At 49.0% G+C, this 72,089-nt stretch overlaps 1 pseudogene across 1 annotated transcript; it reads left to right on the top strand.

Moving 5' to 3' along the window:
* Positions 1-16,809: 16,809 nt before the first annotated feature.
* LOC308531820 (phosphofurin acidic cluster sorting protein 2-like) lies at positions 16,810-24,255 on the top strand (annotated as a pseudogene). Its single transcript has 6 exons — positions 16,810-16,834; positions 17,174-17,288; positions 17,532-17,550; positions 17,646-17,756; positions 19,348-22,205; positions 24,100-24,255. The product of its transcript is annotated as a phosphofurin acidic cluster sorting protein 2-like (transcript).
* Positions 24,256-72,089: the final 47,834 nt, after the last annotated feature.

Genomic DNA, 72,089 nt, shown 5'->3' with positions numbered 1-72,089 from the left:
TGCATTTCCTCTCCATGCGGTCCACATGGGCTAGTGTGAGCTCCTCATAGTATGACAGTTGGCTTCTCCAGAACGAGCATTCCCCAAACAGTGTGCACTGGGACAGGTGGAAGCTCTATCCTTCTTCTGACCCAGCCTCAGAAGTCATGTGGCATCACCTCCACAGGACTCTCTTGGTTGGAGCAGTCCCAACCTGGCCAGTTTTAAGGGGGTGGCGGGATAGGACTGTGGAAGTCACATGGCATGAGGGACATGTGAGATGAGAGACATTGGTGCATTATTTCGAAAAATGCCACCTGCCACAGAGGCAAGATAAACCTTTTTAAAGCAGCTGAGAGTTTGATACCGAAACCTCGATGCAGAATTCCAGTGAACTGGCAGCACCCTGCTGATGGCTCTTCCTCCTAAGCTACTTAGGTCTGATTGGCCTCAGACCCAAGGCCAGGAGCGTCACGCTGCCTATTTTATCCCTTAATGCTTAAACCCAATTCTTAAATCGTGTTGCTATGGTGCAAGGAAAAGCATTTCCTCTAAGTTCAAGGGCATAAATACTCCAGGCTGTCCTCCCCCTGCCCTTCCAGGCCTGGACAGTAGCCCTGGGCCTGATGAATGTGTTTTTCAGGATTCTCTGGAGAAACAGAATCATGAGAATATATATATATATACAAAATTACAAATAATAATTATAGGTATGATTAATAGTAATTATTGTTATAAGGAATTGGCTCATGTGTTAATGGAGGCTGACAATTCCCATGATGTGCAGGGTGAGCCGGGAAGCTGGGGACCAGGATTGCTGATGAATTAGCTTCAGTCTGAGTCTGAAGGCCCGAGACCCAGGGGAGCTGATGTTTCAGTTGGAATCTGAGGGCAGAAAGAAAACGCCCAGTGTTAAGGCAGTCAGGCAGGAGGAATTCTCTCTCGCTCCAGGGAGACTTAGCCCTTTTTTCTACTCAGGACTGATTGATTGGACAAGGCCTACCCACACTGGGGAGGGCAATCTGCTGGATTCAGTCCATTGACTTATATGCCCATCTCATCCCCAAACACCCTCAGACACACCCAGAGTAATGTTTGACCATGAACTTACCCATCGCACTTCTAGGCAGTAGAGAGGGTTTAAGGAGCAGAAGCAAGTTGGCCCACTTGCTTTTTTTTTTTCCTAAGGATTTATTAAACATTTATACCCACTAAAATTATATGCTGCATCTACTAGGTGAAAATCAGTTACTCAACTGATTGGGGGTTAATAGTTCACATAGTTGATATTATGACATAGCACAATACAAATAACTTGGTCCCACCCTCCTCTCTTCTAGCGCTGGTCGGGGACTGGTAGATCTATCACTTTCTTTGTACTAAGAGAGCCCTTTCTCAAAGACAGACTGGGAGGCTCCGAATGTCTGTGGCTCTCCTGATGGGGTCCAGCATGAACATGTCACACACAGACTCCTTCAGAAGACCCCTGCTGAGACAGGAGACAGTAACATTCATTGTTGAGGTGTTAGCCATTCCTGAGGCTGGACCATTTTGGCATGAACTCACTCTGTTGAAAATCCTGCTCTAGAAAAATCAGTTCAATCACTGTCCTGAAATCCAATGAGCAGACCAGGCCATTTCCTCCTTAGAAGAAACTGCCTTCCTCCTTGCATTTGATTCAGATCCATCCTTGTGGGGAGACAGGGATAAGACGGGAGGAGCTTTGGGCCTTCTGGCAGTTAGACTCATTCCTTAGCCGACCACCAAGCTGGGCCACGTGCTGGGCCCTGGGGACCAGGAGATGGATCTGACCCCGCCTGTGAGGAGCTCACAGTCTAAGGAGGAAGAGAGCTGTGATGGGAAGTAGAGAGAGATTGGCCTCCAGGATCTCCCATTCAGTTCTCCAAATGGTCACCAGGTTATCTTACCCCACTGTATTCCTCCAGAAAAGATGATGGCTCCCCGACTGCTTGTGCAGCTCCTTGGCATAGAGCCCCTCCTTTAATCCTCATCCACTTGCCTACCCACTCACCAGTGTCCCTTCACTGTCCTGGGCTCCCCTACCCACTCCACTCTGCTCTAAGGTCCAACAGGATAGCCAGTTCCCTTGGCCTAGAATGTCCTTACTGCTCGCTCTGCCTCCTGATTTTCCCCAATCCCTCACCAGCACCGCCTCCTCTATAACCACCCACCCCCTGCCTGTTCACAGCCAAACAATAGCCCTTTTTGTTTCCCTCCCACATGTTGTCTTGTGCCTTTACTCAATACCGTTGATGATGTGTTTGTTGATGGCAATAGCCACTATTCGCAGGGAACCCAGCCTGTGGCAGGCACTGTGCCAAGCCCTTTATGGGAATTATCTCCATTTAATCCTTTCACAAACCCTGGAAGCAGGTGTTCTGATCCCTTTTCACAGATAAGGAAATGGAAGCTCAGACAAGTTCAGCGTGATGTCCCCAAGGTCACACAGCTAGTAAGTGGCAGAGCTGGAATCTGAACTGAGGCTGCTGTTAACTACATACTGCCTGCCTATTTTTGTTTATTTTTGTTAATCCTCACCCGAGGATATTTTTTCCATTGATTCTTTTTATTAAGGAGAGTGGAAGGGAGGAGGAGAGACACAGAGAATGAAACATTGATGTGAGAGAGACACATCAATTAGTTGCCTCCCGCAGGAGCCCGACCGAGGCTGGGGATTGAGCCTGCAACCTAGGTATGTGACCGTGATCAGAATCGAACCCTCGACCTTTCAGTCCACAGGCCGACATTCTAACCACTGAACCAAATTGGCTAGGGCCTGCCTGACTGTTTAGTATAGCAGGGGCTCCAGGAACGCCAGTTCCCAGGGCTAAGATTGGAGAGGAAGGAGGAGAGCTGGGGATTTGGTGGGTCTGTGTGAGTGGAGCTGTTATTCAGAAGGTGGTAGGACTGTGGGCTGTGGCCCCCGGAGAGGACGCGTCCTGCTGGAGCATCCGTCAGCCAGAAGGTGGCTCAGCTGCACAGCAAACAGGTCCCGCCCCAGCTGTTGAAGGAAACCAGCCCCCTTGCATTTGGTGTAAGAATGGCTCCCAGGCACAACTCCCGCCTCCCACCTCCTCAGGCTCAGACAGGAAGCCTGTCAGCCTCTTGTCTGACTGAAGACAGCAATGACATGTGTGTGGGAGGCCCTGAAGCAGGAGATCCCTTAATAGATCAGATGCCTCTCAGCCCTGAGGCTTCATATCCCCTTTTGGGGGAACTGCATCAATGGGCATGCACAAAACTTGTCACCCTCTGCAGGGCGGGGACTAATGTGAGGAGAGTGACACACTCACTGATTTTAAGGGGCACCAAACGCCTCAGTAACCAAGAGGAACCATGTTTTAAGGCAATACTTGAAAACCAAAATTAATGCAAAATCTCTAGGACAGAAAGGCTTTTCCTGACTTTGGAAGGCCACAGCTGTGTGATCTGATGAGCAGGTCAGCTGGTCTCCCACGGCTCTGAGTTTCCAGGGCCTGGACGTTCTCCTGTCTGTTCCTCCCTGATCCTGTGGAGCCAAACTGCATCTCATTCATTTGTTCACACAACGAGCACCTATGGAGTCTTTAGCAATGCGGATAAGCATGCCATTTGAAAATAATGATACATTTATAATTATAGCTTCCTTTCTAGTTCTCTTTCTGTGTTTCTCTTTCTCCTTCTCCCTCTCCCTCTCATTAGCTACACATCCAGTGCAGTATTGAATAGTGTTGCCACTAGCGGGCACTCTCGTCTTTTTCCTGATTTGATTGAGAAGGGAGCTTTTGGTATGCATGCTTTATTGGCTTGTAGAAATTGCGTTCTCTTTGTATTTTGTTAAGAGTTTTCTCCCTTAAAAAAAAAAAAAAAAAGAATGGATGTTGAATGTTATTGAATGCTTTTTGTACATCTTTTTGATAGGATTATATAATATTTTATCCTTAATTGGCTAATATACTGAATTATATGAACAGATTTCCTTATATTGAGCTGCATCTCCATTCCTGGGATAGCTCTCTATTGGGTCATATTATATTTTATATACTGCTGGAATGGAGTTGTTGCTTTTTATTTAGTATTTTTAAAATCTGTTTAACAAACAAATTTTGAAGTACAGTTTTCTTTTTAACACTGTCCTTGTCCAGTTTTGGTAGCAAGATTACGCCAGCATTACAAAATGAGAAGGCCAATCCCACCCATACCGCATTCCTCAATGCTACGAAATAGCTTGTATAAAATGGGAATTGTTTGTCTCTTGAGGGTTTCTAAAACTTGCTTCTGTCACTGGTTTGGCGTGTTTGGGAAGGGGAAATATTTTGACTACCTATCATATTTTAAAAATGTTATTGGTTTATTCTAGTTTTCTATGGTTTTCAGGATTTATGTTTTTATGGAAAATTGGCCACATCATCATCGTCTTGAAGTTGCCCATAGATTTTCTTTTAATGATTTAAAATCTTTATTAAATCTTTCCCCCTTGCTTGAGGTTGCGTATTTTGCTAATTTTTAGAGTCAAGTTTTGATTTAATCTCTAATACTTCCTCCATTTTGTGAATTTCTGCTGTCATCTTTATCATTTCCTTTATTCTACCCTGATTTTCTTTTCCTAGCTTCTTGAGTTAGATAGGAACTCATTTGCTTTTAATTTTTCTTGGTTTTCTTAAGTACACTGAAGGCTAATTGTTTCCTTTGGTAAAACTTTAATCATGTTCCACACATTTTACATGATGTACAGTCATTGTCATTTGCTTCTAAACATTTCTACTGTGAATTTCTTTTAATCCATGTTATTCAGAAGCATTTTTTTCTTTCACAAATGCATTTTAAAACTACTTTCAATGTTGCATCCTATATAATAAAAGGGTAATATGCAAATTGACCCTAACAGCAGAACGACTGGGAATGACTGGTCACTATGACACACACTGACCACCAAGGGGCAGATGCTCAATGCAGGAGCTGCCCTCTGGTTGTCAGTGCACTCCCACAGGGGGAGCTCTGCTCAGCCACAAGCCAGGCTGACGGCTGCCAGCACAGTGGTGATGGTGGGAGCCTTTCCCACCTCCTCAGCAGCACTAAGGATGTCTGACTGCAGCTTTGGCCTGCTCCCTGCTGGCAAGTGGACATCTCCTGAGGGCTCCTGGGCTGCCAGAGGGATGTCTGACTGCCAGCTTAGGCCCGATCCCCTGGGGAGCCCTAGACTGTGAGAGGGCACAGGCCTGGCTGAGGGACGCCCCCCCCCCTCAAGTGCACAAATTTTTGTGCACTGGGCCTCTAGTTTTGATATAATTGCATTGGTTGGAGAACATGGTCTGTGAAATGGATTCTTTCCAACTTGTCGATACTACCTTTGGGACTTGGTGCAAAGTCAATTTTTATAATGTGGTTTGTGAGCCTGAAAAAATGTATATTCCATGCTTACTAGGAGCAGGGTTACAGATTTATCTGACAGGTCAACCTTTTAATTATCTGGTTCAAATAATCTATATTCTTATTGCCTGATCTATTTGTTTCTGGTGGGAGCACAAAACTCTTCTTCTGCAATTGGGTATTTGTCAATATCTCTTAGTTCCTCTTCCAGTTTTTATTTTATATATTTTGAGACAGCATATTTAGATGCATGGAAGTTCATGCGTTATTATGATGTATTGCCCTCCTTTATTTCTCTGATTCCCCCCCCCCCCCCCCTTCAAATTTTGTCTCACATTAGTATTGTTTTCTTTGAATATTTACCTGGCATGAGTTTTTTGTTTTCTCTTTATTTCAGATTTTCTCTGTCACTTGTAAGCAACATGTAGTTGGATTTTTAAAAATCCAAACTCATAGTCTGTTCTTTAACAGATGAGTTTAACCTGCTAACCCTTTTTTGTTTTGCTATTACTGTTGTATTGTTTCTACCACCTTATCTGTGCTTTTCTTTACTTCTGTTTTGCTACCTTTAAACTGTTAGATGGTTAGATATTTTTCTCCATTCCTCCCTCCTCCTGTTGACTTGAAAACTATAAAGTATTACTGTTCTTTTAGCAATGACCTTTATATTTTTAGCATTTCTATTTTGCTATTAATTTTTCTAATGAAGTGAAAGGTTATTCGCTATTTCTATTCTCTATCAGATAGCATATCTTACTCACAGAACCCTCATGTCTTTTGGTCTAGAAATTATTACTTAGTAATTATACAGTAGTTAAATAGAATTATTTAACAAACAATTAAATCTGTCCATGTGTTTTTACCAATTTCTGAGTTCACCTTTGTTTCTTGCATGACACTTTTCCGTTGATTTTTCTTCTTGTTGCTTGAGCACAATACCTGCCCTTGCTTCATTTCTGTTTGCTTTGGTTTCACATTTCCTTATTGTTATGATTCATGTTATTTCTCCTTTATCCATGTGAACCCTATATAATCAGAACAGTTGTTTGCTCTATCACCCTACTTTGGCCTGGGTGAATTAGCCTCCTGAGAATTGGCTTTCTTTCTTAGTGTTAGACTTCCTCACGTCCTTTGGAACTTGGCTTTGTAGGATTATCTTGAATGGGAAGCCCACCCATTTCCCCTGCACACATTCACCTTGATAATCATCTCCAACAGCCACCGAGACCCCCATCAAAGGACCTGGTCTCGATGGGTAGTTAAGGCTCCAGTTCTCTGAGGGAATGGAAGAGGATGCACTTCAGAGCCTGGCTGGGTGTCCCAGGGCCTGGCTGGGTGTCCCAGGGCCTGGCTGGGTGTCCCAGGGCCTGGCTGGAAGGCTGCACCTCCCTACCTCCACCTTCCTAGTCACAGAGCTTCGTGCAAACCCAACCCTGGGCCAGGGTGCGTCACAGTTTGTTTTTAACTCCTTTCTCAGGCGCCTGCCAGGCCCAGTGAGTTTGAATCAAAGCCCTTGCCTTATGTGCGACACTTTTAGTCCCTTGTACCCCACGGGCTAGAGCTCCCGGCCAGCTCTGCCTGCCTCTTGGCACCAATCCCAGCACACCTGCAATTCAGCCAGCATCTCCTCTTGTTTTGTCTTCTATGTCGAGTCCAGAAAGATGTTTGCCTTGCTTTTGAAAATGGCTCTGTCTTATTCATTCTCACAATTTATATTTTATCTATGAGTGCCATGGATCAGAGGGAGAGCCCGAAGCATGAACTTCAAGTGCCATCTTGGCTGGAGGCTCCTGTACTGTTAAAACCATTTTCAGTTCCTTACAGAATATTATCACTTGCAACCTTAAACATCCTTAACTGATAGAGGCACCTATCTGATAAGGTTGTTTTGAAGATTACATGGGATTTTCCAATGTACATTATCTGAAATAGAGAAAAGCTAAAAAGACAGCAATTGCTTTGATTGTGTTCATTGTCTACTCTCACCCCGCCCCTCCCCCCCCCCCCCGCCCAGCCCCCGCTTCTGCTCACTCTGGGTTCAGCTCAGCAGAACCTATAGGCGAGGCTTTCTGTTGGGCTATATCCGCCCTTTTTTCACCAAACATACTAGTTTCTTTTGACATCTCTTCCTTCTCTTCCTTTCTCTTTTCATGTTAGCTATTTCAGAATGAATGTTTCCTCAATTTCTAGATGATCGTTTGGAAAGAACAGTCACCCATGAGTCCCGAGCCCTTGGCTTCAGCCCCTCCCGTGCTACTCGTGGCAGGACCCCAGGAAGACCACCCCCTCCCCCTCCCCCGTGTGATTTCTGTGAGATGCTTGAGGCAAAGCGCTTGGCACACTGGAACACTGTGAAAAGCTGAGGAAATAATTATGTTCCTGTTTATGAAACAATGCATTATTTTAACTCTCAGACACCATACAGAACTATTTTTATCCTTCTTTTAATGAGTTAGGGTTAGAGAAGAATAGTGACTTGATGAGATTATTATACATATTTTCCATGTATTTTATGAGTAAGAATTTAGGATTCCTCTTCCAAACTGTGGCAGGCCCTGGAGAGAGGGCGTAAGGGAGTCTGAGTGGGACATTTGCTGGGAGTCAGGTCCAGGGACTGGTGGCTTTGAAAAGAGAACTTGTTGCTGAAGGATGTGGGGGGAGATGGCCCATGGAGCAAGGTGACTTCTGGCTGCCATCTCTAAATTGCCCTGGCACATGCTCGTTCTGTCTCTCCCAGGATTGCTATGGAAACCCAGATGGAGTCATTCCCTCCATGTCAGGCTTTTCCTGGGTGTTTTTACTCCTAACCTCAAAGCTTACAAATCATTCTTTCCTACATGGAGAGCGGGTGATTCTCCTGGGCCCTGTCTGGGCAGGTGACTGACAAGTCAATTTGGTCAGACAATTGCTTGGGCTGATTATTCCGCTGAAGGGAGTTCCTTGTTTTGGCTCTGGGCAAACTGGTGTTGAGCTGGGACCGGGAGCTGGAGGTTTGGGGTTCAGAAAGGCCAGGAAGAGGACCTAAGTGGGCCCTTTCTTTTCCAGGAGGGGCTGAGAGGGAAGGCTTCCCCAGGTGTGAAGCAGGGAGCTCGGGGCATGGAGATGGGGCGGTGGTGGTGGTGGCATCATTCCCATTTTAAAGATGACTAACGGAGGCCAGGGAGCTGAGCTACTTCCCCCAAAGCCGCACGACTGAGGTAGCTGAACGAGAACTTGAAGGCTTGGCCCTGAGCACAGCACTCTTTCTGTGCCTGCGTCGAGGCAGAACTGAGAGTGACAGTTGCCTGATTCTTGGTGTCTGCCTCCTTGTGATGAGGAAGGAGAAATAGCCAATGTTCATGAATCTGCAGCCGATGTTGCCCCAAAACCTGAGTGTGATTTTTTTTCAAGAGAACTCATGACAAATCTGCGTGTGAGGTGACCCAGGACTTTGGGCGCCCCTGGATGAAACCTCTTGAAGGCCCCGCACAGCTCAGGGTGCCCACCTGCCAGACAGGGGGCTCAGGCTGTGAAAGGGCCTCTGAGGCCGAGAGGAGAAGGCCTGCTCCTGGAGGACGGGAGACCTGGGGTTTCCTCTCGCTCCTGGCCTGGCCATGGGACCCTGTGCAAGTCCCCAGGCTGCACTGGCCTCCCTGCTCCTCCTGCCCCAGAGTCAGTGTTCTCTGTCCACTCAAAACTGACCAGGAGGCCCAGCCCTGAGCTGCTGTGTTCTCACCTAGAAGTAGCTCTTACCAGCCTCGTATAGAGAGAGAGGCCCTGCTGGGGTCCTGAACAGGGTCTCTTGGTCTGAGGCGACCTAGACCATCATTTTGCCATGGGAGTGATTGGCAGCCCCACTGCAGGCCCAGTCCCAGCTCAGGCCCCAGGACCTCTCCATGCCTGCCCAGGCTTAGGCAGGAGGGACTGAGGCCATTCTAGTGTCCCCGAGAACTCAGCAGCAAGGCTTGAGTTGCTAGTCTGGTCCTGCCTTCATGTACTAATGTTACAAATGTTAATTATAATCATTCTAAACTATGCCCAGCCAGCATGGCTCAGCGGTTGAGTGTTGACCAAGAGGTCATGGTTCAATTCCCAGTCAGGGCTTAAGCCAGAATTGTGGGCTCAATCCCCGGTGTAGGGCATGCAGCAGATAATCAATCAATTATTCTCTCTCATCGTTGATATTTCTATCTTTCCCTCCCTCTCTTTTCCTCTCTGAAATAAATAAAAATATATTTAAAAAATAAAAAAATCATTCTAGACCAAATATTGTGCTCATGTCACATTAATTTCTCTAGCGATTATAAGAGGTAGGTTTTATTTCCATTTTATGAATGAGTAAACTGAGGAACAGAGTGGCTAAATGGCTTGCCTGACATCCCCAAATGCGTGAGTGTTTATGGAGCCAGGAGTAGAGGCTAGTTTGGACTACATCCCGAATTTGTCCTCTGAACCACACACAGCTACCTTATCCATTGCGCTCAGTTCACATACTCCGGCTGCAGCTCCTTGGTCAATGTGGACCCACCTTGAGCTCCTGGTTGGGTGTGAGAATCACCTAAGGTTCTGTCACCATTGATGTCAATTGTCATGCTCCTGACAGTCTCATCTGCTGAGCATCCCCTGACTCTTGGTTTCCTGGAGTTAAGATACAGGCTCCTGGCGTCCATTCATCTGCTGACAGGTGGCATTGCCTGTTCTAATCCTTGGCCCTCTCTGGGCTGAATAAACTTTCAGCCCCAGTGCTCATGCTCTGATTCTAAGGTTCTGAGTAGCAGAGTTCCCTGGCCTAACTGAGATGGGCTACACAGAAAGCTTGCAGGAGAAGTCTTAGCTCGTTAGCACACTAAGAAAGATACCTTCCCAGAAAGGAAAGCACCTCTTATTTTCTTCCAGTAAATCAAGAATGGGAGGTGCATTTGTTTAATGGGCTCTGTCCACAGCCGATCCAATTTGATAAGTGACTGGGGGTGGGGTGGGGAAAGATGCTGACCTGACCCTTCGAAGAGTGGACTCAGAGAAGGGGCTTAGGTGGCGATACACATGGGAGTGTGAGCAGAAGAAGCAGAGACCTAATTGTGGGCCAGGGTTTCCTGTCCCTCCCGCTGTGACACATACACAAACACACATGCACATGCACATGTCCACATACACATGCACTTCTGTGTCTGTGCTGTGCTGCCTTTTCCTTCTGGGTCTGAACTTCTGCCACATGTCTTTCCACCTGTCTGTCAGCCTGTTGGAATCACAGCTCACCAGGATTCTGAGGCCAGACTCACCCACCAACGTAGACAAGTAATGAGCGTATTGGGGTGGACAGGCATTCAGACTGAAGGATGAGAAGGGTGGTGGACAGAATAATGACCCCCATCCCCCTAAGATGTCTACATCCTACTCCCTGAAATGTGAATGTGTAACCTTACATAGCAGAAGATGTGATTACGTTAAGAGTCTCAAGATGAAATTATTCTGGATTATCAATATGGATCCAAATGTAATCACAAGGGTCCCTGTAAGAGGGAGGCAGGCAGGTGAGAGCCAGAGAGAAGATGTAGTGAGGGAGGCAGAAGCTTGAGATGTGCACTTTGGCAATGGTGGAAGGGGCCATGAGCCAAGGCATGGAGGCAGCTTCTGGAAGATGGGAAAGTGAAGGAAACAGATTCTCTTCCGAAAGCTTTAGCTGCTGATACCTGATTTAAGCCTTATATATCTTTTATTTATTTGTTATTTACTTATTTATTTATTTGCTATGGAATCAGCTCACGTGATTGTGGAGGTTGGCAAGTCCCACAAGCTGCTGTCTGCAAGCAGGAGACCTGGGAAGCTGGTGGTGTAATTGCAGTCTGAGTGTGAAGGCCTGAGAACCTGCCAAGCTGAGGGTGTAAACCCCAGTCTGAAGGGCCAAGGAAATGAGATGAGATATCTCAGCTCAAGCAGTGAGGCAGGAAAAAGGGGAGATTCCCCCTTCCTCTGCCTTTTGTTCTACGTAGGCCCTCAGCAGATTGGATGAGGCCCAGCCACACTGGGAGGACAATTGCTTTAGTGAGACCACTGATTCAAATGCCCACCTCATCAAAAATGCCCCCAAACACACCCAGGAATAAGGTTTCATCTGGGCACCCCTTGCCAGTCAAGCTGACACATAAAATTAACCACCACCGAGGGCATGGTTAGATCAGAAGTCACAGACTGGGGCAGTGGGCTTGACACTGCTGGCATGTCACAGTTGTTTTTTTTTAAATATTTAGACCAACTTTTACATATAATTGCATTTCCCGTTAAGTGTGAAGTTCTGATTTATCTTAAAATGTGAGGTGATCTGCCATAACTGGACCCGAACCCCTGCCTATTTCAGAGCCTCCCAGCCAATTCTGGCTGGAGGTGGAACCTTCCCCGGGGGGCGGGAGCAGGCCTTGTAGCTAAGGAGGTGCAGCCGCACTCAGCCAAAAGGAGACATATAGGCTTTTTAGATCTGGCCTCGGGGAGCCCCAAGAGAAAGCTCCTCACAGCACTCGGCCTCCAGATGCGGTTTGACAAGTGCCAAGTGCAGCGGAACCCTTAGCCACATTGATCCGGACACTAAACTCCTATTAATGTAGTCACAGAAAGCAATTGCTTTCTGGGCAGCCACTCGGAGCTGACAGCTGACACAGACCTTCCCTTCAGACAGAGGCACCAGACTGCCCTGGGGGAGCCCCTGAACCTGACTTCCCTGCCTGGTGCCAAACCTCCAGCAGGCTCTGCACTCTGACCTCGCTGGCCTGCGCCTTCACCTCTGCTGCCCTCCAGTGCTGTCCTGCACTGAACCTAACCATGTGCAAAAGGGCTGCAGGATCCCGGTGCGGGGCTGAGAGTGTGCTGCCTGCCCCGACCCCTGTGGCTGACTTCCCCACTCACTTCCTGGGTGCCCTGACCCTCTGGCTTCCTCCCTCAGCACCTCCTAGCCCCCCTGGGTGACCTCGTTGGGATGTATTCCTGGTTCTCTCTCAGACTCACTCAGATGGACACGGTTGTGGTTCTGACCTCTGGCCCTAAGCAGCTTGGCTGAGGCAGAGCCACCCCTTGGCTCTTGCTCTGTGGGGTCTGTCACTGGCCAGGCCCCTCCTCAGTCACAGCAGCACGGCACACTCTCCTGCCACCAAGGCGTGTCCGTTTCATTTCCTGCTGTCTCTTGCATTTGTCCATTTCTCTCCATCTCCATCCTAACCATCGCCTTCTCACTTGGACTGTTCCCTAACCTCCTACCTGGGTTTGCTGTTCCAGGTGTTGCTCTTTCAACCCATTCTACAACAGCAACCAGAGCACCTTCTTTAAAGGCAAATCTGGCCACCGTCACCTGTTCAGCATCCTTCACTGGGTCACCACTGGCTTCAGGACAAAGCCTGGGGACCAGGCGCCCATGACGTGGCCTCTGATCCCTCCTCCAGTCTCTCGGCTCAGCAGCATCCCCCTACCCCTGCCTCATGTCCATGTTCTAGCCTCACTGGTCTATTTGCAGGATCCGCTGTCCTGTCTGAAATGTGGACTTTTGTGCATATGATTCTCTTTGGACGGCATCTGCTCCTGTCCCACACCCTTCACCTGGGTACTTAACCTCTCAGTGTGGGTGCCACTCCTGCCCCCCAGGCTGGGATCCCAGCCCAGCGCTCCTATGAGACCTGACCTTCTAGTCATGGCACTTGCCGCCCTGCATGGCGATTGCTTCCTGAGTTGCCTGTCTTCCCCACCAGCTGTAAACACCATAAGTCAGGGACCAGATCTGCTCTGCTCTCCATGATATCCCACCGCCTGGCATAAGTCTGGACACAGCAGGTGCTTGATGTGTGTGTAGGACGGAAGGAAGGAAGGAGGGGTAATGAGGACAAAGCCAAGAGCAGGGAAAGCCATGCGGGTAAATAGAGACCTTCCCGCATGTTGATCCCAAGTCCCCTTTAATGGACACCCTGTGGCCGCACCCCGTGCAGGGAGTTCTCCCGGTGAGGGCGGGGTGAGGAGCAGATTGTGGGAATCTTACCAACTGCAGCACGACCTTGTTGCCACTTCTCCGCCTTGTCCATGGAGAGCGCGTGGGAGACGTTACCAGCTGCCTCGCCTGCCTCGCTGAGTCCGGGGACATTCCTGCCACCAAACCAGGGAGTGAGCTCAACTGGTGTAACTGGTGTCAGGAAGAACAGAGAATGCCAAGCTCAGCTGTGTTAACACTGTCCCTCCTCCCTGAGGGACGGCGGGGATCGGCTGGAGTTTACCTCCCTGGGGTGGGCAGACAGCAAAGACCTGAGCTCTAGTCTTCCATGTGGGGCTGTGTGACTTGAGGTGAATTTCTTACCCTCTCTGAGCTTCCTCTTCATGTTACCTAATTGACAGGGCCATTCTAGGACTCATCTCTCATTACTGTGGGGCTGGAGAGGGGCAGGGCCCGGGCTTCTCTAGGTGGGGCTGCCTACTGCTCAGCATGTGGCCTTGCCCATTAATAACAGCCTGAAGACATGACTGTTGAGCTGAAAAGCTCTTTGCAGTCCACGCCACCCCCCGGATTCCGGACTTTTAAAAATCCTTCATGAGTAAGGCGCTTGAGCTGGGCTTTGAAATGCACTCTGTCCTCACTAACTGGACAATTGCCGCATGTCACTGATGTGTGTTATTATTTCCTCTGCTACAACGCGTGTCCTTTTAGAAGAAAATCAGGACTGTCAAGCACCATTATGTGATGAACCCCGCAAAGGGGCAGCCAAAGGCAGCGCATCAAGCTCACATCCGGCAGAGGTAGCCACGGGGAGTGTTCGCCTGGGGCCGTCACTGCTGATGTGAGGAGGACGGGTCCATGCAGAGGTTTCCCTCTCAGGACTCTCTCCCCCCTGGTCCCTGCAGCGGAGGGAAGAATTTGGTATGATCTCTGGCTTGAGGACAGAACCCGCCTCTGAGAGTGCCCAGACTCCTCCTACGCAGAAACTTTCGCAAATTAGAAAGGCTGAAGGGCAGGCAGGCACCGTGATGGGAATGTCTCCCTCGGGCCCCTCAGATGTCATGGCCCCATCGTGTAACCCTGAAGAGGTCGGTCTCTTTTGGATCTGAGCAAACAGACTTGGGAAGAGCAGAACTGGGCATGTATGCGCTCTCCATGTGCCCTTCTGCCTGCCTTGCGGGGCCTGTGAAATACGGGTGGGGAGGCCAGCAAGAGAGGGGCACGGGGGCTCTTACCCAGGGTGGGAGGGGGCCAGCCTGGGACTCTGGGTATTGGCCAGCCACTCACACATGGTCCTTCCTTTCTCCTTGTGTTGGCTGGTTGCTGGAAGGGGCCACCCTTTCCTTGGCCTGGATAGTCAGGACACACAGTCCTGCGGTGGTGGCTAAGGAAAGGCAGCTTCACGCTTTGTCCTCACGGGCCTGCTCAGTGGCTGAGAGTCCCATAAGCCCCACAATATTCTCAGGGCTGCCCTGTCCCTTTGCTGCTCTTCCTCCTCCCCTCCCTCCTCCTCCTCTACTCCCCTCTTCCTCCTCCTCCTCCTCCTCCTCCTCCTCCACCACCACCATCACCACCACCACCACCACCACGTCCCTCCTCCCCTGGGACAGCACATGGAACTGGGAGAAGCGAGGGCCGGTCTCACATGTGAGGGAATAAAGGCTGAGCTGTGACGGTCCTGTCTGCCTCACAAAGAGAGGTTTCATGTAGTTTTTGGCATTTACAAATCCTTTGTGAAAAGGTCACCTGTTCTTGGAATCCTTTATTAATGCTGAAGACGGGCCCCGGAAATGTCATGTCTTTTTACCATGATATTTACTCAAAAAAGTATGTCTAAGCATCTGGACCTGGGCTGGACTGGGGGATCCTCAAGGGACAAATGGATGCCGATCTCCCTGGAGCTGTTGGGGCTCCACCTCCCCACCCAGAGCCCGAGTGAGGGAAAGAGAGAGGGACAAGGGCCACACACCCTGGGCATCTGCTGCCCACTTCTCCCTGTCATCCCAGCTCTTTATCACCTCCACGGCGAAGACCCACATGCTAGAGCTGAAAAGAATATCGGAAGCAATGCCCTCATTTCATAGTTGTGGAGACTGAGGCCCAGAGAAGGGGGGGTACCTGCAGTGACCCCAGCAAGTAGGGGGCAAAGTGGAGACTAAGAACATGAATCCTGGCTCCTAGGTCAGCTCCCTTTCTCCCAGGCTGTCACCTGGTCTCACTCTCACACTGAGCCTGTCTCTCTATCTGTATCTCTATCTGTATCTCTATCTCTACCTCTACTTCTACCTCTACCTCTATCTTTATCTATCTATATCTATCTATATCTATCTATCTCTATCTATCTCTATCTATCTCTATCTCTATCTCTATCTCTATCTCCATCTCCATCTCTATCTCTATCTCTATCTCTATCTCTATCTCTATCTCTATCGATATCTATATCATCTATATCTATATCTATCTGTGTGGGTTTGTGTAAGTCTGTATGTATATATAACATAAATGTGAGCTGAATGGTGTATAGAAAAAATAATCTATCTACATTAACAAAAGAGAAACATGCAAATTGGTGTCACTCCACTATGCCCACCAGCCAATCAGATGAGTATACAAATTAACCCAACAAAGATGGTGGCTAATTTGCATCCACAGGCATGGAGCAAAGACTGAAGATAATGTAGAAGGAAGCCAAGTGCTGCAGAAGGGAGTGAAGCTGTGGAGAAGCAAGTGGGGCTGCAGAGGTGGGAAGGAAGCAAGCGGGGCGGCGGAGGTGGGAGCTCACTTCTCTGCTTTGCTCTGGCTGCAGGAAGGCCTATTCTTGCAGGAATCTTCCTGCAACAGGCCTCTAGTATATATATAAAAGCCTTAGTGACCGAACTACTGGTCGCTATGACGTGCACTGACCACCAGGGGGCAGACACTCAACGCAGGAGCTGCCCCCTGATGGTCAGTGGGTTCCCATAGCAGGAACGCTGCTCAGCTGACTGACTTAGAAATTTCTGTATCACACCCTCATTGGATAATTGGGAAACTGAGGCCCATAGACAGGCAGGGACTGTCTAGGGTACATGACATTCAGAGTCCAGAGTTCAGGAATGTTCAGACCTTCCAGGCCAAGGCTCCCACCTCCCCCACAGAGTTGGTCTGGAAATTAGAAATCCTGACATACTGGGCAGCTCCTGCCTGTTCCTCCCTATGTGGGGGCCGTTTTCTTCTGGGATCCAGAAAGGGAGCACTGGCATATGTGCGCACGCACACACACAGACACACACACACAGACACACACACACAGACACACACACACACACTAGATGTGATGACCTTGGGTGGGATTAGAAGAAAAGCAGACACAGAGGAGGTGACAACAGGAAGGAAAAGAGGTTGGAGGCACGACCTACATGTGACTGTTCTCCTCCTACTTTACAGCTCCTCCCACACAGGAGCCTGAACAGTCCTAAGAAGTTCTTGCTTCATAACCCATTGTGCAGGCAGGAGAGATATGGGCCCTGACAGGCACAATGACTTATCCAGGATCAAGAAGAGGTAAGAATGAGGGGTTGAGTCTGAATCCAGGTCAGTTTCCTCAAGTCTGGGACCCTGGCTGCACCCAGAGCTTCTAGGGGGCTGCGCAGAGGGGTGTGCTGGTGCCACTGTGTACAGATAAGGTGTTTCATGGAGAGGGGTCTGCAGACAGCAGCCCACAGGACTATTTGCATAGCTGTCATGAGATGAGGGGACTCAGGGAAGACAATCCCAGGTATGAGGTCACTATCCAATAGGACTTGGAACCCCTGTAACCAGGCACCCACATCTAGCCCACCAGGCAGCTCACTTGCCAAGAGGCATTTGCCAGAGCAAGATGTTCTGTTGCTGTGTTCCCAGTGATTGGTGCTCTTGCTTCCGGAGACCCCGCAGTGAGAGCTTTTCCAGACGGTGCCGACGTTGGTTCAACCCTCATCCCCGACGTATCTGGCCATTTTCTAGAATACGGCCTCAGGTAACACAAGGTGGCCGGGGTCAGAAGAATCCTGGCTAGGCCACCTCTGTGCGCCATCCCTGTGCAGCCCACATATTCCCCGGGATAGAAAGAGGCTTCTGGGTCTTGGATAACCTAGCAGTCCTGCCATGGTCACACCCCAGGACAGGGCAGGCAGGTGGAGATGGGCTTCCAGAGGGGTCCCTTATCTGTGCCAATGGGAGTCCTAGGCCCTCAGGCTGTCACACCTTTTCCTCCCCTTAGGGGGTCTAAGCGGACCATGGTGTGTGTGTGTCTGGAGTGGAGGGTCACAGGGGCAGAGAACCAACAAAACAGGCCTCTGAGGCTTTGCCTGGTGACTGGGAACTGTCTTTTCAGAGCTCCGCACAGGAGAACAGAGAGGAGCTGACAGATGGGGTCCTCACCTCCATGCCCCTGCAGGAGGCACAGGTGCCCCATACATTCTCCAGTGTGCAGCACGGCTGCAGGGTGAGTGTAGGTGCTGGGTTGACCCAGACTCCATGATCCCATGTAGTCAAAGGGAGCCCTCGGGTTTGAGAAGGCTCCCTGCTACTCCCCTGAGATCCCTCCTGGATTCCAATTTCCAAAGGAATCTGGGTCCTCATCTCCTCCCCCAACCCACTCTCACTGTCCATCCTCTTTCAGATGAGTTCAAAGTCACTGTCCACAAAGTTTTAGGAATATCAGAAGAGAGACTTTTGTACCATTTCACATCATGCTCAGTCAAGAGTGTTTTTCTTCTTTTTACAGAGTTTCCCTTTTAAGGCCCGTGTCCAAGTGCCCATGTTGGCCTGACAACCCTTACACACCTCCCACTCTGACACATCATTGTGACGAATAGGGATGCTTTTTCCAAAAGGATGTGGGGCTCATGGTACCAAGTCTGTTGCTTTGCCATTTGCTGCCCCGAGGACCGCATCCTCTTGGCCCCTCCAGGTCAGGAGCTGGGGCCTCCCTGGGCTGCACAACATACCGGGAGGGGGGCCTGTTATCAGGGCTGGCGATCCAGCTGTTCACTGCTGTGGGACTGGACGTGATCCCCTCCTGTTGTCATGTCAACAGTGCTGCCCTGAACACCCCACTTGTCCTCATATCCAGACCCCCTCACCCCAGGAAATGCCTCCGTGTTCCCATGTTAGAGTGGGATGTTCTGTCAGAAATCCCGGGGTGACCTTGTTAACACAGGGAGGTGCTGTCCATCCTCTGCTCAGAAATGACTAAGATATGAATGTTTTTCAGTCCTCACCTACAGTTCTACTTTTCCTGCCAAGAACCCTTTCTTTTCTCAATGTAAGAAACATTCAAACCTGAGAATTTTTGTGAATTTCTTTGAGTCAAACTGCTGATGATTGCAGGAAGCCAAATCTTAACGGATTGAGATAATGCTCTGGAGAATGGCAGTTTTGCACCTTATTTTAGACATTACAATCAAAAGAGGAGACATATGTGGGCTCCATAAAATCCATGGGGGATAGATTAGGGAGCCAGGAGAAAGCGAAGGGGGGAAACCTCTGGGATTCGATAAACACTAAAATCATAGACACGCACTTCTTTCACTTAGGTGTGTGCAGGGTAGTTACCAGTCAACAATGAACTCAGTAACAATGAGGGGTTTGCGGTCTCTGCAGAGCATTGCCTATGCTTTGAGGGGTCTAAATAAAGGGAAATTCGTTTGACATTCCAAAGATATGTTATTGTAGATGCAAAAAGACAATAGACAGCCTCAGTTAAGGTAAAGTTTGACCTTTGTCAGGGAAGATGCCAGCCTAGGACATGACTGCCCACCATAAACTGCTTTTGTTAAGAGTTTTCATTTTAGAACATCCTTTGTGATAACTTTAGGTCTCTGGGTTTGCAAGGCCACCATGCAGGCCTTCCCTGAGCTAGTCAGTGAGCATGTGGTCTCTTTTCCCACACACTGTCCTTGGGATCGCTCATGTCCCACCTCTTGCCACCAATCACAGAGTTCTTAGGGGTTCAGTCTGAGTTGATGCCCCCAACCAACTTGGCAGCTCATGAGCTGCCTCTGACGCCATGTCCCTCCTCTGTCCCAAAACAGGAAGAGAAACCATCAACCCCGAGTAGTAATAACTCCTCCTTGGTGCCTGCAGCTGCAGCTTTGTGGCTGCCCATGGGCCTGGCCAGCATGCCCACCACCCTACGCACACCTGTGCCCTTGAACCTCTTCTCTACCTGGGAGGTGGACTGCTCCAGCCCCAGCTGCATGCCCAGGTTGTGTAGCCTGACTTTAAAGAAGCTGCTGATCTACAAGGAGCTGGAGAAGGAGCTCATCACTGTGGTGATTTCCGTGAAGATGCAGGAGATTATGCTGCCTCCCAGTGGACCAGTGGAGACTGACCTGGCGCTGACCTTCTCCCTGCAGTACCCCCATTTCCTGAAGAGGGAAGGCAACAAGCTGCATATCATGCTGCAGCAGAGGAAGTGCTATAACAAGGGGACCATCCTGGTCTACAATTCACTTGCCTTGGGTGCCATCGACATGGCTGAGGTGACACAGCGACCCCTCGAGGTGGCCAGGTGCTGAGCCTCAGCAGCAGCATCAAGGGGCCCTCCACCAACGTGGCTGAGGTCAGCATCTCCTCCCTGTGCAGTCAGCCCATCTAACACAAGGACAGTGCCATGCAGGCCAGCCCCAAGGCCAAGTACAGGGTTCATTACTCTGCAGGGGAACATGAGAACTTCTCTGAGCAGGAGGCCAGTGATGATGCTGCACAAGGACAAGAGCTGGATGAGGACGACATCAATGTGGAGAAGCCCAAAAAGCAGTGCCAGCGATGATAAGAATGATGTACATGACCAGGCACCAGTACATCAAGGAGAAAGTTGTGTCTTGGCTGAGCAGGGCCCAAGTGTCAGAGGAGGCCCTGGACCTGGAGCAGGACCCAGCAGATCATGGCCCCGAGTGGAGGAGGACCTCACCTTCTGTCTGACATGCTGGAGAACACCAGCGACAGTAGCCCAGACAGGGAAGAAGATGACAGCCTTCTCAGGACCGCCAAGCCCAAGCTCAGGCCATACTTTGAAGGCCTGTCACATTCCAGCTCAAACAGGAGCATCCACAGTGCCCGGAGCAAGGAGGAGCCTCCGAGTCCGGCCTACATGACCAAGAAGACGTGGGCCTCAGACGGCAAGCAGCCAAGTGATGTCTTGGACTCAGTGCCCCACAGAATGCCCACCCAGGGGAGCAGCCAGCACCGCCCAAGGACAGCCCAGAGGCAGAGGCCTTAGCCCTGGACATGCTCACCAAGAAGCTGCTGCCCAGTGGGCGCATCACCAAGACCGAATCTCTCATCATCCCCTCCACCAAGGCCAAGGGGAAGCGTCCTGGCCACCATGGCTGGGCAGGTACCTGAAGGAGCAGCAGATGGCACAGCCACAGAACAAGCGAGCCAAGAGCCCAGACAATGAGCATGGCTGCACCCAGGGAGCCAGCTGCAGACCCCCAGGAAGACCATGTACAACCAGCTGAACCACATCCCCATCTCTGATGACCATCTGCCAGAGAACATCATCCTGGTCAACACCTCTGATTGGCAGGAACAGTTCCCCTCGGACATCCTGTGGGGGCACAGGCTGCCTTGCTGTGAACCTACTCCACGGCTGACGTCCAGGTGGCCTTCAGCTCCATCATCTGGCGGATACAGAGATACTGTAACTGTAATTCCAAGCCCCCGAAGCCGGTGAAGATCCTGGTGGCAGGGTCACTACTTCAGCGCTGTGCTGTGGATCTTCCTGGAGCTGCTGTCCTACAAGATGCTCCACTGGCTGGGCTACATGAGCTTCCTGGTCATCTCACTGGGTTCCCACCCCATGGCCAGGTACCTGGGCTCCGTGCATTACCGCTACAACAGCTTCTTCCAGGACCTGGCCTGGTGGGACCTGTTCCATAATCTGGAGGCCCAGAGCGCCATACAGGACATGCTGGACATTGTGACAAGAATCACACAGAACATCACGGGGCCAACTGTGCCTCCCAGCTGCCCATCGAGGAAGCCCTGCTCTCCTACAACCAGAAGAGCCCCAACGAGGAGTTCTTATAGTTCATTCCCTTCGGGGGAGTGGGTGAAAGTTGGGATAGTGCAACACATCAAGAGACTCAGATGATGGGCCCCCATGGGCTGCAGCGTGCTTTCATCCTTCCCTCTGTCCACACCTCTGGTCGCCAATGAGGCCTTGTCACCCCACTCTGCTCCCGGTCAGTGAGTGGGGCTTGTCCTCCCCCAGCCAGGGCGATGGCGCCACGCTGATGGAGCGGCAGGTGGATTACTGGACGGCAGCCCAGCCCACAGACAAGAAGAGAGACTCGAAGAAGAAAGACCTGCCTACCGCCATCAACACCCTCAAGTGCACCTTCCACTCTCTTCAGGTCAGCAGGCTGCCCAGCAGTGGTGAGGCCACAGTAACACCAACCATGTCCTTGACAGTGGTGACCAAGGAGAAGAAAAAGAAGGTGCTGTTTTTGCCCAAGAAAACCAAGGACAAGGTCGTGGAGTCCAAAATCCAAAAGCCAGTGCCTTGAGAGCATAAGCCGCCTGGCCTGCAGGGCGAAGCACCAGCAGAACAGGCTGCGGGTCCTCATGGAAGGTGTGGTGTGGAATGACGTGAAGTTCTTCCAGCTGGCAGCCCAGGGTCCTCTCACGTCCAGACTTCCCCATCTGCATCTCCAGACGCTCCGAATCCACCTCCCAGCCCTGCCTGTGGCCCTGCCGATGCCAAACACAGGAGGGCCCACCTGCTCTTCTGTTAACGTTTCAGTTTAGTACAGAGATTGACCCTGGAAACACAAAGAGAAACCTTCTTAAGTATGAATGTGCTCACAACCCGGAAACTAATGTGGTGGCCCCATTGGGAGCCCCACCTGCTCTGCTGATTAACCAGAACTCTCTGGGGTGGGAGGTCAGGTGGGCAGTTCTGAGCTGGAGAATCATGGAAGGTGTGTTTTGGCCTCAGGACCCCTAACACTCCCAGCCAGAAGGGTTCTCCTTTCTCCACCTGCCCTTCCTGGAAGCCAGGACTCCGCCTCCACAGGACTCAGAGCTGGTGGTCAGATGCCAAGGACTGGCCTCCCATTGGGGGCATCCTGAGCAGAATATGGAGGCCAGTCAGCACAGCCCTGGCCCCAGCTGCCAACCCGCCAAGTGGCCCCACACCATCCACTTGTGGTTCCCAATAAACTCCAGCCTCACAGGGAATAAAGAAAAGGACCTATATAGTGCAGACCACCAGGCACACCAGCTGGACAAAATGAGCAGTGACCCCACTTTCATCCTTACTTTTCTGTGTGAATACAGAGCATGTGTTACTAACCAACGTGTGTGGGACAAACCATGTCCCAGGGGAGCCCTGCCCGTCCACAGCACCGTGGTCACTCAGCCACCTGCTGCTGTGAGTCTTCAGGTCACTGCATCTCTCCGAGTGTTTGTTCATCTGAACATGGGGAGAGCCTAGGCCCAGCCTCATAGGGTTATTGTAGGGACCAGGGGGAGAGGTCCTCCCTGGAAAGTGCTCTCTGGGTGCCTGGACAGTGGGGAGGTCTGCTGGAGGGGCTGTGGTTGAGCTAATTGGCCATTTTCTCTTCCTCTTGATGAAGCCTCTGCCTTATTTCTGACTTTCCTCAGGGCCTTGGGCTAAGCTCTTTTCTCTTTAGATAAAGAGAGTGGAGATTCTATGAGGTGTCCCTGTCCTTGGTCAGCCCCTCAGAAAATCCATAATCCTACCCCTGCCTGCACCCCTATCCAGGGACCCTGCTCACTAATCTGGTAGAACCTCCTCAGTGGCAGCTTGGCAGGTGTACCCTGCCCTGTGGGAGTTGAGTGTCAGCGGGAGGAGAACCACACAGGACAGCTAGTGAATTAGGCAGCACGTAAGTGCAGGAGCCAAAGCTCGAGGTGTTATGTGGGCTGTGAAGAGCCAGGGCTGGAGACGAAGTTCGTTTGTTTGTTTGTTGGTCAACTATTCCTGGAGCACCTACTGTGTGCCAATGAGCGACATGAACAGAGTGGACACCAGCCCTCCCTGTCCTCATGGAGGTGCCATTTGTGGGGGAGGATAGAGGGAGGGAACAGGGACACTGAGAGAGCATGTCGGGTTCCCCTGAAGAAGGGGGCAGGTGGTTCCTCATTGATCCAGAGCTGTCATTAGGAGGGCTTTGTGCCAGCCCCTCCTGGCTGACCAGGCGCGTCTCTGCCAGGACTGCCAGACTGAAGGTGGACAAGGAGTAGGTCTGGCTTGTGGATGGGCAGGAGCAGCAAGCACAGGACCCCAGGCTCTCTGAGTGGTGCTCTGGGAGGGCTGTGGGAAGGAAAGGCCAGGCCTCAGACCCTGCTGTCTGTCTATCTCTCTCCCCAGGGCCATCTCCTGCATCCTGGGCATCTGGCTGACCAGTATCCTTAGGATTTTTATCAGCCGCCAGAATTTCCCAGCCTGATCATGCTTTTGGCCTCCATAGAGCTCACCGTTCCAGTCCCAGAGCTGCCAAACCAGGCCCAGCATCTCCATTCACAGCTGGAGCACCTGAGCCCACTGAGGCGGAGACACAGGAGGAAGAGGAGTGGGTGGTGTGTGTGAGGGGAGGGCACGTGGCTGGACCACACAGAGAAGACCTCCCAGAGGCTGGGCTTAGGCAGGAGCACAGAGCCGCTCAGGTCAGTGCTCAGGGCCTGCAGTCTGGAGGACTTCCTGGGGTGGGGACTTGAACTGGGACTTCAGTGATGGAGATGGGAGGTTCCTTCCTTGGAAGGCACACAAAAGGCAGTCATGGTGGTAACATGGTCTCTTCCTGGATCTACAGAAGCAGCTCCAGAGCAAGATGAAGAAATACTTGAAGAGGCAACGCCAACTCTGGTGCCCTCTCCTGAGCCAGAGCCGGCTCCAGGCACAGCTGTCCCTGAGCTCCCAGATGTGGACCCACCTGCAGCTCGTGAGCCACTCGCCTCAGGTCCTGTGAGGCCTATGGTGCCAGATCCTGGGGCTCAGTGTGTGTCAGCTGCCATGACAGAGAGGGCTTCCCCTCTCCAATAGTTGCAGTTTTTAAATGTTTGTGTTTATCTTACATATACTTAGAATTTTAATGCATTTTTCTTATACTATTGAGTAAAATAAAATGTATTTTCAATAAAATTTAATAAAATATTATTGCAATAAATTTAAATAATATAACATTTAACTCTATGATCCTTCAGAGCATCAATTCCAACATCATGAAGCACATTCACAATTTTTGGCCACCGTCACATCACATTTTTATCCAGACCAACCCAGGATCGGGTAGTCCGTCACTGCTCATCCTCCCCGCACAGGCCCTGACAATCCCTGATCTCCTTCTGTCTGCATGGATTCCCCTATTGTGGGTTTCCATGGAAGTGAACTCTTAGCATATGCAGCCTTTCATGTCTGACCAGGTAACTGGGGAGAGGAGACTGACTGTGATTGTAAATCAGTGGTACTCATTGTGCTTGTACAGTTTTCACTGACATGTGCAGAGTGGCAAAACTTTTTTGGCTTTGATTTGTTAATCCTCACCCGAGGATATTTTTTCCATTGATTTTTTTTAGAGTGGAAGGGAGGCTTGGGGGGGGGTGGGGGTGGGGAAGGCAAGAGAGAGAGAGAGAGAGAGAAACATCGATGTGAGAGAGATCTATCAATTGGTTACCTCCCACATGTGCCCTGACTGGGCCTAGGGATTGAACCTGCACCCCAGGTATGTGCCCTTGATCAGGAATAGAACCCGAGGCCCTTTCATGCAGGGCGCTGACACTAACCACTGAGCTACACCAGCCAGGACAATTGGCACCTTATTAACTGCATTTTATTGCATGTCTCCCATATATGGGAGCTTCATGGACATTATTCCAACGTTGAAGGTAGGTATTCTTGTTCCCACTTTGGAGATGAGGAGCCTGAGGCCCACAGATGATGTTACTTTACTAGGTTCACAATTTGGTAAGTGGCAGATCCTTGCCTTTTCACTGTACACATATTTCTCATTAGGACCATGAAAATACACCGTACCTTGAGCAGCGTTGAACAACTGTACGGGACTGTCATTACACTATCCATCAATTTTTAGTGATGCTTTTTCTTTTTCTAGTTGAACAAATACCCAGCCGCTTGTGCAGATCGACAGCAGCAGCGTTGCCTACGTGGCCCCAGCTGTCTCCTACAGGATTGATAACAGATCTTCAGCCCCCAGTGACCACAAGCAACTGGGGGACAGAGGAGAGCGGGTTTTCCAAACTGCCTCAATTCTACTTCCATTAGCCTGCTGCCTGAGAAAATTCCAAGCTTGTCTTTCCCCCCAACTCGAAGCCACTTTGTTGCACTGGCATAATTTCCTACAATAACATTAACATATCATCGGAGCTCATTACCTTTGGTGTAATAGTTCCCTACTGAACTGTGTCAGACTGATTATGTCAGTTCCTTTTCATTCCAGTTAGTGCTTCTCCAGAGAGTCGCAGTGCAGCACCGCTAATAATGATGAAGCTGCTGTCGGATGCTCCGCTGGACGTCCACACCAAACAGGGGAATGCCTTGCTGAAGATGGGACTCACGCGGCCCTTGTACTTGATGCCATTTGGTGCTTTCAAAGCCATTACCGGGCAGTCATTTCCACAGGACCATGGGGGGCTGGTGTTTCTTGGGGGCGGGGGAAGGAAAAGGCGACTCAGGGAAGGACATGGCTCCGCCAGGCGAGGCAGGGTGAGCAGGGCCAGAGGGGACACAGGTGCTTTCATTGCCCGGTGAGCCCTCACATTCTGATCGGAGCCAAGCTTTGCCACTCAGCCGGCAGGGGTGGGTGTCAGGGCGAGGCCAGGGTAATGAATCAGGACAAGCCAATATGAAATGCTTAGAGCTCTGTTGCTGGTGTCAGCTGAAGGAGCCCGGGGAAGATGGATGAAAATGAAGTCATTTTCACCTTCCTGCGGTCTCACACGGAGCGCTGTGCTGCAGCTGAAATCGAACATGCCTCTGTCTTTTTGCCTAAAACGGGAGGAAGGAAGTCTTGCGCTTTAACAAGAACATCCACAGAAGGTTGGTGCTCCTCTCCTGAGGATGCGAACCTCTTCAGAGCACCCGTTCTTGATGATGATTGATGATCCTAATAATTGTGACTAGCGTCTGCTGAGTGAGCGTTTTGTGCCAGGCATTGTGTTAAGGATTTCCTATCTGCTGGCTCATTTAATTCATAAAATAACCCCATCAGGTAAGAAACCGGGATGCAGGGAGTGTAACTTGATCACCAGATCTCCCATATCTGACTCCAAAATCTGTTAGCTGAGCTGTCCTCCCTCTTCATTCAGTCAATCACTATGATTAGGGCCCATCCATCCTCCAGCCTTGGCCTGTGACCCTCAGACATATTTTGAGCCTCATAGATAGTCTTGGCCTTCTTGGGGCCTAGAGCTCAGTGGTTAATTTCAGTTCAGGGTGATCTGTTCTTTGACTGGGCAAAGGTAGAGGGCTCCGATAACCCTAATTCACTCCCCCACAAGGATTTATTTGAGTGCCTGCATGTGGCAAACACTGCCCCAATCATTCATTCATATCTACGCAAGAGAAATGAAAACATACACCCTCAAAAAGACTTACATGCAAATATTCACAGCAGTGTTATTCATCGTAGCCAAATGCCTGGAAACAACCCAAATGTCCATCAATCCATATGTGAATGAATTCACAAAATGTGGTGTATTCATACAATAGGATGCCATGCGACTATAAAAAGAATAAAGTACTGATACATGCTGCAACATGCATGAACCTGAAACACATTTCGCTAAGTGAAAGAAGCCAGACAGAAAAACCCACATATTGTATGACGCCATTTACATGAAATGTTCAGAGTAGACAAATCTACAGAGAGGGAAAGTACATTAGTGGTCTCCTAGGGCTGCAAGTGGGAGGGCGGGTGGGGAAGGGTGGGAGTCACTGCTCATGCACGCAACCATTTCTCTTTGGAGGGATGGAAATGTTCTAATGTTAGCTTGTGGTGACAGCTGCTGGATTCTGTAAGGAAACTAATAATCAGCGAACCGTACTTTTAGATAGGCTAATTTGACGGTATGTAAATTATACCTCCATATCGCTTTAAAAAATAAAGAAAAAACACCTGAAACCTCTGAACAAGGTGAGCTGGAGGGTCCTTACGGTCCTCACTTACTGAGGCTGCCCAGGGGGTCAGCCCCTCTCCCCTGAGCTGGTCTGTTTTTGCTTCTCATCTGATCTGAGCCAGCATTTTTGCAGAGCTTCAATCTCTGGGGGCAAAGTTCAACTTCTTATTCACCATTAAAGGCACAGAATCCAGGTAAGCAGAAATGCAGGTCTCTCCTCCCCCGCCCCCCAACACGCACACACACACACACACACACACACACACACACACTACGGAGTGAGGTCAAGGAGCAGGTCAGGCCAGCAAATTAGGAAGGAAGTTGGGTGGGGCAAGGCACACCATCTGCCTCTGGCCTTGGGGCGGGGGAGGCGCTCCTGTTCAGAACCTGGGAGGCTCAAGCAGGTGAGAACAAGTGAGTTGAGCTGGAAATAGGAGCTTTTGTAAACGTGGGGCAGTGGAAGTTACTTGGTGCTGGGAGGTGCCCAGGGAAGAGAAGGTCAGGGCTGGAGTTGCTGAGGGTGGGAAGAGGCAGAGCAGAGGCCAGGGGGATGGGGTGGTCAGAAGGCTAAAGAGGGGAGAGACACTGAGTTCACCTACGCTGGCTGAGGAAGTCTTTCTAGAGTCAAACTGTTTTTTCCCCAGGAGGAATTATTCTCCTTCCACCTCCCACTCCCTGAACACTTTTAATCACACTGTTACTTACAGAAAGTTGCACAAACTATTAGTATTACAGCTGCATGGATTTCACAGGCTGTTACAGAAGACCACAGAGAGGGCAGCTTCAAAAGCAGGTACTGATTTCGCCCAGTTCTGGGGGCTGCAAGTCTGAGAGCATGGTGCCAGCAGTCAGGTTCCAGTCGGGGCCTTCCTCTTCCTGGCTTGCGGATGGCTGCCTTTTCCTTGTGGCAGAAGAGAGACAGAGAGATAGCTCCCAGCTACCTCTTTAAAAAGTTATTAAATTTATTGAGGTGCATTGGTTAATAAGATTATATAAGTTTCAAGTATAGTGCACCTTCTGTATATTGCATTGTGTGTTCACCCCCCAAAGTCAAGTTTCCTCCCATTACCATATATTTGACTCCCTTTACCCTCTTTGATCTCCCCCATTCCTCCTTCCCTTCTGGTAACCACCATACTGTAGTCTGTGTCCATGAATTTTTTGTTTATTTGTTTGTTTATCTTGCTTGTTCTTTGTTGCTTTCTGTTTTATAGCCCACATATGAGTGAAGTCATATGGTTCTTGACTTTTTCCATCTGACTTATCTTGCTTTGAATGATATTCTCAAGGTCCACCCATGTTGATGCAAATGGCAGTATTTCTTTTCTTATGGCTGAGTAGCATTCCATTGTATATGTGTACCACATCTTCTTTAATCAATCAATCATCCATTGAAGGACACTTAGGTTATTTCCATGTCTTGGCCACTGTGAATAATGCTGTAATAAACATAAGGGTACATATAACTTTAAAAATAAATCTTTTCAAATGTTTTTGGGTAGCTACCCAGCAGAGGGATTGCTAGCTCATATGGTCGCTCTAGTCTTAACTTTGTGAGGCAACTTCACACTGTTTTCCATAGTGGTTGTACCAGTTTACAATCTCACCAGCAGTGAATGAGGGTTCTTTTTCCACCACAACCTCTCCAACACTTGTAACTGATAGCCATTCTAACAGGTGTGAGCTATGGTTTTGTTTTGCATTTCCCTTATAGCTAGTAAATTGAGCATCTTTTCATATACCTGTTGGCTATTTGTATGTCCTCTTGGGAGAAGTGTCTGTTCATGTCCCCTGCCCATTTTTAAATTGTATTGTTTATATATATTTTTGTTGTTGTTGTTGAGTTGTATGAGTTCTTCATTTATTTTGGATATTAGCCTCTCATTGGAAGTGTTGTTTGCAAATATTTTCTCCCATTTGGTTGGTTGCCTTTTTGTTTTGTTGATGGTTTCTTTTGCTGTGCAGAAGCTTTTTAGTTTGATGTAGTCCCATTCATTTATTTTTGCTTTTAATTCCCTTGCCTTTGGGTCAAATTCATAAAATCCTCTGTGAGACGAAGATCCATAAGTTTAGTATCTATGTTTTCTTCTATGTGTTTTTTCAGGTCTTGTATTTAGGTCTTTGATCCATTTTGAGTTCATTTTTGTTTATGGTGACAAAGAGGTGTCTTGTGCCATTCCTTTGCATGAAGCTTTCCAATTTTTCCAGCCTTTCATTGAAGAGCCAGCCACCACTTCTTCTAAGGGCACTCAGCCCATTATTAGGGCCTCCACCCTCATGGCCTCTTCTAAATCTAATCAGCTCCTAAAGTCCCCAGCCCCAAATACCACTGGGTATTAATACTTCAACATATGAATTTGTGGGGGACACAATTTAGTCCATGGCACACAGGTATAACCAGCCCCCAGATCAAGAAACTGAACAGTTTCAGCACCCTGAAGGCCCCCAGGCTCCCTCCCTTCTAGTCCCTCCCACCCTCTAGCCTTATCCCCTGATGGTCAGCACTGACTGGACTCCTGACAACAGGTGCATCCATTACTTAGGTTGCCTATCTGTAAACCTTGTACAAATAGAATCCACTCAACATTATGTGTGTGTGTTTCACCCCGGTTGTTGTATGCGATTGTCATCCCTTCATTCTCCCTGCAGTGTGGAGCAGTCCATTGTGTGAACACACCACAGGTTACTTATCCATCCAGGTGTTGGTGGGTGGCTGGGCAGCTCCCAGTCTGGAGCTATTAAGAACAGTGCTGCATGAACACCTGGTGCCCATCTTTGGATAAACAGAGGCTTGCATTTCTGGAGGGGGTAGACTTGCTGGGTCGTGAGGTATGTGTATGTTCACCTTGAGGAGATGATGCCCAATAATGCCCCAAGGGGGTCTGACAAATCTGCACTCGCACCACCAGTGTGTGTGTGTGTGAGAGAGAGAGGTCCACTCCACCTGTCCTCAGGTTATGGGCTCAATTATGACACCGACTCCCAGATTCCTGTGTTGAGACCCTAACCCCTAATTCCTCAGAATGTGACTATATTGGGAGGTAAGGTCTTTAAAGAGGTAGTTTAGTTTAAATGAGGCCATTGGGGTGGGCCCTGTTCCAATCTGGCTGGTTTCCTTGTAAGAAGAGGTGATCAGGACCTGCAGAGACACCGGGCATGCATGTGCCCAGAAAAGAGACCACACGAAGACACTGAGAAGGTGGCTATCTGTGTGGCAATGAGAAAGGGCTCAGGAGAAACCAAACCCTGCTGGCACCTTGATCTTGGACTTCCAGCCTCCAGAACTGAGAGAAAACTTATTTCTGTTGTTTAATCCACTCAGGCTGGGGAATTTTGTTCCAGCAGCCTGAGGAAACTGATATAATTACTGTCTTGTGCTCAATGCATGCATCATCTCACTTAATCCCCACATCAGCCTTGTCCAGGGGGAGCAAGTATAACCTCCATGTCACAGACAAGGAATGAGGCTTAGAGATTGATGTCTTCCCCAGGTCATAACACAGGTGTCTGCCTGGGCCAGGACCAGAACTCAGGTCTACCCACCCAGACCTGACGTTAACTGTACACCTGCCACCCAGTCTACTAATCCAGAATTGACTGTATTTTTGTTTCAATCATGACGATAGGGCATTCACACTTCATTCCTCATCACGAGGTTATTAGAATAATGACTGCATTTGGTTTGCAGTTTGGGGTTTAAGAGGGAGAATGGACTTGGGAAGGAGAAGGTCTGGGTTTGAATTCTGGGTTCTTGGCCTCTTGCTGAGTACAGGTGGGCCAGTCCTTCAGATCTGCGTGCCTCAGTGTCCTCCATAAGGCCTCTTCATGGCTGATTGTGCACCTCCATGTGATAATGTATGGGAATATGCCTTGTAAACTGTAAAGTGCTTGCAAAATGGTAACTGCTCCAGAGATCGTGTGAGTTTTGCTATGCTTTTGCTGGAGATTGAATTGTTTCTCCATCTAGTCCCATGTGGAAGCCCTGAACCCGGAATGAGATGGCATCTGGAGGTGGAGCCTTTGGAAAGTAAGTAGGGTTAGATGAGGTCATGAGGGGGAGCCCTGATCTGACGGGATTAGTGTCCTGATAAGAGGAGACATTGGAGGAACTTTCTCCTATCACACAAGGACACAGCGAGCAGACAGCTGTCTGCACACCAAGAAGAGGGCTCTAGGTGCCTAGTCAGCTGGCACCTTGATCGTGGGCGTCCCAGCCTCCAGAACTGGGAGGGTGTAAATTCCTGTTGTGGCACTTTGTATGGCAGACTGAGCAGATGAAGACAGTGGCGGAGCGACATGCTGCTCTGTTTGCAGAACTTCATAGACACACACCACACACTCTAAAAAAAAAAAAGGAGATTTCTAGAAGATCAACTTTTTGGCAAGCATTTGCTCACGGACTTGGCTGGGTGCAGGCTCCTGCAGTGGAAAATGGGTTGTACCAGTGTGTGTGCGCCTTGGGGCTGCTGCTTGAGAGGAGCCCAGTGTTTCTTTTTTAAAAAAATATATTTTTATTGATTTGAGAGAGGGAGAGAGAGAGAGAGAAACATCAATGATGGGAGAGAATCATTGACCAGCTGCCTCTTGCACGTCCCCTACTGGGGATTGAGCCCACAACCTGGGCATGTGCCCTTGACCGGAATCGAACCTGGGACCCTTCAGTCCACGGGCTGACGCTTTATCCACTGAGCCAAACCGGCTAGGGCCCAGTGTTCCTTTTCTATGTTTGTTTCATGACCCAGGATGCTGGACCACTCTTGTCCTGGACACTCAAGAGTAGAAAGGCAAGGGAAGGGCAGGAAATAGGGGAGGGAGAGGGATGGCAGCAGCTTTTTCCATTTTATGAAGATGCTCAGGGCGGCAGGTTTTGCTGTTGTCCCCATTTCACAGATGGAGAGAAGACTCAGGCTCAGGGACTTGCCCAAAGTTGCTTAACTACTAAGTTGTAGAACCAGGACTGAAGCTGACGGCATCTGGCTTCTGGGTCTGCTGATTGCATGGTGTTAGACTGAACAGACTAGGTTAAGCTGTAGTCACAACCATGACACCCAGATCTTTGGTTTATGGAAACAAAAGCTTTTTTTTTGCTCAGACCATGGGCGAATGGTGCTCTGCTCTTGTCCCTTCACTCTGAATCCAAGCTGACAGAGTGGCCAGGATCCTCAGCTGGGATTCTGGAGGGTCTTACACCAACAATGACATGTTCTAACCCAGAAGTGACATTTATCATTTTCAACTCAACTCTGGCCCACACTCACTGGCCAGAATTTGACAGATGGCCCCAAAGAAGGAGAAGGGTTGCAAGGATGTTCATCCTACATGGGCCCCGAAAACAGACAGGGAAATATTTCTGAGTACCATTAACGTCCATCACAGGATGAGTGAATGCATGGATGATGAATGAATCAATGAAGTGCTTGGCATCCTCCCCTGAGTTCAGTGGCTGTTGAAAAGAACAATGTAGACTCGAAACCAGCCCAGCACCAGGGCACTTGGGCGCTTCAGGTCCTCATAATAGGTTTGAAAATGATCACAATGTACCAGAGTTCTTTTGCTCTTCATCGCTTACAGTCCCCCATGCCTACATGCTCTCCCTTTCGCCAAATCTCTTTGCCATTTACGGAGAGCTGCAGACCCACCGACCCTCACAGGCCCCATTCTGGGCTGATTGATGATGCTGGACACACACAGATGGACACGGAAAGAAATCTCTACTTCTTGCACGAGCCTCAGGCAGCTGTGTGGACGGCAATTTTTCACGGGAGTGTTAGCTCCGAGTCTTTCTCGGGCTCCTGAGCATAACTATGCCCAGACAGGCTCGCTGAGATGAAAAATAAAGCGTTGTTTTTATGGTGCCATGAAACGCCGTCTTTTTCCTCCTAAAAAAGAAACTTATTTATTTCCATGTGTGTATGGCTTTGCAGTAAGTGTGGAAGGATTAAGCCTTTGAAACTGCCGATTTATATCCATGAGTAATGGGAAGTCTTTGTCCTGGAGAGGAGAGAGCTTCCAAATCGGAAAAGAAAGTCAGGCCCCTTCCCGCATTCACTCAGGGGCTCATTCCTTATGTATTTCCATCTATCCGAGCATCTGCCAGGCTGGGGCCAGGGACTGGGGGCAGAGGGGGGCGGGGGAGGCGGGGACAGAGCCCAATAGGAGGACACGGTGCCTGCCCTCACTCAGTTTGCAATCCACAGCCAAGGGCTGAGTGCCAAGGGCATGGGGACACCGAGCAGCAAGTGGTGGGGAGGCCTCGCTGAGGACGTTGAGGAAACAACCAGGTGAGGAGAGTGAAGAAGGTGATGCTGGCAGAAGGAGTGGCATCGTGCGAGGGGAGGAGGAAGGTGGGGGTGGAGGGTGGTTAAGTAACTTTCTCGGGTCCCAGGACTTGAACCCAGGCAGTGTGGCTTCCACAGTCACTGTCCTACCCACTCTACTATATTCCCAGCAGGCAACCAAGCTGGGGCGAAGCGCACGGCTGATTGCTGATTGCGATGTGAAGGGCAATCTATCAGCTCTCCTCCCGCCCACGGCCTGCCGTCCACTCCTGCTGATTTCTTCAGAACAAGGGAGCATCCGAGAGGCCTGAGGCCTCCGTTCTCTGCCTGGGTCTCGGCGAGCTATGAAGACGTGCCATGCTGAGAGGTAGGAAGCAGAAAAACAAAAGGAGCACCTGCATTTGCTCTTTGTGAAAGCAGCAGATCCACATCCTGAAGCGATGGGAAACAGAGGAAAGAAGAAAAATTACCCACAGAGACACCATTTAACTGCAAGCACGGTTAGTATTTTAGAGTATTTCCTTTTATTCTTCTCCAAAAGGAGTGGGTGTTTTCGTTGCATGTGGCAGAAAATGAAGGACCCGGAGGGTTTGGAATGTGTAGGTGATGATATGATGTTATTATGTGACAGGAAAATACAGGCGAGTGCAGTTTCTATTTAACTTCCACATTCTCCAAAGTATCAGCTTTCCCAAACAATTCGGGGCAACAGATGGAGCCTGTGACAGATCACTAGCGACTGGGCTTCAGGCCGGTTCGTTCCTTCTGGGACTGTCTGCCTACCAGCCGATGGCCGCCTAAGCAGTGCTGTCACCTGGTTCCTTGGTCAGCAAGCATTTGGGTTGCACATCCCTCTTAGTAAAGAATATTTTAGCATCCTCTCTCAATACAGGCACATACATTTATACACCATACTACTACCGATCTTCAGACTAAATATTAGTATCATACTTAAATACTGGTATGTATAATGCAGTTTATTTTTTTAAATTTTTATTTAGTTTACTATTTTTTTATCCTCACTGAGGATATTTTTATTGATTTTTAGAGAGAGAAGAAGGGAGAGAGAGAGAGAGAGACAGAGTAATATTGATGTGAGAGTAAAACATTGATCAGTTGCCTCCCATTTGTGCCCAACAGGGGATCAAACTGGCAAGCCCTCCCTCTCCCCCACCCCCCTTTTTTTGGTGTATGGGACAACAATCCAACCGACTGAACTCCCCGACCAGGGTTAATTTTTAAATTTTTATATAAAAATAAAGATGTTCTAATATTTTCTTCCCACATTAGTTCTCGAGTTGCTCGTATCCCATTGATTTTATCCAATTCAGAGACAGTTTCGTAGACAGACATGGCATCTTTTTGTAGAGTGAATAAATGTGTTACTTAACACCAAAATGGAATTTTGGCCTTGGAATGGGGGTTGGCACAGTCAATATCAGTGGGAAAATAAATCCCAGACCTTCCATTTAGAGAGACAAGTCTCTGTGTGTGTGTGTCGGGGCGGGGATAAAGGAAGAGTGAAATTTTGAGGCCTCTGCCAGGCCCTGTGTTGGAGGAAGACAACCCATGGAGGCCACAATGCTCTCTCTTTTGAGTTTTGGACTTGAGGGCAAGGTCTGGATCCAGAAGACAGGGATGAGGTTGAGACGAGTTTTGCTGAGTGGAGGGTCTTGGGGGAGGAGTTGCTAACCACCGACCGGAGCTGGCTTACTGGCCAGGGCAAGGCCCAGGGGCAGGGCCCACAATGACAGTTTAAAAAATTGTGGTGGCCCTAGCTGGTTTGGCTCAGTGGACAGAGATTCAGCCTGCGGACTGAAGGGTCCTGGGTTCGATTCCAGTCATGCTCACTTGCCCGGTTTGCAGGCTCAATCCCCAGTAGGGGGCATGCAGGAGGCAGCCGATCAATGAGTCTCTCTCATCATTGATGTTTCTCTCTCTCCATCTCCCTTCCTCTCTGAAATCAATAAAAATATATTTTAAAAAACTTAAAAAAAATTGTGGTAAAACAGACATGACATAAAATTGACCATTTAAGCATTTTGAAATGTACAGTTCCACAATGTTACCTACATGCACATTGTTGAGCAACCCATCTCCAGAACTCCTTTCATCCTGTGAAAGTGAAACTCTGTCTCCACTAAACAATCACTCCCCACCCCCTCCTCCCAGGCCCTGGCCACCACCATTGTCCTTTCCGTCTCTCTGAATCTGGCTGTTTTAGGGCCCTCATAGGAGTGGAATCATATGGTATTTGTCCTTTTGTGTCTGGCTTATTTCACACTGCATAATGTCCTCAGGGGTCATTGACGTTGTAGCACGTGTCAGCATCTTCTGTTTGTTTGTTTTTAAAAATATATATATTTTATTGATTTTTTTACAGAGAGGAAGGGAGAGAGATAGAGAGTTAGAAACATCGATGAGAGAGAAACATCGATCAGCTGCCTCTTGCACACCCCCTACTGGGGATGTGCCCGCAACCCAGGTACATGCCCTTGACCGGAATCAAACCTGGGACCCTTCAGTCCGCAGGCCGACGCTCTATCCACTGAGCCAAACCGGTCAGGACAGCATCTTCTGTTTTTAAGACCGAATAACATTCCACTGTATGAACGCACCGCACTGTGTTTATCTGTTCCTCCGCTGATGGACACTTGGGTGGCTTATACTTTAGGCTATTGTGAATAATGCTGCTATGGACATGGCTGTGCAAATATCTCTCTGGGTCCCTGCTTGCAATTATTTTGGATATTATGAAATAATAAAAATAATAGATATTGGCCTCTGTCCCTGGGTCCTGGCACAGGACTCCCAAGTCCCTTGAAATATCCTAAGTAAGAAGAGTACTGGGATCACCTTTTGTTCTAATATTTGCTCTTTGGCCCTGGTTCCTAACACGGAGTCCCTGAATCTCTTGGAATTTCCTGGGTGACACCAGTGTCCTTTGTTCTAAGGAGGCAACTCTGGGTGGCTCCTGCATGGGAGACCAACAAGACCAAGCCATGATTAGAAGATTCGAATTTTCAGCCCTGCCCCCATTCTCAGAGGGGGGAGGGGCTGGAAGTAGAGTTGTTAATCAGTGATCCCTACAGAGGAAGCCCCCATAAAAATCCTAATAATAGGGGTTCGAAGAGCTTCTCAGGCGAACACATCTATGTGCTGGGAGGTGATGCATCCCAACGCCACAGGAACAGAAGGCTCTGGCTCAGGACCCTTCCAGACCTCCCTCCCTTCATCTGGCCGTTCACCCTTTATTCCGTAATAAACCAGTAAGTGTGTTTTCCTCATTTCTGTAGGTTATTCAAGCAAATCATTGAATTCAAGGGGTGGTGTCATGGGAACCTCCAATTAGTAGCCAAGTCAGAAGTGGTGGGTAACCTGGGGCCCTCCTACTTGCAATTGGCAGCTGACCTGGGAGCAGCCCTTCACTTGAGGGACCTGTGCTAACTCTGGCTCTTGTCAGAATTGAACTGAACTGGAGGACAGCCAGCTGGTGCTGAGGAGAACAGCTTGGTGTGGGAGAAGGGCCACGCGTGGTATCGGAAGTGTAAGTGGCAGTAGTGAGTGAAGGAGGAAGGCCACACGTGGCATCAGACATGCAAGTGTGGCAGTAGCGTGAGAGTGAAGGGGGCCACACCAGAACAGAGGAAAGTTTGTTTCTCTCCCACTCAGTGTACCCCCAGAAGCGGAATGGCTGGGTCCTCTAGTGATTCTGTTGTTAATTCCTTGAGGACCTGCCACACTGTTTCTACAGCGGCTGCTCCATTTCACATCCCCTCCAACAGCACACATGCCAGTGATGTGTAGAGTGGGGTCCACGCTGACGCTGTGTGGTTTCAGGACATGGATGCTCTCCACCGCCAGCAGAGCTGCTGGAGTCTTCTGCTCTGAGTGCATGGTTTAGGGGTCACATCTGAGTCAGGTCAGAGGAGAAGGGAGGAAGCTGGACAGAGAAGCACCAGAGGGTAGTAGCTTGGGCTCTGGGCATAACCGCCTCAGGATGCTGGCTGTGTTCGTGGGCAAGTCACTTAACCTCTCTGTGCCCCTCGCAGGGGCCTGTGAGAAGCATATGGTCTAAGATGCACGGAGCGCTCTGCAGAGCGAGCTCCGGAAATGTTAGCTGTTATTTTTGAAGCGAGCGTAGCTGGAATGGGAAGCTGCCATGTGGAGCTGAAAGTCACTGTGCGAGCCTGGCTCCTGACAGCTCAGGGATTCTGCGAGGGGCCAATGTCATCCAAGTCTGAACGGATGGGACAACCCCGGCGACCAGCTGACTCCCTGTGGTGGCTGGGAATGGGCTCCAGCCGCACAGCCCGTCTTCTTTCCTGATGTGATGAAGTAACGGGAGAGGTTTGCTCTTCTTGTTGGGAGGGAGCCAGGTCTCTCCGCCCCATGCGGCTCCTCAGGGACTCTTCCAGAAAAGTGAATATTTGTAAAGTGCTCTAAGGATGACAGAGCCCCCGAATAGCCATTATCTGATTGAGTTATCACAACAACACTATGACCCTTTTAGAGTGAGGAGAGAGAGAGAGAGAGAGAGAGAGAGAGAGAGAGAGAGAAAAGGGAAAGGGTAGGGTAAGTAATGCGAGACAGGCTCTCTTCTTTTCTCTTTTGGTTGTTTTTGTTATTTTTTACTAAAAGTCTGGGTCTCTTTGGCACAGATTCTATGTGCTTCCTGCACCACCAGCTGGCAGTCAGGTGGGGGCAGTGGGCCCTCCTCAGGCTCAGGCTGGGGACAACTGCTGACCCAGTCCCCAGCAGGAGACAGGTGGACCCAGGAGCACTGCTGCCCTGACCTTGAACCACTAGTGCTGAGCTCCAGCCCTGAGGCTGCTGACCCAGTCCCCAGCAGGAGACAGGTGGACCCAGGAGCACTGCTGCCCTGACCTTGAGCTGCTAGTGCTGAGCTCTAGCTCTGATGCCTGGGTCTTGGCCAAGAGGAGGGCTGGGTGCCTTGGCCGGCCTCCGGCAGGCTAGCCATGATAGTAACCGTGCTGTGAGCTGGCCTTGCCTTCCTCACAGAGGTCATGAGTAATCACTCCATGAGGCAGATGTCAATCTCATCTCCATTTTATGGCGAGGGAACTGAGTTTCGGGGCAATATGCACCCTTGACGTCAGAGCCAGGTCTGTCTGACCTCAGAGCTTACCTCCACCCAGAGAAGAAGCCGAGTGAGGCACAGCCTACAGGGAAGGGTTATGGAACCCTGCTCATTTGCATCACTCAGACCAAAAGAACAACAGAAAGAAATTAATTTTTAAACCCAGCAAACTTGTCCTTTGCTTGTGTTTATCCTGCTTTAAACAAGAACAGAAACATAGCCTGAAAGACTGTTTCCCCCAAAAGGGGAGCAATGTTCTGATTATTCAGGGATCCCCAAGAAGGACTGCTGGTGGGGGGAGCATTTTTCAGACCTGAGGCCTGCGGGGGTGGGGGGGTGGGGGTAGGGGTGGGGGGGCGGGGCTGAGGCGGTGAAGAGGAGGGAGGGGTGGAGCAGGAGAAGGGGCCGCCGGCTAAGCAGACACTGGCAGACTCCCCGGGGCCAAGGTCTCACTCGTGTCACCGCCTTGTCTCAAGACGCCCCTGGGCACAGTTAAGTGCTTAAGTGGCAGCTCTGAAAAAGGCCATTTCCCGCCAAGACTATAAAGTGGAAAAATGGAGGTGGCGTGTTCAGGCAAAGAAGCAAATGTGCGGAGCCTTCCACGGAATTTATAAATCAGTTACGGGGAACTTTAAAACGCCTCTTGCTGCACTTAATCTCCGCGTCCTTTTCTTCTCTTCCTCCAACACCTAACACATCACTCTTGTTACCGGCTCTGCTGGACTCTTCACTGAAGTCTGTTCCTGTTTCAGAATAAACGTATGTGTTTTCTCTTCCCTTCTCAACTTGACTGCGCAACAAACAGTGACCCATGCTCCCTTGGCTCTCTGGGTAGGTGGGGGGGTGGGCATTGCTGGCCTTGGGGCTGGATCTCCCTGGGAGCAGGAACCCCAGCTGAGCTGAGCACATTGCCCGCTCACGGCAGCAGGATCCCTGGGAATGTGAGGCCAGGCAAAGTGTGGCCTAGACTAGCGGTCCCCGGACCACTGGTGGCTCGTGAGGTCTGAAAGGTTGGCGACCTCTGGCCTAGACAGAGTGAAGGCTGAGTTGATAACAACAGGCCTACCAAACTGTACTCCTAGGTGCACGTAAGACACTTGTGCAATAGTAGTCGGCGCCCAGAGGCTCTCCCTGGGCCAGGCACTGTGCTAAGCACTTTACATTTATTGACTCGTTTAATCCTCACAACAACCCCAGTGCTATTGCGATCCCCTTAGTACAGACAAGGAAACGGAGAGGGAGACGTTAGCTTTCCTAATTCATATGACTGGTGCGTGGTGGGGGTGGTGTGAACCCAGGCAGCCTGACCTTCGCAGCAGGCTCCTCACCGCCCTGGCCCATGGCCCTATGAAGCAGGCGAATGTCTCCATTGGCCACAGTTGTGGGAGGATCCAGGGTCGCTGGCTCTCATGAGAGGGCAGAGCTGGTGCAAGCCAGCCTCCGATTTGGTTATTCCCTGCACGTCTGTTTGCCCGGCTGGCATGCTGTGGGCTGTTTCTGTAGTCTCCACCCTTTAAAACACATTCGGTCAAGTCATAGCGAGGCTGCCGCTGGCAGGGTTCAAGTGCCGAGAGCTGAGGCAGCTCCCTCCTCCTCCTGTCCGTTACTCCTGGGGGAGCCGCCCGGGAAAGTTGTCCTGGGAATAAGCCCGCGTCAGGAGACCCAGAGGAGAGATTGTCCCATGACGAGTTTGGAAAAGCTAGGCTCAGGCAAGAGGAGGCGAGGTGGGCTCCACTCAGAGGGGCTGAGGGGCATTTCTGATGCACGTGGGGTGATGAAGCGCTTTGGAACCTGGGTACCGGGCTATGGTGAACCGGTGGTGTGGCATCCCTGCCTGAATTTCAGCTTTGGTCTCTCATCTCCGGGAGAACACCTGTGTGTGCGCCTCTCCTGGTCAGGATAGACCTGCTAGACTGGGTCACTCACCCTCCAGACCAGTTCTCTCTCTCCTCGCGTCCTGATACGGGCCCACGTGGGGCATTTGATGGCTCCCTTCCGGCCACACCCACACCCAAGCGTCTGCCCAGGCTTTAGGACACTCACCCTCAGCTTGAGCCACGTGCCCTTGTCCAGAAGGGATGGGTCCTGGTCTGGTACCCATAGCAGGGCTCCCTGGCCTCTCTGAGCTTAGCTGGGGTTGACACCTGTGCTCCCTCATCTTGCGAGGGGGTGGCTGTGAGACCCAAGGAGAATGTCGGCAGGAGATGGCAGGAATTCTGTGTGGCCGGTGAGGGGGTGAGTAGCCGAGGCCCATCAGGAGACCCGATGACCTCACCTGTGGGGTCTCTTTCCACCCTGGAACCCCACAATTCTAAATGGGGATCCAAATGGAAATGTAGGTAGAGATGACAGGTTAGTGAGTTGGATGACAACCTCCAGCTAAACAGCTGAGTCATAAGAAGAAAAGGAAATCGTGGGGCCCAGAAGACAGCGATGCGTCACTGGAAAGAGACTACACCAAAGACTTTTCCTGGGAGAACTGGTAGCCTATTTCGGCATGAAAACATGTAAAATTTCACAGTTGCATGCTACTTCCCAGTTTTTAAGGCATTTGCCTTTACTATGATCTCCCCATCCTCCCCTCCCCCGCCCCCTATAGTTCTGGGAAAGGCAGAGAAGTATAGCATGCCCATTGCACAGATGAGGAAAAGGAGGGAGGAAATGGGATTTACTAGGCCCACACAACTAAGTTATGGAATGTGGACCCAGACTCAGCCCTTTTATCTCTGCTCAGGACCCTTTTTATTTTTACTTTAGGAGAGGGAGAGAGAGAGAGGGAGAGAGGCACTGATGTGAGAGAGAAACATGCATACATGGATTGCCTGACTGGGAATGGAACCTGCCACCTTTTGGGGTATGGGACATTGCTCTAACTAACTGAGTCACCTGGCCAGGGCTGCATGGTGAATCTGGATTTTAGGAAAACATTTGACAATTTGGGTGACCTCCTGGAGGACCAGAGAGAAGCGTCACCAATGTGAAGGGAAGTATGGTGTGTTGAACATCAATGGCCTTGGCTATTCAGTGGCTGAAGGCAGGGGTCTCTGGGCATGCCTGCCACAGGCCTCTTATACAGGCACTCCTCCCATGGCACAGAGCTGTGGTTATCCTTGATGCCACCGTGCCACGAGGGAGGGACAGCTAATACACCGAGTGGGAGGATTGAGTACAAAACAATTGAGAATGTTTGACGTATTGGAGAGGGCAAGGGCTGTGGAGTCAGACCAGCTGTGGGAACTTAGGCCAATTACTTAATGAGAGCAGATGCTCATGAAACATCCCTTCCCTCCCGCTCCCTCCCTCTGGTGAAGAAGAGGCAAGAGTGCTGCCTTTGGATGCTTGAAGCCCCATCCTAATAAAGAGGATGCTGCCTGCACCCAAAGCCTGCTGGCTGCAGCTCAGGCCCTGGTGCCTGGCAGCCTGGGTGCACACCCCAGCTCCACGGCACACCAGCTGCAAGATCTTGGGCGAGCGATGCCATCTCTCAGGCCCTCTTGTAACATGAAGGTAACAACAGTGCCCAACTCCCAGGATTGCTGGGTGAAAGCATTTGCGATGGCAGCCAGCACATACAATGAGTTCTTTCCATGGTAGTTACTGTTCTGTGGCCCCAAAGGTAGAATGAAGCCCAATGCTGTAACGTATAAGGAATCAAATTTTCATTCCTTGTGGGAGAGAACTGTTGAACACCTTTCATTTCAGCTTTGTCACCCTCAGGAGGAAGACAGACATCCTTAATGCAGCCTTTGTAGCCCTGCTCACATGGCCCTAGACTCCTCTCACATCCCTTCAGCCCCCACTCACCGTGTTCCATCTGCACCAACCTTCTAACGGGTCTCACAGGCGCCATGTCCTTGCTACCAGCCTCAGGGCCTTTGCACACGCACTTTCCTCTGCCTCTGGAACACTCTTCTCTCCTTTTTCTGGTAAATCTCTACCAGCCCTTCAGTTTTCAGCTCAGGTGTCGTTTCCTCAGGGAAACCTTTCTAGATCCTCCAAGCAATGCTAGACCTCATGTTACGTACTCTTGTAGAACTCTATTCTCCCCTGTAATAGTGTCACAGTAGTAATTACTCATATAATCATTTAATTTAATGTCTACCTCTAACGGGAGCAGGAGCCATCTCTCTTTCTGCTCGCTGTCTCTGCTGCTCTTAGCACAGTGCCTGGCACATGGGAGGCAGCCAGGAAACATTTGCGGGGTGAATGAATGCACTTTCTCTCTGGCTGAGTTATACCAGGCTGCCTTTGGGGGCCGTGATATCCGCCATTGCAGCTGTGGGACCCGATCCCGAAGTCTGGGATGCCAGGGGCTGAAGCATGGAGGTCAGCTGAGGCTTTGGCTTCCTCCAGGGAGGACTCACTGCCTTGTGATGTAAATAGGCTACCAACCTTCAAGCTCAGAGGCTGCAGAAGTTGTGAGTCACCAGCTGAGATGGATGGGGGTGGCAGGGCTGACATATTTCTGCAGTGAGGGGTGTCAGCTCCTGGGGGCAAAATGGGGAATGGACACACCCAAGTGGAGAGGGGCCAGCAGGAAGGCCTGGCTTAACAGGTGCCTGGTGCAACATTCCTCCACCCTTGTCTCCACTAGCATGAAGCCCCGCCTCCTCCCTCCATAGCCGGACCCTCACAGTAAAATGCTCACAGGGGCCCAAGGCAAGGAAGGAGAGGAAGGCAGTGTGAGCAGAGGCAGGGCGGGGCCTCCTGGCTGAACGGGACGGGGCAGGGAGCATCCTCATCAGGCAGCCAAGAGCCATGGTTTGGGCGCAGCTACACGTTACCTAGCACCACTTGCTGGGGGACTCCCGCATTATTCATTGTTGTACTACATGGACCTCAAGCAGGGCATGGTGACGGAACACTAGCCCTGCAGCCGCCCCTCTCCTGCCTGGCTTGCGGAGAGTCCTACATCTCACTGATCAGCCCGGGTCAGGAATCGCACTCGGGACCCAGCAACGACTTTCTCCCTCACCCAGAGACACGTCTCGGAGGAGGGCCAGTTATTTTTGACTCTTCTGCGAGCAATCTTATCCCCCATTTCCAGGAATTGCATTGGCACCGGAGGCTCTTGCAAGTAGCAATTTACTAGAACAAAATCAAATCCCTCGTCAGCTGCAGAAAGCAATGAAATAAATAGAATGGCGTTTTCCAGGAGGGTGGAGACACACCCACTTGCCGCTCAGCTCGAAAGCACCCTGTCTGCTTTGGTCCTTTTAAAGAGACACCACCGATCAATCAGCCAGCACTTTCGTTTAAAGCCGGGAGCACAAGGGAAAAGACAGACCCAACGCTCCCTTCTCCTTCCAGGAGTCTCTGAAACCAGCTGTTCCCATTTCTCTCATCTGCAGGCCCCCCAACGCCCATCCTCCCCATCTTTCTCCTACTTCTTTTCCTTGGGAAATATTCAGCGCACGGGGAACATCTGGAAATTCAGGTTTCCATGGAAAAGTCAGCAGGCGGAGCGTTGTTCTCATCTCCAGCTGATGGAGACAGACCTTGTGGGGGCAGCAGGGAGCCACTGTGGGGGCCACTGCAGTGCTGGGCTTACAGAGCCTCCTTCCTGCAGTGGGAAGTCCAGGGGACTGGGATAAGGGAGCAACACCCAGAGGCCCCACAGAGAGCCCCAGCACTGACATTCAGAGCTTTGGGAATAATGCCTCTTAAGCCCTGAATGCCTCTTAAGCCCGCCCCCAGGAAGAGGTCACAGAACACACCTGGGTTCGGTTTCACAAGACAGGCTGGCCAGGACCTGAGACCAGAGGAGGAGTGGGCTGGGCTTCCATCTCCCTGGCCCACCTGACCAAAGCCTTGTCTCCTGCCCCTGAGCCGCCCTCACAGCCTGGGAGCTGGTTCCAGGCACTGACCCCGCCCACCGACAGCTGGCCCTTTCCAGCTCTCTCCTCTGTTTCCCTGCTCCAGCCTGGCTCGGCCCTTCCTTCCAGGGTCCTGGGATGCTTGTCCCTCCCTCACCTCACTTCCTCTCACTGGACCTTCACTATTCAGGTTGCCTCCTCCCAAAGGCCCCCACCCCCAGCTGGGGTCACACGGTCCCCTGGGCCTGCCCACACTGTGCTTAGTGCCCTGAACTGTAAAGCGACTTGAGTCCCTCAAGGACGGGGCCTGGCCCATTTCACTCCCTGTTTCCTCCCCTCCCCCCAAACAGACTGGCACAGAGTGGGAACTTGGGACACACTGCTCCCAGGAGATGAACTGGGACCTGGAAAGCAGATCAGTATCAGCCTCTCAGCCCAGAGGGGGCCCAGGTGATCACACCCACAGAGAGAGTGGGTGGCTCATTAAGAAGCCAGATATGGGGGTTAGTCTCCACTACCCTAACCTTCCACCCACCCAAGAGGCTTAGACCCAAAACATCACAAAAGCAACAAAGAGAACCTTGGGGGTGTGAACTGGGAGAATCCCCAAGAACACAGACTCACCCATCCTGCCCCCGGGCCCTGAGGGAGCCAGGCACAGAGGGCGGGGCCCCGAGGGCACAGCGAGACCAGGAATATTATGTCAGCTCTGTTTATTTATGGCTCTGGGCAGCCAGTCAGAGGACTAGACCTAGATAGCCTTTGGGATCCAGGGAAGGATGGGGGGTGGGGGAGGGCGGGCCTTAGAGATGGTAGAGTCTTTAGACATGAAGACCCTCAGGCCCAGAGTCACACCGCCAGTCAGACACCTGGCCTCAGCTCCAGTTCAGCGCTCTGTCCATTGCTCCACTGAACCCGACATTTGAATCGGCCCTTCTGAGCCATGTCCTTGGTCGAGGAAGTGGAATGAGATGTCTGGCAGAGCTGGGCTCGGTGGCAGAATGACAAATGGCTCCCTTGCATTGCTAGGAAGTGGGTTCTGGGAACAAGGGCAGCCAACTGAGCCATTTATCCACCTCCCAGGCAGTGACTGGGCCATCAGGGCGGGGGTACGGGAGAGCAGGGGTTGGTGAAGGCTGTGGGCTCGCCCACTCAGTACTGGCAGACACTGCCACCGGGTGGACCAGCGCTTCAAACGTGAGGCCTGTTTGTCCGAAAGGCCAGGGCTCGGCGAAGAGCAGCCTTTTAATTTAAACTGCATTGAAAATCAGAGCTTTTCATTTATGTTAATTGCAACTCCAAGCCTTACGATTCCTCATCTATCCATAACGTTTTTAAACGGTATACTATAGGCGATGAAAGAATAATGTTCCAGAGGACCTTTGGCAAGTGTCTATGAAAACCTTAGAATATTTATACTCTTTGTCTTAGGAAATCCATTTCTAGAAATAGATCCTAAGAAAACCATCAGAGATAGAGATAAAGATGTTTATAGCTGCATTAAATTAGATTCCATCTTAATATCCTGCCATTAAGGTACAATGGTAAACCATGGCATATCCATTTGGTAAATTTTTATGAGTCATTTAAACATGATGTAAAGCATTCCAACGATGTGAGAAATGCTTATGATATAATGCGAAATGAAAAAAGTAGGGCATGCAACTGTCTACGCATATATTTTAACTGTTTATCTATATTTTTATCTCTTTTTCCATCTCTTTTTTAATCTTAGAAGAAGGGTAAGAAGGAGCCATGTCAAATGTTGACAGTGGTTTTTCTCTGAAGGGGAGGCATTTGGGGCAATTTTAAACACCTTCCCAAGTGCCCCATGCTGGTCTTCTGTTGTGTTTAATGATTATGAACATGTGGCAGGGGTTTCGGCTGGGCTGAGCTGAGATTTGGTTATCTCTGATGGCTGCAGGTAAGGGACAACCTCGCTCAGGTATCAGTTTACCTCTCCTGATCTCCTAGAGGCTGGCAGCCTGTGTCTTTGGCCTTCAGACAAGTGTGGGTTTACCTAGTGAGCCGGGCTGTGGCCCCAAACCCTCCTCTCCTCCTAGTGGGTAAAGGGCCCCAGGAAAAGCCTAGCAAGTGGACAATACTCAGCAAGGGAAAGGCTATTCTGAGGAACCGTGTGGTGGCTGTTACTTGAAAGCCCACCCTTCTCCGCTACCTGTTGACTTAGTCACCATGGCAACCTGTGTGGACCCTGAAAAGAAAGATGTTATTGTCAGAAAGTGCCATAACCCCCAGGGGCCCAAGCAGCCCAGCTGTGGGCCCATCTGGGTGCATGAGGATCCGTGGAGCAGGGTGTGTCTCGGTTACTCTGCAGTGTGGCTAAGAGCATATGGGCAGCAAAGTGGGGCCTGGGCCTGGGGCAGGGGAGCAGTGGGCAGCAATCTGTTCAGTGGCCCTGGCAGAGAGGATGGGAGAGCCGGGCAATGAGCCGGAGACCAGGTCCCAGTGCAGAGCGGCTGAGCGAGGAGGACAGAGGGAGGGGTCTTGGGGAGAGATCTGGGAGCTTGATGCTGTGACCTGTGTGTCCAGAGGAGGGAGGTCTGAGGACCCAGGTGTCGCAAAGACAGCTGGAGAGAGAGCGCCAGCCACCACCGCCTGTCTTCGTAATGGTTGTGACACTCTGTGTACTGAAAGGTCCAGAATGGAAAAGGAGTTTCAAAGGCAAGTTCAAAGTGCAAACATACTTCATGGGGTCAAAAACATTGGATATCTTTAGGCAGGTCCACCCACCCCACCCCTCCTACTGTCTCAGGTACGTCACCTGCCAGAGCCCTGCAGCCACATGAGTGAGGAGCCCTAGGTGGATGCTAAGGGCCTTGTCAGCTGTCATAGTACAACACACTTTTGAGGTCCGTGTCTCTCTCCCCTCCTCCCCCCCTCACCCGGAGCCACTGAGAGCCACTGCCCTCTGAACATGCCTCTTCTCGCTGACCTTTGCAGAGCTGCTTCACCCGCTTTCTATCCCAGGGACTCCCCCCTCATCTCCCCTTAGGCTGCTTCAGCGTCACGTCTTTCCCGATCCCCTCCCAACAGTCCAGCCACTCCTGTCTGTGTCCCACTTTGGCGTGGCTCTGGGATGACTTCTGTCCTCTTCTCCCTCCTCTGCTGGCCTGGGAGCAGAGCTGGCCTACGTTTGGCTCAGTGCTGTTGGAGCAAAGATGTTCTATCCCAGAACTGCTGAGAAATCACAGGCTCAGAGAGGTACAGGAAGTTGTCCAGGGTCACACAGCTCAGTAGAGAAGCAGAGCTGGGACCAGAAATCAGGTCTTCTTTCTTCAAATGGCCACTGGACTTTCTTTGAATCAGTTATTACAACTGGTTGGGAAAACCAGTGTGTTTTAATTACTTGAAAGGGACAGGACAATAGATTAGTGATAGCAAATAATGGGTATGGCTGATAGATAATTTTTTTGCACGGGGATGCGTGAGTGGGTGGTATTCACAAAACACACCTGGGTTAGTTCTTTTCCCAAAAATTTGATTTCCTCTCTGGGTGTCCTCTTCTGGATTGGCAAAGGCCTTGTTTCCTAAGGACTCCAAAAGAGTTAGCTCAGTACAGTGCCATTGCTCAGTGTCAGGGTCGGGGAGAGGGATGTCCAGTTTAGTCACATGGGCAGCCACACCGCAAAGTTCAAATCCCATCTCTGCTGAGTGACTTTGGACAAATGACTTAATCATTCTGTGCCTCAGTCTCCTTATTTGTAAAATATGCATGCCAGTACTTCCTGGTCTCATAGGGCTGTTGAGAGGATTACATCAGAGTAATCCATACAAAGTGCTTAGAAATAGCCTCTAGCGCATAGTAAGCCCTTACTTGAGTGCCACGCTGTGATCACCATAATTTTACCATGTGATGTGGGTGGAAAGGCATAGCCCAGGGGTGGGCAAACTTTTTGACTCGAGGCCCACAATGGGTTCTTAAACTGGACCGGAGGCCGGAACAAAAGCATGGATGGAGTGTTTGTGTGACCTAATATAAATTCAAAGTAAACATCATTACATAAAAGGGTACGGTCTTTTTTTTTTTTTTTAGTTTTATTCATTTCAAACTGGCCGGATCCGGCCCGCAGGCCGTAGTTTGCCCACGGCTGGCATAGCCCTAAGAATCAGGAGGCCTGGCTCCTGGTCTTGCTGTGCCCTCAGGGCCCCGTCCCCTGTGCCTGACTCCCTCAGGGTCCGGGAGCAGGATGGGTGAGTCCAGTGTTCTTGGAGATTCTCCCAGTTCACACCCTCAAGGTTCTCTCTGTTGCTTTTGTGATGCTTCGGGTCTAAGCCTCTTGGGTGGATGGAAGTTTAGGGAAGTGGAGACTCACCCCACATCTGGCTTCTTCTTAATGAGCCACCCACTCTCTCTGTGGGTGTGAGCAGCTGGGCCCCCTCTGGGCTGAGAGGCCGATAATGATCTGCTTTCCAGGTGCCAGTTCATCTCCTGGGAGCAATGTGTCGCAGTGCGGATGCTGGGCCAGCCTGTCTCAGGGGGAGGGGAGGAAACAGGGGTGAAAGGGGCCAGGCCCCGTCCTTGAGGGACTCAAGTCGCTTTACAGTTCAGGGCACTAAGCACAGTGTGGGCAGGCCCAGGGGACCGTGTGACCCCAGCTGGGGTTGGGGGCCTTTGGGAGGAGGCAACCTGGATAGTGAAGGTCCAGTGAGAGGAAGTGAGGTGAGGGAAGGGACAAGCATCCCAGGACCCTGGAAGGAAGGGCCGAGCCAGGCTGGAGCAGGGAAACAGAGGAGAGAGCTGGAAAGGGCCAGCTGTCGGTGGGTCAGTGCCTGGAACCAGCTCCCAGGCTGTGAGGGCGGCTCAGGGGCAGGAGACAAGGCTTTGGTCAGGTGGGCCAGGGAGATGGAAGCCCAGGCCCCTCCTCCTCTGGTCTCAGGTCCTGGCCAGCCTGTCTTGTGAAACCGAACCCAGGTGTGTTCTGTGACCTCTTCCTGGGGGCGGGCTTAAGAGGCATTCAGGGCTTAAGAGGCATTATTCCCAAAGCTCTGAATGTCAATGCTGGGGCTCTCTGTGGGGCTTCTGGGTGTTGTCCTCTTATCCCAGGCCCCTGGACTTCCCACTGCAAGAAGGAGGCTCTGTAAGCCCAGATGCAAAGCCAGCAGGGGCCCAGCGCCTGGAGGCTGGGTAGGCTGCGCAGAGACCTTCTGACACCCTGGGCCTTTGAGCAGAGCCGCCCTGCTCACTGCTGAGCAAGGGGCCAGACCCTACCTTTCCGAGCCTTCAGATTTCCTACCATCTGCTTAGCCGGACCCTCTTTTAAATTCTCCACTTGTCTCTCCTTCCACAAATTAATTAGCATCCATTTGTTCCTAGAGCTCGCTTGGTGACATGAGTCATTGTAGGAGCTTTCAACGCAGCTCACAGAAATTTCCATTTGATGCGAAGTTGAAAATGGCTTAAGTGGGACTCCACTGGGCCCCCTCGCTTCTGCGGGCTCCCCAGCATCTGGCGCCTCCACTGGCTCCCTCCCACCCGTTCCTGTGCTGCCTGCTGAGAGGTGATGACAGGGAGCAGAGCACAGTGTAATGAGAGGGGATGCTGCCCTTTGGGGCCACTGTGCAGAAGGAGACTCATGAGGGGGAACCCCCCCCCCCGGGTGGGAGGGGGAAGGAAAGAGCTCTTAGCGCTGCAGCCACCCGGGCCCTTAGCGGGGACAGAGCTTTGCTAAGGGAAGGCTTTCTGTGCTGAGCTGTGAAGGCGCGCACATAAACGCAGTCCCAGCTAGACATCACATCTGCCGCAGAGCAATTCTGGGACATACTTGCCGTAGAGAACACGCACCATCGCAGCGCAGCCTGCCCCTGCCCCAGTGCTCAGGGCCTCGTGCTTTTCCTGTGAGCAGTTGCCCTCGCTCTGAGAACAGCATTGCTGCGGTCTGGGTCAGGTTATAGAGTCCCTGCTGGTCTCCTGGCTCTCCTGAGGGGAATGAATGGATGCTGGGCAAGGGAGTCCCCAAATCATGCCACAGGCTCTCTGGGGTGCAAAACCCTCTCATGCACAGTCTGCTTTGATCCCCCAAACAGGCTGTCAGGTGGTTATTAAGGTCCATCTGAGACACAGAAAGACAGAGGGACCCGCGCTGTGAGTCTGGGCCTCTCTTTGCTCATCTGTAAAATGGCCAGATTGGACAGGATGCTCTCTGAGGGGCTGTCTACATTCATTCTCTACCACGTGGTGTGCATGGGACTGAGGGGTTTATCCCTTTGCCTGTCCACTGGGGGACCCTGCACTGGACAGCACTGGTGGGCACTGGACTGTGGCAAGCTGCGTGGCATGATGGGATGATACTGGTCTGAGACAACTCTGGCTTCAAGCCCTGGCTTGGCTCCTTTTCAGCTGTCTGGCCTTGGGCAAGCACTTTGCATGGATCTCAGCTCCCTTCTGATCCGCAAAGTGGGGTCATCATCCCTTTTGTGCCTGCTTCACTCCATTTAATGTCAGTCAAATGAGACAATCAGTATGAAAATCAGTGCCTTGTGGATCAGACAGATGTAAAGGTTTGCTTCTTTTGTGAAAATGACATATGTAAATTGTACAAAATTCAAACATGGCAAAAGGGTGATGAGAGATAAACTTCACGCTCATCCTGACCATGGTCTCCCACTTCCGCCCCCTAGACACAACCCATCATTAATGTCATGTGTGCTTTTGCTTAGAGTCTCTGTATGTCAAATATATATATGAAATGTGACATATATATCATGTATATTTCACATATATGGATGATTTTTAGAGTTTTTAAGAATAGTTGTTTGACAAATGTTTACTTCTTCCGTTGATGTTAGGCTTGGCCATGATTTTCTCAGGCTAATGGGATGTTAGTAGGTGTGAGCTGAGCAAAGATTTGAAATATGCTGACTTCGTGGAGCTATCCTCTCATGCCTCTGCTATGACCATGAGAGGGATGTGCCCCAGGTAGATGGCTGGTCTTAGAAGAATGAGAGACATGTGGCTCAGAGCTGCACAGCCTCTCTGTAATCTGGGGAAGTAGAGCTGTCTCAACTGAGTGCACACCTTTGAACTGGATAATAAATGCATATTTTTGTATGTCACTGAGGTTTGGGGTTGTTTGTTATGCAGCAATAGCTGACCGATACAGTGTATTCATCCACTTAAAAAAAAACTGAAAGAGAGAGAAACATTGATGTGAGAGAGACATTGATCAGTTGCTCTCTCTCTTTCTCCTTTCCTCTCTTTAGAAATCAATAAAAACATATCATTGAGTGAGGATTAAAAAAAAAAAAGAAGGAATTGTTACCTTTTGTGATAGTATGGATAGACCTGGAGGGTATTATGCTAAGCTAAATAAGCCGATCAGAGAAAGACAAATACCATATGATCTCACTTATAGGTGGAATCTAATGAACAAAGTAAACTGATGAACAAAATAGAACTAGAGGCATGGATACATGGCTGACTGACAGAGGTCAGAGGGGAGGGGAGTGAGGGGACTGGATAAAGGAAGGTGAAGAGAGTAGCCAAAGAACATATATGCATAGTCCGTGGACACAGACAACAGAGTAGTGAAGGCCTTTGGAAAGGAGGTGCGGGGCCTGGATGGAGGTGGGCAAATGGGGTGAAAATGGGGGACATCTGTAATAGTGTCAACAATAAAAAAATGAACATATAAAAAAAGAAATAGGAGCATACTGTGTATGCTATTATGCACCTTGCTTTCTTCACGTTTTATATATATAAATAATACGCGTTGGAAACTTCTATACTGGCACATGTACCTCTTCTCATTCTTTTTAATGGCCGTAGAATCTTTTATTGTGCAGTATGTTTCTTATTGATGGACACTTAGGCTGCTCCTGTCATTTCCTATTACCAAAAATACTGTAATGACCCACAATTATATTTATAGGACAAATACCTAGGAGGGGAAATTACTAGATCAAAGGATATGTTCAAGGAAGTTGGAACCAATTTACACTCCCTCCGTCAGTCTAGGACAACTGCTATTTCCCACCCCAGGGATAGCACTGTGACTCTGGGAGGCTCTGCGCTCCAGCTGTGAGCCTTCTGACTCTCGTTCTGTAGCCCATGGTCTTCAAACCTTTCCCCAAGTGGTATATGATTTTAGGTGGTAGCAGAAATGAGTTTAAAAGGTGCACGGACAAGACACTAACTAATACTGAATCCCATAGAGGGAAAATGCCTTCTCAAATCTCTCCCCCTCCTCTGCTTCCATCAGGGAGGAAGTCCCAGCTGGATGCTGACATATTTCAACACTTCTCTAGCAGTTGCTAATTTCCCTTCTTAACAAAGAGGAAAGAGGACTTGGGCCCAGAGCCTTTGGTGGGCAGCAAGCAGTACCTAGCTGTCACTGTATTATTTTTTTTAAGTTAACTTTATTTTCATGGCTAATGATTTTGGTCTTTCGTTTTGGGTAATGAGAGCTAGTTTCCTTTGAAAATAAAAGTTTTAAAGGAGTGTCTGGCTTGATGTGGTGCAGTAGTTGGAGTGTCTGCCCGAGTACCAAAGGGTCTCGGGTTCGATTCCCAGTCAAGGGTGTGAACCTGGGTTGCAGATTCAATCCTTGGCCCTGGTTGGGGAGCCTGTGGGATGCAACCAGTCGATGTGCCTCTCTCACATCGATGTTTCTCTGTCTCTCCCCCTCCCTTGCACTCTCTCTAGAAATCAGTGGAAAAAATAGCCTCAGGTGAGGATTAACAGAAAAAAAAGAGAATAAAAATTTATCTCATGAAGAAAAGAGCTACTTTTGAAAAGTCATAAAATATATCCTACATACAGGGGTATATGTAACTTATACCATTTAGGAATAATAAAACAAAACACATTCCTAAAAACAGTATCTTGAAGTTCCCTGTGATAAAGGGACTTTTCAATCAAAAGGAACAACCCCCCCCCCGCCCCCCCACATCACCACCACCAACTCCAGTGCAGGGAGCACCTGGGAAGCAATGAGCCACTCTGGGGCCCCTGTCCACTGTATCGGCCTCAGAATTTAAAAAATCACCAGGACATGACAGGCCACCTTCTCTTGGACCAAGCCCCGTACTGAGTACTCTACAATAGTGTCTCACTTAATTTTCACAGCAACCGTGAGGTGCTAGCAGGAAAAAAATACCAGTTAAAAACAAAAAGGATGTGGTCAGATTCCTTTTACTTATTTGTCAAGATAGTATGGGGTATTCTCACACACCCTTCCCCTAGCTTCCTCCAGTGCTGACATCTTAAGGAACCATAGCACCATTGTTGAAAACAGAAAATTGAATGGACTGACTATTCTTGGGGGGGGGGGGGGAAAGGGGTGTGGGAGATGTGGGAAGAGACTGGACAAAAATCGTGCACCTATGGATGAGGACAGTGGGTGGGGAGTGAGGGCGGAGGGTGGGGCGGGAACTGGGAGGAGGGGAGTTATGGGGGGGAAAAAAAGAGGAACAAATGTAATAATCTGAACAATAAAGATTTAATTAAAAGAAAAAAAAAAGAAAATTGATGCTGATTCAATGCTATTGACTAATCTAAAGATTTTATTTGCATTTTGCCACTTTTCCCACTAATACCCCTTTTCTGGTCCAGGAGCTCACGTGTCATTCAGTAGTCCTATTTATTTAATCTCCTCCAATCTGTGACAGTTCCCCTGTCTTTATCTTTCAGGATCTTGACTCTTTTGAAGAATACTGGTCAGTTATCTTTCTTTCTTCCTCCCTCCCTTCCTCCCTCCTTACCTTCCTTCCTCTCTCTCTCTCTCCTCGCCAGAGGATATTTTCCTATTGATTTTTAGGGAGAGTGGAAGAGAGGGGGGAAAGACAGAGAGAAACATTGATGTGAGAGAAACACACCGATTGGTTGCCTCCTGCACAAGCCCCCACCAGGGCCCTGGGCCAGGGAGGAGCCTGCAACCGAGGTACGTGCCCTTGACCGGAATTGAACTGGGGATCCTTCAGTCTGTAGGCTGACGCTCTATCCACTGAGCCAAACCAGCTAGGGCCCTGGTCAGTTATTTTATAGAAAGCCTCTCAATTTGGGTCTGATGTTTTCTCATGAATACCACAGAAGCGATGTTTTGTCCAAGTCACTGTATCACATCAGGAGGTCCTGATACCTTAGGACATGTGTGCGCCTGAGGTTCGGGAAACTCTTCCATAGACGCCTGTGGCTTTAGCGATGTGGGTTCGTGTCTGCCAACAGTTCCCCACTCCCGGCCTTCTATGAGAAGGCTGAGGATCCTCTGCCAGTGTCATAACTCACAGCCCAGCGCCATGGTGGCCATTATGGAAACCAGCGTCCGCATACCCACCCCTGCTCCTCACAGATGGTTCTGAATGGTGACTGGGCTAAGGCTCTGTTTAGCTTTTATCCAGTGCTTTCTGAGACATGCGCACGCTGGCTCAGATGGACTGTGTGAGACAGCTCTTTGCATTTGATCTTCTCTTGGATGAAGCTTTTCAGGCTAGAAAATAAAGACGTCCCAGGCAGGTGGGAGTCGTCCTACCCTTGACAGAGGCATCTCTGCAGTTTTTCCTTTCAAGCCCAAACGAGATTTCCCCAACTGATCTTGCTCACCATCTGTTGCCAAAGTATTGCTTTGTCTGACTTGCTTTTCCTTCATGGTTAGGAAAACGCACTGTGAAATCACAACCTCTCTTCCCTCTGTGATCTGAAGAAACACTTGCTTTTGGCTTCTATCCCGCCCAGGCTCTCTCCCTGGAACTCGAGAAAGATGCTGGGGGCTTGGATCTGCTGCTGACTCCTGGGTAGGCAGCTTTGGTTCAGGTCTGATAATGTTGTCCTGAGGAGAAAAGCCAATTACTGGAAGTTATGACTAATTAACTAGTTCAGAGGGTCAAATCTCAGAAGGAAATATCTGACTCTCCCTAGGATCTGTTTAATGAGACAGTGGTCCACAGGGATGACCCAGATGATTTCAAAGCCTGAAATGGATCCCACCAACTCAACTCACACGGAATCTGGCTCCCAGTGTCACCTCTGCCTAAGTTCTGGCTCATACACCAACTGGTTTCATATGTTGTCAAAGCTGACTGGTGAAGACGAGAAATGTTAGTTATGATATTTTTGTCAATATGAATCATTCTCTCATTTTTCTCTCTTGCATGCAAAGTCCTGGTTTAGGTACCAGAAATGCCTAGGGGACTTTGAGGAGTTCCTATCAGGTAGGGGAAGTCGGGGAAGTAAACAAATGGGTATAAGAGAATATGATTGAATGCTCTAATAGAGCGATTCGTTAACTCAGCAACTATATATTGAGTATTCACTATGTGCAAGGCACTGTGGTTGCTGCTGGGGAGATAGCAGTGAACAGACTATAGATATGATCCCTGCCTTTTTGGGGCCTGAAGGTTAGAGGGAATTCAGATAACAACATTGAAGAGTGATGAAGTTTAAGATAGGGTGCTATGGGAGTGAGGAAGAGGAGACCTAACCCACTGTGCGGGTGAGGAGTAAATTTCAGATGGGGACTTGAATGATAGGTAGGAGTTACACAGCTGGAGAAACAGAGGCGGAGTAGATATGTTTCAGGTGGGGCAACAGGACCTGATGCTCAGAGAAGGGAATGACAAGGTGAATTTGAGGAACTGTGGGGAGGTCAAATTAGAACCCAGAGTTCAAAGAGAAGAGTAGAGAGAGGTGAGATTGGGGACGGAGGTGGGGAGTGCCTTGTAAGCTCAGGGTTTTTGGCTATTTCTAAGAGCAATTATTACGATGTTCATTTCAGAACAACCAATCTGGCTGCATTCTGCAGTCTGGAAAAAAGAAGGGAAGAAGCAGGGCAGAAACTGCAGAAATCCTGGGAAGAGGTGATGGTGGCCTGGACTCAGGTGGGATGGAGAGAAGGGAATGAACTGAGAATACGTCTTTAGTACCACCCCCAACCCCAGGAATAACAGCATGGGAAATGCACTGAGTCTGAGTTCTAATAGGCTATATCTTGTTTTTTATAGATAGTCAGTCATATTTTTGTCAACATGAGTCATAATTTATTCTTTGAGGCAAAATCATGTTGATCAGACACTGAGTTCAGACCAGTGCAGTGTGGACAGAAATGATGTGAACCTTTCCCATGATTGGACTCATATTTTTCTTACCTCTTTCATGGCAATGGTTTCCAACTCTCCTCATCCAGGGAAGAGTGAAAGATCACATTGCAGACACAGATGGAGAGGGAATTCTTGGGTGACCATGGGGTGGGTAAGGAGGTAAAGAGAGTCATACAGATTCAGAAATGCATATATACACAGATATGCAAGGCCTATCAACCAAGGTACCTAGATAGGCCCAGGAAAGCACTCAGCAATAAAGATAACAATAAATAATAATAAATGTAATAATGACATATAATAATACAATAATAAAAATAAATAAGAAATAAAATTGAAATTCTCTGAGTGTCAAGGACTGAGCTAATATTTCATGAAACCTCACAATAACCCTACCAGATTAGGTACTATTATGATTCATTCTTTTTCTTTTTTTTTAAAGGTGAGAAAATTGAGGCCTACAAAAGGTGAGTAATTTTTTTAAAAAAATGTATTGTATTGATTTTTTACAGAGAGGAAGGGAGACGGATAGAGAGTTAGAAACATCGATGAATTAGAAACATCGATGAGTGAGAAACATCGATCAGCAGCCTCCTGCATGCCCCCCTGCTGGAGATGTGCCCGCAACTCAGGTACATGCCCTTGACCGGAATCGAACCTGAGACTCTTCAGTCTGCAGGCCGACACTCTATCCACTGAGCCAAACCAGTTAGGGCAAGGGTGAGTAATTTTTGAGGTCATACTGAATTTGAGCCCAGGCACCCTGACTCAGGAGGCTGTCCTTCTTGCCACAACACAAAGAGGACAGGATGACAGAGAGCACGTGCCGGGATGCTCACACGCACGACAGAGACAGAGAGAGTCTGGATTGTCCTTGTCCCCAGAGTGAACACCGTTCCATTTTCAGTGGTGACAGGAACAGAGCATTCCTCTTACCAAAGACTTCCTTTAATGAAATCTTCAGCTGGCTCAGGACATTTTGTTTCTCTCTAGATAGCTTCCTGATGCTATCATTTTTGCATACCGGGTTTATTTCCCCTGCTCCACCTCGCCTTGGCCCATAAAGGAGGCTCGGCTGGTTTGTCTGATGTTCTTTAAATACAAATGGTCCTTCCCTGAATAACAAATAGGATGCACCCTTCAGAGGAATTTATGATTCCCCTCTTATTCTACTAGTTTCTAAATGGGATATTTGCCCAGGGGTGCTTCTTCCCCAGTCAACACCAAAACTTCTTCGCAAATGGGTTGTCTGCTGAGCAGGTGGGTTTAGTTTTTCACATTCTGGGCTAGAGGTTATGGTCTCGGAAGCTCCACTCTCCCAGAGCGGAAAGGTCATGAGCCGTGAGCAACCCTGTCTTGGTATATGTATGGGTGTGGGGAGCACTTCTTATGGGAAGCGACGGAACTAAGAGTTTTCAGGTTGGATACGACCCTAAAGGTCTTCTCTTTCAAACACTCATCAGTTCCAGTTGTTATTGCTGCAACCGGAGTGGTGTAATGCAGCCCTTTCATGATGCTTACAGATTCTGTGGGTTAGAGTTTAGACAGGACCCATCAAGGACAGAGTGTCTCTGTTCCATAGTGTCTGGGATCTCAACTGAGCAGACTGGAAGGTGGGTGATGGTGGGGAGGTCGTCATTCGATGGTTGGAGCGGAAATCATCTGGAGATGTCTTCACTCATCTCCGAGGCTGATGCTGGTTGTCACCTGGCTGTGTGCCAGAGGACCTGCACTTGGCTTTCTCATGTTGTTTCTCCATAAAGGCTGGTCTGGAACTGCACGTAGCCTGGTGACTGGGTTCTTAGAGTGAGTGTCCCAAGAGAGCAAGGCAAAGACCATAGCACTTTGTGATCTAGCCTTGGAGGCCACAGAATGTTACTGCCATACTCTACTGCAGGGGTCCTCAAACTACGGCCCGCGGGCCACATGCGAATACAAATATTGTATTTATTCCCGTTACGTGCCCTGACTGGGAATTGTACCCAAGACCTTTTGGTTTATGAAATGATTCTCCAACCAAATGAGCCACATTGGTCAAGGCTAAGCAAGTTTTTTTAATTGCTTCATGCTCAGTTTCCTCAACTTGCAATGAGGACATTAATAGCCGCGGCTTCCTAGGTTATGTGAAATTACATAAGGTAATGCTTACAAAGTGCTCAGCCCAAGGTCTGGCACATGGTAAATCTCCAGTAAATGTTAGCTAACAACACCTACTGCATTAGAGCAGCAACTACTATTATTTTTGTTGGTTGCTCCTGTGTCTAGTATAGGATCAGGCACAGAGTAGATTCTCAGTAAATAGCAGCAAATGAATAAATAAAGGAACAAATAAATGATTGATTTCTACTCCAAGGAAGTTCCTTGAAGCAATGAAGTTCCCTGAAGCCATCTTCAGACATATACACTACTTATAACTATATCAAAACAAGAAAAATCAGCCTCCACGAATCTTAGAGCACTTCAGTATTGGTTCCGTCCTCCTCAGTAATTGTTTTCTTCCTCTCCAGTTCTCACTCTGAAAAATGACCCCTGGTGTTGCTCCTTGCCGGAGTCCTTCACAAATTCTGCAAACGGTAAACAAAGAACTCCACTCAGAGGAGGTGAATAATATGCCAACGAGATTGCATTCCCCATCAATTCTTGTGTCACCCTTGATTAATTTTATATGTAGCTTCATTACGTCTCATCCCTCATTTCAATGGTGTCCTTCAGGGGGGACACTGGAGGAAGCAGAGAGGGGAGACCAAGCAGGGGACAAACTGGTGCAAAGAATTCATGAGCACCCAAAAAAGGTAGTGACTGAGATTTAACACTCTCAGAGCCCCACTTCCGCTCACGGAGTGAGCTCATTGCTGGCACAGCGGCATTTCCCAGGCTTGAGACACGGTGCCCCAGCCACCGGGAGATAGCCACTTCACACACTATTAATCAGCCGAGTGGCCAGCAGATGCTGACCCACTTAGCTGTGATACCCAGGCAGGTGATGGCTATTGGAGCTGACGGAATCTGGCCCCCGGGCACATGTCTCCAGGCGGGCTGCCTGGGGCTCTGTGATCTCTGTGTGGGTGACAAAGCCAGCTCGTTGGCTAAGAAGATACTTAAAATGGGTCAGGGCAAAATTGAACTCTATCTGGTGAGCCTGAATGCCAAGCCCTTGCTCTTCAGGGCTGATGACATCCTCCCTCTCCAGCCCATGTCCCACCTCACCTTGGGACTCCGCGGAAGTATACAGCATTTATTTAGCTCAATCCACTAATTACTGAGGGAGCTATGTAGCAGACACTTCACCTGTTTGTGTCATATCTGTTCCGTTGGTCCACCTCTCATTTCAGCGATAGCTGTACAGATATATGACCAGAGCTGGGACTATGAATCTTGGCCCAGACTGTTACAATCATAGTCACAGACTGAGCTCTGATCACAAGAGAACTCAGTGAGAGAATGACTGGGGATGGCTCAACCCAAGTCACCCCCACTTCTTGTGGCCACAGGTGGGAGTCATGCCCTCTGGTGGGACATGAGACCTGGAAGACGCGGGGTGCAGGCATCCTGCTCGTGACCTTTATGGCAGCTTCATTCCTGGGTTTCTAACTCAGAAGAAGCCACTGCCGTTCCAGGCAGAGCCTAATGAGGTTTTCAGAGCTGTGTTTTGTTTCCTTTAGCTCACAGAGGTTATTGTGCTTTGCAGGAAAATTAACTGGCAATTAAATTTCTGAAAAAGTGTTAGAAACTCCTACAAGCTGTGCCTCATTGTTTTGCAAGATTGGGTACACAATGAAATAATTCCATCTGCAAATTAATTTTCTCTCACTAATGGCTTCTGCTGTAACTGCAATGTCATTCATTTAGTTATTCATTCATCCCTTTACTCAGCGCACATTTACTCTGCACCCAATGGGACCTGGGCAGCCCGGGGAAGAAAAAGGCAGGTCAGATAGAGTCCCTGTCCTCCAGGCAGCTCCCGGTCTAGGAGTCGGGCAGAATCTTCTCAGAAATAAAGGTCCTGAGAGGCAGGCTGTAAGGGGATGGGTAGTGCTTCAGACTTCCAGATGGGGGTGGGGTGGGGAGAGTAACTCTTCACTCTGTTCTGTGCACCAAGAAGAGAAAGAAGGCTGGAGGCGACAGGAATTAGCCCTTCTTGTGCATACACTGTAGGCCAGACCCTGGTGGTGGGTGTTTTGAATCTGGGATCTCATTCAGACCTAGAGCAGTCCTGCGAGGGAGGTAAGGCCATTACCCCCATTTACAGATGGGGAAACTGACGCTCAGGTTGGATGATGCGCTTGAGATTCTGTAGCTGGCAGATGTCAGAGTCTATGTTGGAACTCAGAACGGTCTGATAAAGATGTTCCTCATTTAACATGCTACTTCTTGAAGGACAACTCTTTGCCATGTGGTTTGCAGCCTTGCTGCTTCCCATCAGCAAAATGAAGGCACTGAGGCACGTCTCTATGGCAGCTATTCCAAGACTGAAGTGACATCAAACTGCTCTGCAGCAGGAAGCTGCTGGGACCGCAGGACAGGTGGCTAATCTATCAGTATTTGAGTATCCACTCTGTGTCTGGTTGGTGCTTTCCATACATTTGTTTATTAATCCTCACTTGCTCTCTGTGAGGTAAGCATGACTGTCTGCAATATTTTAAGGAAATGGAGGCTGAGAGAAATGCAATGACTATCTAAGGCAGGGGTGGGCAAACTTTTTGACTCGAGGGCCACAATGGGTTCTTAAACTGGACCGGAGGGCCGGAACAAAAGCATGGATGGAGTGTTTGTGTGAACTAATATAAATTCAAAGTAAACATCATTACATAAAAGGGTACGGTCTTTTTTTTCCGTTTTATTCATTTCAAATGGGCCGAATCCGGCCCGCAGGCCGTAGTTTGCCCACGGCTGATCTAAGGTCTAACAACCATAGAGCTTGATTCAAGCTCAGGGCTGCCTGACTCTGGAGTCTGACTCTTCATCTCACTGTGCTGCTGCCCTGCGGTGTGGTGTATATCCAGCCTCAGAGTGAGGCGGGCTGCCACAAAGTGCACGTGGAAATGTTTCTCAGAAGTTTCTATGTTGAGGCATAAAGAATATGGTTAGGCACGAAGTCGCCCTGAGACTCGACCCCCAAATCCTGGATCTGTGTCCCTGTGTCTTGTTGGATCCTTAGACAGAGCCAGTCACCTTGTCTGAGTTCTTTATATACTTGCTGTGCAGAAGCACTTAGTTTGATGCAGTCCCACTTGTTTCTCCGAGCTTTTGTTGCCTGTGCTTGTCATGTCTTTCCCAGTAAGTCATTGCCAAGACCAACGGGAAGGATCTTTCACCCTCTGTTTTCTTCTTTTGCATAATGCTAATGGGTAGCATAGAAAAAAGTGTAAGTTTATAAAAACCCACTTTATTGAGGTATTATTGGCATATAAAAACTGCACATATTTAATGTATACAACTTGATGAGTTTGGGGATAAGTCTACACCTGTGAAACCATTACCACCATCAAGGCCAAAAACATAGCTATCACTTCTCATAGTTTTCTCTCACCCCCTTGACTATTAGTATTATTACTTTAAAAATGTAAGTTTGAGTAGATATGATAAAAGCTAAAATAGCCAGTGGGAGAATAAATAAAACATGTAAATTCCAAACTTGATAGAAACATGAAACAAAACGGCTTTGATCAATTTCACCGAAGCCAGAAAGGGAAAAACAAGAACAAGAATGTGTGTGCCCGCGTTGCTTTGGTTCAATGGGTAGAGCGTTGGCCTGAGGATGGGGTTTGATTCCAGTCAGTGGCACATGCCTGGGTTTCAGGCTCGATCTCCAGGAGGGGGCGTGCAGAAGCGGCCGATCAATGATTCTCATCATTGATGTTTCTATGTCTCTCTCCCTCTCCCTTCCTCTCTGAAATCAATAAAAATATTAAACACACACACACGAACAAGAATGTCTGGAAAACAAGATCCCTTGGCAGGAGGAACTCCAGGTAACCATAACAATGTTCAATTGACTTCTTAAAAGACAGAGACTCAAAACTCAGATAGATGTTATTTACATGAGAAATTTTTAAAATGACAAAGAAATATGGAAAACAAAGGTGAAAAATATAAACAAATATTAGCAAGTAAATCTGGAACAGTGATATTAATATCAGGCAGAATGGAATTTAATGGAAAAATATTATACAGGGCAAATTGAAGCAATGTTTATAGATAAAAGAAATAATCCATCAAAGAGTGATCACCATTATGAAGCATTTTGTGCCAACAATATAGATTTGAAATATAAAGCAAAACCAGATATAAATACAAGGAGGAATGCACAAAGCCACAATTATATATAAAGCTAAATGAGAAAAGCAAGGAAAAATGGACAAAGCCTTATACTCCACACATAAATTGACATAGCAATGGATAATAAGTAGGTAATAGGGAATTCAAATAGAAAATTAAAAGTTTGGTTTTGTTAGTGCTGTGCCTAACAGAGAATATAGTTGTCTTTTCAACTATATTACTTGTAATTATGTTTTATATTAAAAACCAACCCCAGTGGGGCCCCAAAGGAAATCTCAATAAATTCTCAAAGGCAGAAACAGGCCATTTTCATATAGGCCAATCTATTTCTCTGCAAAATGCAATAGAATTAGATATTAACAACAAAAACATAATCAAAGAATCTTACATACTTAAAAGTTTTGGAAAACCACACACACAGTTTGAACTCTTCTTGGGTGAAAGAAGAAATCAGAACGGAAACTAAAATATCTTTACATAGCAATAAAAAGAATATTGCAGAGCAAAACGGGCGAGTTATAGACAGAATGGTATCCTTAGGAAAATTTTTAGCCATAAGTGCTTTTATAGGAATGAAAGCGAGCTTAAATCAGATTAATCTTTCAGCCCAAGAAGCTAGACAAACTACAAATCCAAAATTAAACTTGATTCCCTATTTAAAAAAATATCCTCAAACTATACTATAGTATATAGTGGAAAAAACTTCATTCATTTGGTAAGGGATATTTTTAAGAGCTCTACAAAATATCTTATCAATATTTCTGAGATTTCTAATAAGTCAGGAACCGGAGGCAGATGTGGCCTATTGCCTCCACTACATAATATACCCGAGTCTCCTGGCTGGTTCCCAGTCCGGGTTGTCTATGGGAGTCTTAAAGTAACACCACTGCTAAGATTGTGTCCCAGTTCAGCTGAATCAGAATTCCTATAATCCATATCCATATCCATATCCATATCCATATCCATATCTATATCCTATATCTGTGTCCGTATCTGTACCCACCTACACATACACAATTCTGGAAGCATAGCCACCAAACTGGGAACAGTAGTACCTTTAGGGAAAGGGTTTTGAATTAGGGGTCATAGTCCAGGGAAGCTCGCTTTACTTTATCTGTAATGACTGAAATGACAAATGATTGTTTGTACACTGATGGTTATTTTTGCTTCCTGTTATAATTAGGAAGACAGAAGAAGGTGAAAAGGTAACCAACCAGGTTCTCGTGGGAGCCAAGGCGGCAGTGTTGCCATTAGGTTAGGCTTGACCTGGCTTCTGGAGTTGGTGGCGGTTGACCTGATGCCCGGCTCCACCCCTGAGCAGTCAGGTATGTTCGCTGAGACTATCCCTTCACATCTGCAGAGTTAGATGATGATACCCATCAAAGGCTTGCTGAGATCTCGTCAGACAATTCATGGATAGATGCTTTGTAAATCCTATTGGTGCACACACATTATGCTATATACCTATGTCTGTATCTATGACATTATATAGCTTATTATATCATTGTATGACAATGTACCACCATGTAATTATATTGTAATGTGGCACACTTTTCAGTGAGAGCAGAAATAGAGGATAAAGAAATAGTAGCTAATTTAATGTCCATGGAAGTGCCCAGTAGAGTGCTTGAGCTCACACTGAACGTAACAGAGTTGAGTTTCAAACACAGGTCACCTAAGTGCAGAGCTTTTCCCCTGAGACTTCTTTTACGTAGCCCACCCCCCTTTTCAGGCTCATTATGACATCATACCTCTTCCCTGAATGGTTTTCCCTTTTCTTTATTCACCCTTTCACCTATGCCCTTATTTCCACACTGGAATTTCTTAAGTTGCTAGTAAATTGTCATTCATTTAATACAAACACTAAGATATTGAAGAGTTGAATTAGGCCTAGGACCCGCCCACCTCTCCTGAAATAGAAGGAGTAGTTATTTTACAGGGTTGTCATAGTGTCTAGGGAAAATACGAATGTTTACTTTAAGGTGGTTCATAAACCTTTTGTGTTGAACATAATATCAATATCTTTACTAAGAAGTTGATATTTTGATTATCTGGGAATAATACCCATCTGTGAGCTTCCAGGATCTATCTTGAAAAGAAGTAGGGATTAGAGTTGGTGTTTGTTGAGCGGAAACTAGTGCACATGATGAGTATATAATTAAGGGAGCATGAGAGAGTTGAAAGCAGATTTAGTCCCCAAATATTTGAATACATGCGCTGGCCAGTAATTAAGCCATGTGCCTGGCAGCAAAGAACGTCCATGTCGAAAATGTATTAATCAATACTTACTCAACTTTAAAAATTGCTATTGTCTCTCTCTTAGTATTCACAACAGAACAATACAATAAATTAAATGCATCTTCAATTATTCAAAGCTGCTCCCACACAATTATTACACCTAAATATTGTGCTTTAATGAACTCTACTTAATTTCTATACAAACAAGGGCCTGTCTATGCCACATCTTCCTCCCGGGGGCCTGAGACAGTCTGTAAGGCGCTGCAGGCGACACATGGCTTCAAATGTCGCCCTCCAAACCCCTCCTGCTCTCCTCCTCCTGTCCTACTAAGCCAGGCTCAGTGATACTCTGATTTACATAAGGTCCTGGGAGGTGAGATGGAGCAGGGAGGGAGCGCTGCTCCTGCTTTCCACATTGAGGGATCATTGTCTGGGCGAGGATGAATGCAAGTCTGGAAATGGGAACTCCTGTCTACGGGGAAGGAACAGCAGGTTCACGCCCCACCCCTCCCCAGGGATCCAAGCCCAGGAATGGGAGGAACATAAGAAGGGAAAATCGGCACAGGTCAAAGTCAGCACATTTCATCGCTCACCTTCCTGTCCCAGGCACCAGGCACACGCCTGTCAGACACTCTTGGCTCATGTTCCACACAGCCCAGCTGGCCCACTGGTTTCTGACTTATTCTCATAAACCAGAGCTGGAAAACTCACTGATGGCCCGTGAAACCTCCTTCTTTTCTTTCCTTGGTGTTTCACACAGGGAGGGGGGTTAGCCCAGGGAGGCTAGGAGAGGGGCCATGACCTTCACACAGACTTGGAAACCCCTTAGCCCACCTTCTGTTAGGGTTTAACATACAATTGTTATTATCCAGGGTTGCAGTTAAAATATCTTTTTTATTTTTTATATGTTTTTTTTTATTTTTATTTTTTTTATATTTTATTGATTTTTAACAGAGAGGAAGGGAGAGGGATAGAGAGTTAGAAACATCGATGAGAGAGAAACATTGATCAGCCGCTTCCCGCACACCTCCTACTGGAGATGTGCCCGCAACCAAGGTACATACCCTTGACCGGAATCGAACCTGGGACCCTTCAGTCCGCAGGCCGACGCTCTATCCACCGAGCCAAACCGGTCAGGGCAAAATATCTTTTTTTAAAAGATAATACGTCATCTTTCAATATACTATTTATTTAATTGACTATGTTTATTGTTTGTCTCTCCTGCTAGAATATGAGTGCCGTAGGACCAGCATGTTGACCATTTGTTCACTAATGAATCCCAGTAGCTGCCTCTCTACAATCTATTGGGAAAATGGGAAGAATCACTGAATACCTCCCTATATTCATGTGTCACTGCACATGCTCACCACTCGGACACCCGTCCTCCCTCAAGCGGCTGTCTTAGGCAGGACAGGTTAGGTCATGGTGCAGAAAAATGAACTCTGAAGTCTCAGTGGTTAATATAACGAAGGTTAATTTCTCCTTCGTGTTACACATCCAACCTTGGTTGGCAGGGGCAGATTCAGATCCACGTGGTCACTCAGGGACCCAAAGTGATGAAGTTCTGCCATCGGGAAACTTGCTGGTCACTGCGGCAGCGGGAGAGACAGCTAGAGGGTCAGACCCTGGTTCTTCCATGCCTTGGCTCAGAAGGGGCACACGTCCCTGCTGCCCACAGCCTATTTGTGATAGTCCTGCCTCATTACAAAAGTGGCTGGAGGTGGGGGAGTAGATGGAATATGAGGGAGCGTCACTGGCTTTACCCACTCAAGCCCCTCCGTACTCACTCATATATACTCACACCCACCCACACCCATCACACCCTGTCTGCCCCTGGACACATGAGCTGTTCCTACTCACCCATAACTTCTCCCATAACTTGCTCACCCAGGCCTAACTCTTGCCTCAGCTATACTCCTCCTCTACCACCCACTGTACCCATGGTGTCTGCTCATAGCCAACCCTATCTAATTGCCCAGACTCCATTCCTCATATTTATTTTTATGAACCAAAGTGCTCTGGGGACAGTACTGGATACCATCTTTGGGGATACAGGGACTCCTTTGCATGTCAAAAATGTTATAGATTCCCACACATTAGCAGCAATATCTGTAGTAATTCTTGATTAAGCAAACACTTAATGTTAAAGAAGCCGATAAATTCAGTATGCTTAAGCATCTATACCCAGTAGGAGCATCATTGCGCATTGATAGGTGAGCATACAATTTCAGACATGAAATTGCAGACAATGGTTGGAGCACACAACTGTGGTAAAATATTGCCACAGCCTACAAGCTGGAAGCCACTACGTGCTAATGAGCAAGCGAGCCAAGTCCAAGAGGCGTCTACTTCCTTTCTCCCTGGCTGGCTGGGGAGGCTGACCTCGGGGCAGGAGTCCAGTGTGGGCTCCAGTAGTGACTGGACATTGTTTGTAAGCCTCTGTCCTTAGTCACACTTCAATATAACTGCCTTGCATGTCCTCTCCTACATTCAAGCCCCATTTGCAATATAGGCCTCTGCTTGCAACTCATAGAGACTGATATCTAGAACATGCAAGCCATTACCTCCCCTGCTGGGGCCCGCTCACCACCAGGGTTTCATTTCACATGTGAGGGTCCATGGAGGTACTAACACGATGCCACAAGTTTTCTGAAAATGAAAGAGACTCATTTCGGGAGCTCGGGCAGAGGCGAGAAGAGATTCCATGAGGTGTCCTGATTCCTGTGTCTGAGGCTGGTTTCTCCTAGTCCACCCTCCACACTTTCTCCTCCCAGACCACCTGTCTCATCAGCCTCAAGGACTTCCTGTCATAGGTGTTTCCTAAACCCTCAGCCTGCCCAAGGTTGTTCTGTCCTTCAAGGGTGCAATCCTTTCTCATGTGCAGCGAGTCTGGCCTGTGCACTCATCTTTAGAGTTGATATTTCCTGGTAGACTCTGTGCAGCCCACACGGGTGGGTAGGAGTTAACTCTTCTTAGTGAATCCTGAGGATGGCTGGAAGGGTCATGCCACCAGGCCAGGTTCCTACGTAGCTGGTCTTCTGGATAAGGTCTGAGCAACTACTCTGGGCATCACTGTCTGCACCCCATGTCCCACATCCACTGCAGTGACAGGTGGTCTCTTCACGTCCCTGTCCCTCCCATGTTGTCATTTTTCTTGTGTGCTCCCGGACACCACCAGCCTAGGGTCACCTCTGCATCTTGGCAATGAAGATCCAGTCTCCTTCTTGGAGAAGGTCCCCTTGTTCCCAGGTCTCTAACGAATCCCTCCTTAGTTTTCAAGTGTAGCCATGTATGGATGTGTTCCTTTTTCTCTTTTATTATTCTTGTCTTTAACTAGAATTTATTGGTTAGAGCAGTTTTAGGTTCACAATAAAATTGAGCAGAAAACAAGGGGTGTCCCCACACATGCACAGGAGTCTATTTTTATTACATAACTTATTACATCTGCATAATCTCTGTGAATTTGAGGGAAGAGGTGGTCTGCAGCCTGGGTGCCAGCTTGAGACCAGAAGTTCATTCCATGGGCCATTGGACACCAGTTCTCTCCAAACACACCAGGGCTTCCTGGAGACAGATCCGAAGCCCCTGCCTGCACTGAGCTCTTGATCACCCCACGACCTTCCTGAACGTTCTCTCCCTTTTCTCCCCTGAGTTGCCTCTCCAGGATCACATCACCTCACTGGGCATTTCCACAATTTCTCACTCCCTCAGAGTGCAGAGGTCAGGCTGTGTCTGAACCACAACTTATTCCAAGGTTGGGGCAACGGGAAAGCTTCCTTTGCAGGCAGAACAGTATAAACAGAAAACCTTCATGCATGAAGTTCCTGGGTTATTCCTGGACATAAGGCCCTTCTACTGTTGTTCTAGTGTCGTTGGGCTCCATTGCCTTCTTTCCTTCTCTCTGACTTCACCCTCAGTCCCTCTCCCATTTCCCCGGCTGTTCACACAGAGCCCGTCAGCCACGTTTCTATGGTATCCAGGGCTTCCAGGCTACGCACAGAGGGCCTCCTTTTTAAAACCCAAACCCATGGAGATGTGTTAATGTGCCAAGACTCCGCTTTATACGAACTCATGGTCTGCTCTGTGTCTTTCCGCCCCTTGTCTGTGATCCTTCCGGTCACAGATTCACCGAAAGTTGGGCTGAGTGAGACCTCAGAGTCCATCTAGGAGTTTACTCCCCATTGGATGCTCAAATTCCTTCCCCGGTCACTGAAAAGTGACAGACCCTGCTCACACCCCTGTAGCCTCCAGGCCCGTGTGGTGTGAGCCTCACCTGGAATGGCCTGGGCCCCGTCTTGGTGGGAAAACAGGGAGGTGATGAGGCTGGGCCAGGAGAGGACTCTTCTAGGGATCGGTGTGACTCCATGAGTTGCCTTAGAGAGTGAACTCTACCTGACCATGACTTTGACCACAGACAAAGCTGCAGCAGCCATAGGCTGAGCCCTGACCCTGGCCCCCTCAGCCCCCCCCTCCCCACCCCACTTGCTGGCTTTCACCTCAGATGGCAGCTTGTCCTCACTCAGAGCCCCTTCCCACTCCAAGGCCTGCACCTCACTGCTGGCAGCATTGGCAGCAGCTCTGAAGCTGGCAGATGCCACCTGTCTGCCTCAGCAGGGTTTCCGTTCTGTCTGTAGCCCCCCCCCCCCCGCCCCCCCCGGGATACAGCCAATGTTCCCAAGAGAGGCTGAGAAATTCCTAGATAATTCTCAAAGTCAAATCAATTTTAATACATTTGCATGTAGAAATAGTAAGTGCTAGACAGCACTGCGTGGGGAAAGCTGGTAGCAGAAGGAAGTCAGGACATGAAGCCAGCCACCAGGTCCCACTGGGAGAGCAGCCGAGGTCAGCAGGAGCCCAGATCCGGCTGCAGGTGCCCCACCACCCGTCACCACGCCTGCCACGCGGGGGACCTGGGCCCACAGGCCTGGAAGGCGGGGCCTGCGTTTTGTCACTGCTGGAGGGTGTTGCACGCCGGGAGTCCCAGGGACCTGAGGATGATGAGCAGGTCCCGGCCTGGCCCTCCTTCCCTTTCTCCAGCACTGGGCGGTTGGGGATTATTTTCAGGCTGTCACGATCTGTCCGAGTGGATTATCTGGAGGAAGGCAATGAGCTGTTCCTGACCTGATCTGAGGACCAGTCTCAGCTCAGAGTCCCTTGTGTTACAGTCTCCTGAAATCTCTCATGGCCTTAAGAGATGGAAGAACAGCATCTGGGTGGAAGAGATAGAAAGACAGGGCAGGAGAAAGGGGAGAGAGAGAGAGAGAGAGAGAGAGAGAGAGAGAGAGAGACTACTTATGTATATTCTGTGTGTTTTCTCTCTCTTGAGCCTGGAGGGACCACCTTGGTACTTCCTTTCACCTGTCAGAATCTTCATCAAGGCATAGAACCAATGAGGTTTTCTCTTCAGATCTTCTTGGTTTCTCTTTTCCCCCTCGGCCCGCCTCAGCTCCAGCAGTAACTCCTCCTGCTGCTGAATCCGGGGATAGATGGCATCTCCCCTCTTACGACCCATTTCCTTCCAATTTCCTACCCCCCCCTTTATTTTTTAGTGAGTGACTCTTAGTAGGGGTTCAACAATAGTTGAATTAGCGGGACCGTTGGCAGTCCTGCCTAAATCAGCCCCTGCCTAAATTATTATTATGGTGCTTGCCAAATGGTGATTTTCTATTTCCATCATTCCTTCTATTTTTATTGGGATTCTATTGCAGACTCACATGCTGCATTTCACTGTCATGTCTGCTCAGCCACCTGGGCACAGCTTCTCATCTGTCCTGTCCTACCAATTCCTTATGCGACCAAGTGCTCCCTACCTGAGTCTACCCAGTTCTACATTCTCATGGGCCTGCTCTGTCCTTCGTTAGTAAGGAAGGGGGCTCGGTCTCCAACCTATGCATGCTGGGAAACCCAGTGTCGTGGTCCTGGATCTCTGGGAGTTTTCCAAAATCTTGCATTTCTCCTGTCCTGACTCTCAATCTCACTTTCGCTCCTATTCAAGTCAGACCACACTTGGTTCCCCCAAAGCCCAGGAGCCCAGGAACAAGGTGTCATAGCATCTTATGAGAGGTTTAGGAGGGATGGAGGTGTATTCTTAAATTGCAAACTTGAATAGCAAATTACCTAAGTTTGAATATTAGACATTTCTGAGCTTTGTGGGGGAAGTTTATTTTAAAAATTTTAAAGCTTTTCATTTTGAAAGAATTTCAGAATTACAAAATACTGCAAAAGTAGTACAAATAGTTCCATGAACCTTTTACCCAGATTTCCTGTGTTAACATCATATACAATCGCAGAACAATGGTAACAATCAGGTAATTAGCATGAATACAGTATTATTACTTAAACTATCAACTTTATTCAAATTTTTTCTATTGTTCGTTAATGTCTTTGGTGTGGCCCAGGGCCCGATCCAGACTCACATGCTGCATTTCACTGTCATGTCTGCTTGGTCTCTATTAACTAGTCTCCCTTCGTCTTTGATGAAGCGTGCTGGTGAGCTGCTCTGTACTGTGTCCCTTGATGTGAGTTTATCTGATGTTTCATGATTAGCTCAGGTTATGTGTTTTGGGCAAGCAAACCACAGAAGTGATAGTGTGTCCTTCTCGGTGCTTCCACTCAGGAGGCTGTGACTTTGAGATGTCCCATCAGATGTCAACTTTAACCCTTGGTTCAGGAGGCGTCTAGGGTTTCTCATGTAAAGTTGTGATGGTCCCTCTGGTGCTTAATAAGCACCCTTTGGGAGGATACTTTGCTGCCATGTAGACATAATGCTTCTTGCCATGTTTTTGCCCACTAATTTTAGCACCCATGAATGATTCTTGACTGAAAAATTATTATTATGGTGCTTGCCAAATGGTGATTTTCTATTTCCATCATTCCTTCTATTTTTATTGGGATTCTATTGCAAG

The sequence above is a fragment of the Myotis nattereri genome (genome assembly GCF_964212035.1).
Source record: "Myotis nattereri genome assembly, chromosome: 16".
NCBI lineage: Eukaryota > Metazoa > Chordata > Mammalia > Chiroptera > Vespertilionidae > Myotis > Myotis nattereri.
This window is presented reverse-complemented; position numbering and strand designations above follow the sequence as displayed.